The sequence below is a fragment of the Barbus barbus genome (genome assembly GCF_936440315.1).
Source record: "Barbus barbus genome assembly, chromosome: 2".
Taxonomy (NCBI): Eukaryota; Metazoa; Chordata; class Actinopteri; order Cypriniformes; family Cyprinidae; genus Barbus; species Barbus barbus.
Window position 1 is genome coordinate 35,442,835 of NC_136730.1, and position 72,089 is coordinate 35,514,923.

The 72,089-nt window shown below is 38.1% G+C and overlaps 1 protein-coding gene across 7 annotated transcripts; it reads left to right on the plus strand.

The window, feature by feature from the left end:
* Nucleotides 1-3,895: 3,895 nt before the first annotated feature.
* Nucleotides 3,896-37,464, plus strand: larp7 (La ribonucleoprotein 7, transcriptional regulator). 7 transcript variants are annotated; one of them, XR_013785514.1, is made up of 14 exons: nt 3,896-4,136; nt 4,234-4,448; nt 4,531-4,631; nt 4,728-4,811; nt 4,904-5,068; nt 5,347-5,449; nt 6,788-7,111; nt 33,146-33,293; nt 33,389-33,528; nt 33,616-33,715; nt 33,818-33,977; nt 34,081-34,172; nt 34,274-34,322; nt 36,900-36,939. XR_013785514.1 is itself a non-coding variant. In XM_079441575.1 (14 exons), exons 2-14 carry the CDS (start codon nt 4,244-4,246, stop codon nt 37,055-37,057), a joined length of 1,839 nt encoding a protein of 612 aa, XP_079297701.1. In that variant the 5' UTR covers nt 3,896-4,136; nt 4,234-4,243; the 3' UTR covers nt 37,058-37,464. The 7 variants fall into 7 exon arrangements, 5 of the variants coding, with proteins under 5 accessions (XP_079297701.1, XP_079297702.1, XP_079297703.1 ...); XR_013785515.1 differs by lacking the exon at nt 36,900-36,939 and adding an exon at nt 35,177-35,241; XM_079441575.1 differs by having other exon boundaries at nt 33,616-33,725; nt 36,900-37,464.
* The last annotated feature ends 34,625 nt before the right edge of the window (nt 37,465-72,089 follow it).

The window sequence follows — 72,089 nt, forward strand, 5'->3', positions numbered from 1 at the left end:
ACAATACTTAAAAACTGTCAAAAAAAAAAAAAAAATGGAATCTTGTTTGATTTATTTGATAAATATAATTTATTATAATTTCTTACTTATCCCCTGCTTAATTTGTATTTATTAATATGGATGGTTTAAAGATTGAATATGTTTTTTTTTCTTTTCTTGAATGTAAGTTGTATGCCAATTTATTTTGTAAATGTGTAATATTTTTGTTATACTATAAAAATAAATAAATAAAAAAGGTTCAGGAAGCGGTTTGAATCGTGTAAATTCACAGTCCTCTGTAAAACTTTCCAGTTTTAGACTAATAATATTGCCTCTCCTGCCTATTATGAGCAAAGACTTGATTTACTCACATTTGAAAGCCCCATTCATTTCAAGCAAATTTGTTTATTACACAGTTATGTTATAATATGTTATACAATCATTACTAGAAAATACACCTACGTCACTAGAAAATACACATTATATTCATATAAATAGATTAGTCTATGTGGAAATTTATTTTTTCTTCAGCATTATTTCTAAGCCTTAACTGGCGCAAAATACAGTGCTTCACAGATCACATCAGGTCATCTGTAATGTATCTGCTTGTATAACTAATAATTTTACTCGGAAAGTATCATATTCATGTAAAGAAATGGGCTAAAGCTAAGGCAAATTGTGAACATTTTATAAAAGAAATTAAACAATATTACTTTGCACAATATTAGAGACAGAAAAGCTAAAAAGACCTATGAAGCATTATGTCAGTTTAATTTGGTTAATTAAATGGTTTTTTTTTTTTTGTTTCCCCTGGCAAAGATATTTTTTTATTCCCCCCCCCCCCCCCCCCCCCTCTTTCTCTGTACACCCTTTTCATTTGTTTTTGTTGTTTTCTTTTCTACTACTGTGAGATGTATATGTTTGTTTTAATATGTACATAATTGCATAAAAAATGTATCTGTTTGTTTTACACTCTTTGGCCACCAGGTGGTAATGTGAGCAAATAAAGCCTCGAGAAATTAACTCTTTTGTGAACCACATAGCTGAAAAGGTTCAGTGCTTCATGAGGCTTCATCTCGCCATCACTACCTGAAAGTTACCTCCGATTTTGGAACCGAGAGCTGAGGGTATACGCTCGCTTATCCTCAAACATACCCGGTTATGTCACATAACCTGCTTTCTATGAGGCGCCGGTCTTGACAAAAGTCAAGCGAACACGGAGAGAGTGCGCGAGAGAGAGCGACACTGCGCGAGAGAGACCGAGTGTGTCCGAGAGATAGCGACACTGCGCGAGAGGGACCGAAAATGCGCGACAGAAAGTATAATAAAGTAAATAAAATATAATAAAGAGAGTGAGTTTTTCTGTGTGAACTTCTGTGTACTACGCTACTATCTTGCAATTTTCAAGATGTTCGAGGGACATTTTATATTAAATTATATAATTTTGTTGCACTGCATTACATGTCAGTGCAACGATGTGCAGAGATATTTCACAGATCTAAACAGTTGCGTAACATTTTATGAAGAAACTGTTATCTGGAAATTTTAACAGCATGGAACATTGCCATAGATTACTGGAGGGACATTCTCGTATTTTCTCTAGGATGTTGGACCATTTGAGACTGACTGTATGTACTGTAGTCAGACTGGTATCATGGATGAGAAGGGAACATTGAGGCTGCCCTTGCCTGAGTGTACGGAGAGGATGAGGAAGACCATGCTAACGCCCCCTGAACCACACAACCTTGAAGCAAGAGTGGGAGAACGTGCACGGGATAATCTGGCTGTTGCTGTGTCTGCTCCAAAATATTAATGTGCCTGCTTTCCATGAGCACAGCTACCTGTAAAAGATTTAAACAGAGTGAACATGTCAGCATTCCATTTCTTGACAAATTTAATTTCATATGTTTAGAATTACATGTCAATTTTTTGATATAGCTTCATTACTTTTGTGGTGTGGTGAACTGGTAAGCAGAAGGTTGCTGGTTTGATCTCTACACCCATCACCACCAGTGTGTCCTTCAGCAAGCCTCTCTACTGCAGTTTGCTCCAGGGGATTGAGGGTGATCCTTGTAAGAGCACTGTACACTCTTAAAAATAAAGGTGCTTCAAAAGGTTCTTCACAGCGATGCCATAGAAGAACCATTTTTGGTTCCACAAAGAACCATTCATAATATATTAATTTATATATAATTAATAGCTAAGAACTAAAAGTTAATATAATAATTACCTGAGAGTGTCTCAAATGGTCCAACATCCTAGAGAAAATACGAGAATGTTCCTCCAGTAGTATATGGCAATGTTCCATGCTGTTAAAATTTCCAGATAACAGTTTCTTCATAAAATGTTACGCAACTGTTTAGATCTGTGAAATATCTCTGCACATCGTTGCACTGACATGTAATGCAGTGCAACAAAATTATATAATTTAATATAAAATGTCCCTCGAACATCTTGAAAATTGCAAGATAGTAGCGTAGTACACAGAAGTTCACACAGAAAAACTCACTCTCTCACTCTCTTTATTATATTTTATTTACTTTATTATACTTTCTGTCGCGCATTTTCGGTCTCTCTCGCGCAGTGTCGCTCTCTCTCGGACACACTCGGTCTCTCTCGCGCATTTTCGGTCTCTCTCGCGCACTCTCTCCGTGTTTTTTTTTTTTTTTTATTATTAATGCCGAGGCAAGGATAGAAGTACAGAAAATAACAGCATTATATACAAAAAGGTGACATTACATGCAAAGCACCATTTCTAGATGTATGTAACTATTAAATAATCCAAAACCAAGTTAACAGTGTTAACAAAATAAGTCAAAAAAGATTAAATAAATTGAATAAATTAACTGTCTTAAGAGCTTTAAGATTCTTGGAAGCTGAAATAGCTTGGATATACTGTTAAACCTCTTTTTTAAAAACAATAAATAAAGGATTTTGATGAGTGAACTTACTGCGGTGAATATGAAACTTTGCAAGAAGTAATAATAGGTTAATTATAAAATATTCATTAATTTTATCTTTTTGTATATTAAAGAAGCCAAACAGTACATCCTTGAAAAGCAAAGAGAAACCCTGGAGCACATTGCGATTGATAACATTAGAGAATTCAATCCAAAATAGCTGCGTGTGAGGACAATCCCAAAAGACATGCATATCAGTTTCATTAGGGTCACCACAAAAAGCACAGCTTGTATCTATATCTGATTTGAACCTTTTCAAAAACACTTTAGTTGGGTAAAATCTGTGTAACAATTTGAATGAGATGTCTCTAACCTTGTTAGTTATGATGTATCTTGAAGACAGAGTCCATACTTTTTTCCAGTCAATATGATTAACAACATTCTTCCAGTAAGACACCACATATGGAGTCGTTACAAGCTCCTTTTGAAAAAGGGATCTAATCTTATAGTTACGTGATGAAGGATGTGACAAAAAGCATAGTTTTCCTACTGGGATTTCAAATGGGTCTAAAGAAATAGGTAAAGTACTGGGTGATCTAACAGAGTCCCTTAAAAGTATGACAACTCCTTTAGGAATAGCATCCATGACAATGGAGAATTCTTTGGGAGTTACTGGGAAGTCAAATTTACACAAAAATTCTTCGTAACTTAAAATAAGGCCTTCTGAGTTAAATAACTGAGAAACTGTGAAAATGTTTTTCTTAAACCAATTACTGAAAAACAAAGATTTTCTCTTATAAACAATGTCTTGATTGTTCCAAATGAAGTATCGGTGTGGGGAGAAATTGTGCTTAAAGATTAATGACCATGCAAGTAATGACCGTTTATGAAATTTAGATAAATTGTAACTCTCTCCGTGTTCGCTTGACTTTTGTCGAGCCCGGCGCCTCACAGCTTTCTGAAATACCCACAGTTCCATTCGTTTGCGATGTCTCAAGACACGCCCACAACTCCGCTCACTTGGAACAGCATCGACGTCATTTTTGTGCGACACGAAGTAGGAACTTTGCGCGTATGAGTTGATTTTGTGCTACTGTCGAACATACATCAAAGGTTCAACACTTTAGATTTTTGTGTCGCCGTCTTCTCTCTGTGTTCAAGTAAAACATTTTCTTAGTCGTTATCAATGGCTGTGTCTATGGTAGTGTAAAGCGATTATTTTTTATTTAAGTTAATTTAGAAAGCGACAAGTTAAAGGTAAGTTAAGAATGTGTAGCCGTTAGTCATTAGCTCGACATAATTGGTTCTGTACAGGTTATGGACTTACAGATATCTTATGACTTTTAACCAACAGCCATAGCAATATGATAGACACAGAGAAGATTTCTTCAGGGGGCGATGCCGCCTGTTCAAACCAGAGTGAGAAGAAAGAGAACGAAAAAAAGAAGAGATCTCGGGTAAAACAGCTGCTGGCTGAAGTGAAGAAGCAGGTGGAATTCTGGTTTGGTGACGTGAATCTTCACAAGGACAGATACATGAAGAATATCATCGAACAATCACGAGATGGATGTAAATATCAGTGATATGTTCATATCTCACGATGCACATTAACACATATGATGCACTTAACTTTTTAGTTGTTTCTTTGCAGATGTTGACATATACGTGCTGACGTCATTCAACCGAATGAAAAAATTGACGACAGATGTCAAGTTGATAGCCAGGGCTCTTAAAAATTCAGCAATAGTGGAGGTATGGTTTGTATGATTTTAATTTTTTTTTCCTTTATCAGCGAGGGTTTAGTTCCAATTTATGTACTGATAATGTTAATTGTTATGTTGTTTTAAGGTAAATCTTCAGGGAACACATGTACGACGAAAGGATCCACTTGGTGAAAGTCCAAAAGATGTGGATAACCGCACAGTTTATGTGGTAATTGAGTGCACATTCATTTCACATTATTTTCACTTTTTTGTTGTCTGTATGATTTCAGTGTATACCCTGTTAAATTTGTTGTGTTTCAGGAGTTGTTGCCAAAGTCAGTGACTCATGTTTGGCTGGAGCGAGTGTTTAGCAAATGTGGAAATGTAGTTTATGTTAGTATCCCCAGGTACAGGTCCACAGGACACCCTAAAGGGTTTGCATTTGTGGAATTTGAGACAGAGGAACAAGCACAGAAAGCTATTGAGGTAACTTGTGTGCTCTATAATTGTATTATATTGTTAGTATTCCTAAAGCATCGGAATATTGTAGGCCTAATAGCTTAACAAATTAATATGACTTTAATACTCAGCAAGTAGGAAATATGGTTTTGGCACACTCATAGGATCCTGTAAACATGTATTGTTGGGATTAGTAGAAACAGAATAAGTTGTAATAATACAGTATGCAGTAACACAATACAGTCCAAATGCAAGTTGGAGAAAAATGTACGCTAAAGCATGGTGTGTTTTACTTGAAATGACAGATGCTGAACAATCCTCCAGAAGATGCTCCAAGGAAGCCAGGCATCTTCCCTAAGACTTGTAAGAAAAAGACTATCCCTTTTGAAGCTATCCAGGACACACAAGGTAACATATTGATACGTACTGTGAAAAGGCTGCTTGTATATATTACAGTATAACATTTAAATGTGGGGTATGTAATCTTTCAAAAATGCTTTAGAAAACTGAGTCGCTTTCCAGCGCTGGAGAGAACTCAAGGAGCGGAAGGTTGCTTTGGTTCTTCTCGATAGGTTAGTAACACCGTGTCTACACCAGATGCGGCACTGCAACAGTTAAAGTCTGCCTACGCTGGATGCGCTAAAACGCCTGTTGAAAATAATTTGAAATTTGTGTGCGCACATTATAAATAGAACGCGGCAGCAGTTTACTGTTCGGTGATTTGTCGTGTCGAACCACACAGCATCACTGATTATAATGACTTCTATGGTATTTTATTTCGTGGTCTGTCTAAATACTCGATTCTGATTGGCTGGCAGGTGTTGATTAAATTTGTTTAACTGCACAGGTAGTTCCAGGTCAGTTTAATCGCCGTTCCATATTAATGCGCTGCTTTAATTGATGCACACTAACCAACACACGTCACTCGCTCGCACACACACACACGGAGAGAGAAAGAAAGAAAAAAAGAGAGAGGTCGGAGATTGCAGATTGTGCTGCACACACACATAAACTTGTTGTCAACGCTTCCCCATGATTTTTATTACTAAAATAAAAGATAGATACTAGATCGCTACATTATATTCCCCAGTAACGATTTGATAAAATCGCTGTTTTTTTAAGTAATTGTTTGTAGAGAGAGATGCGCAGACGCAGCAAGCAGGTACACACAACTGTAATCTCTCTCTCTCAATCGACAATTAAATTGAAATACATGCTATAATTCATTCAAATAAATGAAGCCTTACAGCACTATTTCATCTCTTGTGTCTGATTTGAAACTGGCAGAATGCTAGTTCTAACGAGCTGTAACTGACGAAAATAACCGTAATTTTTACCCTTCTGGTCAAATATTGCGCTGCAAAGAGCAATACAAGTTTTAACTTGCCTATAACTTGGCAAATGACCATGGAATAAGCGGGATAATCAACAGATAGCCGTTGATTATCCCTTACTTGGTGCGCCGCTCGCGTCAGGTGTAGACATGGTGTAACATTGGTTCTGCTTTGTTTCACATCGTTGCCTGGGTTGCATAGGCCACATATATGTGGGCCAGAGCTATCAAAATAGGGGTGAGACCATTTTGGGGTAGGGGCATGTTTGTTTTGGTGATTTCAAATATCAACATTGGCTTCTAGAAATCGCTTACCCCACTTTTAAACTGAAGATTTGTGTTGCCAGTTTGTGTTTTTCTGTCATCACATTCTGAATGATCCAGATATAAGCAACTCATGTTTTTATTTTAAGGTTATGAGGAGGATGGCAAGAAAAAGAAGAAAAAAAGGTCTCGAAATGATCTCAAAAACAGTGCTTGTGAGGAAATGACTGTAAATGAGATGGACAGAGAAGGAATGTTAGGGACTGCAGTTACCAATGAGCCAAAGAAACAATCATCAGATGAATCTAAAATGGAAAACTCTTCAATTCTGATCAGCAGCGCAAGCAAGAATGTTGAGAAGAAAAGAAGAATATCCCACAGTTCTGAGGCATTAGTTGGAGAAGTCCAAGATGAGATGCCATCCAAAATAAGAAAAGTAGAAGAGGAGGAATACGAGGAGAGTGAGATGAAAGGTAGATTTTTAGTTTTTTTAAAGGTTTTGGTTTTTCTGAGAGAATTTGCTGACGTACAGTGCTGTTGCGCTAAGGGCTCCCCCAGTTGGAATCCTGACTCGAGGACCTTTCCCAATCCCGTCCCCAAATCTCTCTCCCACTTTGCTTCCTGTCAGTTCTGATCTGTCTTATTGTATTAAAGACGAAAATGCCAAAAGTAAATCTTTAAAAAAATAATAATCATTTTAAGGTGCACTCAGTGCTTATTTTTGTAATTTAAAAAGATATTCAGAAGTATATTCATACTTCTGGAAAAGTCCAGTCATATCAGTAATTTTATTTTAAATGGAGTGGGTCACCTCATGGGGGCTGCCATGGTGATATTGCCCCGCGATAGTCACATCGCAGGATGTAGTATTAATTTTGGCATGCATTTTTGATTTAGTTTTAATCTATAGCTTGAGACAAAATGCTTAATAGTCTTTTGAGTCACAATCATTTGTGTCTTTCGTAGTTTTAGTCGATGAAAAGTCATTGCATTTTTGTCAACTGTTAGTGTAACAGACGTAGGCAAGTAAGTGCTGGTGCGTGTACAAACTAGTGTTGTCACGATACTGGAATTTCTAACTTCGATACGATACCTTGAAAAATATCGATATTCGATACCATTTTCGATACCACGGTGAAAAAAACTGCCACAATATTAAGGGGGTAATTTTTTTAATTTAAAGATAAATGTAACAAGTCGAGAACATGCGGTATATTTTACATGAACAGAACAAAAAAATGTCTTGAGGTACTGCATTTGTTGATTTATTTATTAATCTTTTATTAATCTTAGTTAAATGTTAATTGAAACTAACGTTTACTAATACATGTACTAATTAAAATCCAAAGTTCTATTTTTTGATATTCTCATTTGCTTCATAACCAAAATATTTCCAGATATAGGGCCTTATGAAATCAGTTTTATTTTTCCCCAAATTCCGTTTTATTTTGTTCTACATTCAATTTTTTCCATTTTAATTTTTCTGGATTCCGTTTTTTTCCGTTTGAATTTTTCTGGACTCTTTTTTTTTTTTTTTTAATGGTCAAATTAAATGCTATTAATCTAAAAACATGTCTAATTCATTAAAATCATGAAAATTATACAATTTAACATTTAATTTATTAAAAGTGTAACAAAAATGACACTTAAATGAAATGTTTTATTTTTTTCTCACCTTATGTTTTATTGTTACCAAATTCTGTGTTTTAGCATGTCTATTAGGCTATTTGAATGCATACAAACAATTTTTATTTATTCTTACAGTAGCCTTATGAAATGTGTTTTCCCCCTCAGAAATTCTGTGTTGTGTATTTAAATTTGACTGGATATCAGATGAAGGCATAAAACAATTTTAATTATTTTATATTTGAATTAATGAAAATTAAACATTTAAATTTTTGGCAAATGAAGGGGATTTACTATTAAAATTAAAATATTTTGTGATTATTTCTTTAAAAAAATTAACAGTAGTAGTAAGTAGTAGTATTATGTACATTCTACTAAATAATAGTAATATAGCTTATTTCTGGCACACGGTCTTTAATAGGCTAAGTTAAACCAAACTTTTATTTTGATGGGTTGCCGTGAATACTTTTAAAGTTCTGTGTGTGTATGATATGATGCTAGTTTTACTCAAATTAAATGGTAAAATGCTCGTAAAGTGCCTTTCAGATCAGTTCTGGAGATATTGTTGATGTATTTATGTCCTCATTGAGACGGCAGACGCTGAAATCACCGCGAGCGCCACATAAACACAACCGCACGTGCAGCACATTCACACAGAGACGCGCAGAACATGCAGGATTCATATTTAAATCCACTTTTGCAGCTTAATATTTACAGATACTAGTCCATATCGCGATTTGATTTAAGTGTAATGACCTACTTTTGATTAATTCATCCAAACTTTGACAAATTCCGTGACATTCCGTGTTAAACTGTAAATTCCGTGTTTATGACTGGATTCCGTGCGCGTTCTCTGCATCGCGGAGATCATAGATCCCTACAGATAGCGCTCCTGCTGTGTTCTTTAACAACCAGAGCAGTCATCTTTCTATTCACTTCACTTTTGCTATTTAACCAGAGCGAAGGAGACGAGTGCGGTCACGTGTGGTGCTTGTGCACGCGCCTTTGGAGAGAAGTGAAAGTGACAGCTCGGCTAGTATCGGTGTATCGATACTTCGGGAAATTAATATTGGTACCGTTCAGATATTTCAGTATCGATATTTATCGAAATATCGATATTTTTGACAACACTAGTGTAAACCTCACTCCCCTGATCTCAAAAAGAGGCGCTCTGGCGACTGACGCTAGAGGCCGTGGCCTTAAGCCTCCTTGTTAGAGCGCCCGCACCGGAGACCGCGGTTTGAATCCCGCTCGAGCGGGTGGAGTACAACCAGTTACATTAGTCATTACTTTTAGTCAAACTGCAGTTACTAACATTTTATTTTGGTAGTTATTTTATAACCAAATCAATTAAGCTTATGAGAAATTTGAATCAATGATTCATTTTTTGGTAGAGATACTAATTAAACAGATGTTTTTTTTTTACTTAACAAGTATACGCTTATTTAACATCTTTTGTTGGTTAACATTGATGACACAGATAATTAGGAATGCTGTCCATTTAAGACAGAAGGTATGCATGTAATACTGACACACATTCAGTTTTCACCCACCTGTTTATGCTCACTTAAGCCATAACCGACTGTATTTACGTGAGATACTTTGACTCTACACGATAGACATGTGGACTCCTGTGTGTGTATTTGATCACTGAGAGCTGATCGCGCTCTGTATTACCCCTTTTCCACCAAGGCAGTTCCAGTGCTGGTTTGGAGCCAGAGCCTAGTTTCAAACCGGTTCTTTGTTTTTCAACACCCAAAGCACCAGCTCCGAACTAGGAAAAGCGGTTCGTAAATAGCACCAAAACATTGCTGGGCTAGAAGGAAGAACCGCTTGCATCAGGGGCTGGGGGCGAGGTTACTGTGACCAACAAGACGAACAGAAACTTTGAACCGCCATATTAGAAATAGCAGCTAAACGCGAACACGTTTGATTCGGCGTGTTTGGATGCCGATGTAGGCTGGCAAAGCCATGAACATCAATAGCAACGCAACGTCCGCCATTGTTGATAGTTTGTTTAGGCTTGTTTGGGATGGATCGGCGCTGCGCAGACCAGTCGGTGCGAGGCATCGGGGTGCTGCGGGAGCGACTGGAAAGCAGACTGCTCTTTATGCTTTTGGATCGCTCTCTTGCCGTGCTTTAGTGTGTTGTGTGCCGATCGATCAGTCTGCGTGGTGCTGATGCACCTCGAACAAGCCTGTTGTGCCGCGCTAGTGAACCGAAACATGAAACGTATTGTAACGTAAGACCTGGCTCTGTATTGGCTCTTTAGCCTGTGGAAAAGCAACCGGTTCTTTAAAGGCTCGCCAGTCAAACCAACTACGAACCGGCTATAGCACTGGCTCTGAACTAGCACCTGGTTCCAGCTGGTGGAACGGGGGTATATGAGAACAGAAGAAGTGGAGCTTGCACGCGAGAGAGCGCTTCTGTCAGCGCGATTCTGCCTGTCGCGCCTTCACTAACTTTAAGTTAATTGACAACGAATTGGGACTCCCAGGAAAAACGGGACGTCTGTTCACCCAGTCCCTAACCCTTCGGGTGCTGAGGCCATTGTTTCAGATCGCTAGTTTGCGTTTTGGTAGCCTATCCGTCCACTGCGGCTGTCATACTCAGACTAGATATGCAAACGCCCCTTATCCAATGACAGAGACGCACATTTTGAAAGACAAGACAGTATTTTGAATGTCTGGTAGTCCTCAAATAACATTTTAGTCCCGTCTCGTGGCATAAATTTCTTCATACTTTAAAATTTTTTTTTTTATCATCAGATATTAGTTTTGGCTCGTCAACGTCTCGTCTTAGTCACAGAAAAAAGGTTCATACAGCAAAACATGTCTCCGTGTGGACGGGGCTTTACTCACCCTCAAGCCATCCTCAGTGTATATGACTTTTTCTTTCAGACGAATACAATTGGAGTTAAAAAATGTCCTGGCTCTTCCAAGCTTTATGATGGCAGTGAATGGGTGTTGATATTCAATAGTCCAATGAATAGAAGTCCATCCATCATCCATCTAGATGGCTCCAGGGGTTTAATAAAGGCCTCCTGAAATTAATCAGTGCATTTTTATAAGAACATATTTATATAATTATTAGGGCCGGGACTCGATTAAAAAAATTAATCTAATTAATTAGAGGCTTTGTAATTAATTAATCACATTTTAATCGCATATAAATATTTCACCTGAGAACAGTGAGAAGTAAGTTTTTTTATATGGATTTTTAAATTTCCCATCCACAGGGCCAACCAAAGCGGTCTCATCAGCTTCTTTGTCCATGTTCACTGTGCTTTGTTTTTGGCTGTTTCTCAATATGCGTTCTTCAGCGATCTTGCGTCCTTGTGTTCTCGTTCTACGTCATCATTAACTGTCGAAGTTCAGTTCCAATTCTCAAGAACGCAAGTACAGAGAATGCATGAAAGTGCCCGGATATGTTCTTGAAACTGAGGATGCATCGAGTGCAGACTTGAGAGAATCGAGCCGTTAGAAATCCCAGAAAACGCTGTGGGTGGCCGGTGTACGGAAGCCTGTTAGCTTTAAAGTCGCTCTCACAAATACTTAACGGCTCTTCAAGTTGAAAGTAAACATTTATCGTTTTGTTTTGGTTAATTTTAATAAAGTTATAAGACCCGGAGAAAGTCTGCATTTTTATTGGCATATTAAAATGAATCTTAACAGTAAAACATATAACGCTGTAAAATAAAACACAATACAATTATATGAAAGTAATATCTATAATAGTATGAAATGTTTTAATAAGTTATGACATTTTGTAATATTGTTTGTTCATTGGCCGTTTATTATGCTGAGACTATGCGGTCAGTTAAGCAGGAACGCAGTACATCTCAATTCTCATAAGTGTGTGTTCTGTGTTCTCGTGTCCTTCCGAGTTCGTTCTTCCAAGGAAGCTTGGCAAGCCCGGTCTCCACGAGAACGCAAGTCCGTTCTTTGCGTTCTTGGAATTGAGAAACAGCCTTTGGCTGTATCCGAAATCGCCCCCTATACCCTCAAATAGTGCACTATTTGAGGGGACAGCCATTTTAAGTGGTGTTCGAAACCATAGTGGATGTTCTCGAGTGCACTCATCCAATCCCACAATGCACCGCAAAAACGAGTGTTTTCAAGTGAACTATATGAGTGGACTAATGTAGGGAATAGTGAATGAGGGTATAGGGGGCGATTTCGGATACAGCTTTTGTCTGAACGCTAGTTGGTGCTCCAGTATAATTGGTCCGCCGAAACTCATCCAGTGAGAAACGTTCCGCGGTGCAAAAATAAGTGCGATTTAAAATGCGTTAAAAAAATTTAACGCGTTATTTTTGTGTAATTAATTAATCTAAATTAACGCGTTAAAGTCCCGGCCCTAATAATTATATATACATATTTATATACTTAACTTTATAAACAGTTAGTTTCTGCTAACTGTCGTATGTGCGTTCACTATCACATAGTTATAAAGTTGCATATATACATATATTTATATATTTAAACATAGAAGCAAACTCCTCACCTTTTGGTCAAAACTCACCTTTTTGAGATCACAATAGGTCATCTATGAGATTTGTGTAGATCCAATGAGAAAATGTTTTTGGTGGTGGTGGGGGGGGGGGGGGGGTCTTTTTTACAGTACCATTAGTACCAATTCATATCTGTACCCACTTTTAGTCAACACTGTAAGAAGTAATTTAAGTGTACTTAATTGAATTGTGCAAACGCAAGAGAATTTTTTAATTAAAGTAATCTTAACTTAATTGAATTAAGTGTAATTTAAGTTTTATTTACTAATATATTAAAAGCATTTCTTTCTTGTCCTATTTACTTTTAGTTAACTTAATTGAATCTGTGATCTGAGAAACACTGAGAATAGCAATACCTAGTTAAAAAAACACACAGCTCTCCATTCAAATTTCAAAACATTTATTTTTCAAAATGCAGAAAAATAATGTAAATCAATATGGTAATTTGTAATAGTTGTTCATTAACAATGTTTGAATCAGAAAAAAATCCCAAATGTTAAGAGTTATACATTTACATTGTCATTTAGAAGACTATTTACAGATTTTTTTTATCCAAAGTCACTTTCAAATGAGGACAATAGAAGCAATCAAAATCAACAAAAGAGCATTTGAGAAGAATATTCACTGAGCACATAAAAACAATAAAAAGAATACACACTCAATATACTTTAACTTACATAGTAACAAAAACATTTTCTCATACTGTCTAACTCCTTTGACATGTATTGCAATGTCAGCTTGTGTCATCAAGTAAGTTTTCTGAGTGTGTTCCGCACTGTCGGCTGAAGTTGGTCCTTGTCTGCTTTTCCGGCCTATTTGACATTGGTGTCGGAGCTTGTCAGTCAGTCGGGCCATCTGATCATTCTGATTGGCAGTTCAGCTGGTGAACCAGTCCACGAGAAGAAAAAAAAAAACTTTTTAGGCTGGCGCAGAACGGACGTGCTACTTGGCTGCCGGGTGTCGAGCTTGGTGTGTCAGGGCAAATTTGGACCCAGACGCTGCCGACCCTGCAGTCTGCTTTCCTCACCACTAGTTCATCGGCGTCGGCTTGGTGTGTTCCAGTAGAATCCATTCAGCTTTGTCTGTCATGTTTGTTTGAACAGATTCAACAAAGACTTCCTGCTCTTCAACTGTATGCACTTTTTTTCTTTGCAACATCATCTTTGCAACTCTTCACAAAATGCTTATTTTTCCCACAGCTATTGCAGGTTTTTCCATAAGCAGGACAAGATCTTGGTATGCGGGTTTTCACTCTATGCTGTCTTTGTTTTGTTGGTTGTTTTGTGTGTTGCGCCTCTCTTTTTACTGCATGCAATGCAGCATAATCTTTATGCAGTTCCTTGGCTTGTGCACAAGTTGTTTCAACAGCTTTCTCTAGTGTCAAAGCTAGTTCACATAACAGCCATTCCCTGAGACCATTACCGGGAATCCCACAGACTGTTGTCTCTCACCAGTGAATCTCTTAAATCTCTGAAGTCACAAGTCTTACTCAGTGTGTGCAGTTCAGCAAGGTATTGGTCAGAAAATACAGAGTTCCGTTTTCTGTCTGCCGTGCTGCTGAGAGGTTCATCATTCGCTTTTAATCTAAAACCGCGAGTGCAGCACGTTAGTATTCGTTAGCCGGTTAGCTTGTTATTCACATTTCCATTCGTGTTTCTATTTGCGTCAATTACGATTTTCTTTTTTCTCACTCCGTTTAATTTTTCTCTCACTCCGTTTTTCACAAGTTCATCAAACAACAGTGGTAAGTGAATCTTTCATCAATCACGGTGAGTAATGGCTGCTTCTTCTGCTATTGTTGTTTGCACCACTTGCCACATCTACAGTTTATCTCTCTCTGTTGGCGACGAGGGATTCACATGTGATAAATTCAGTGAAATATTTAGGCTGATAGAGAAGATTTGTCTAGAACTAGTATAACCACTTGTCCACTACTGAGGCATGTAGTTATATGAAAAATCAGGAGGGGCCCATCACCTACCAATATAGCACTGCTCAGTGTATCTCAGTGTATAAGAGGTGCTTCATGGTTCCTACGGGGTTTGGAAAAGTATGGAATTTGATTTAAGTGTTTTCCAGGTCTGAAAAAGTGTGGAAAAAAAGAAAGCAGAGTATGGAGAAATACGAGTGTTTCCAGACTTTTGCCCCTATTTAGTTTTTTAATAATAGAAAATTAAGAATTTTATTAAAATAAGTTTATCGTACAAGAAGTGAGGTTTCATGGCAGCTTTTTAGTGATTCTTTAGTGATCGTCAAATGAATGAATGAATTAATTCATTGTGCACTTTTTCATTATGCAGACTGCAGGTTATAAGCATTTTGGGTTTAGCACCATATTACATAGCCTCAAGGATCTTTGCAAAAATAAAAAATAGGGCCTTTGCAAAAAAATAAGCATATAGGACAATGCACACTGAGCCACCTGTTGTGCCATCAGCCCATTTCACACTAATTCAGTGTTGTGCCATCAGCCCATTTCACATTTTTGTGCATTAAAGTGACCTAAGGCCTTGAAATATGGCATATTGCCCCAATGAAAGACTAATCTTAAATACTTTTTTTTACAGTCTTTTTTATAGACGCTTGAACTTGGCAAATTTTATACCATCAACCCATTTCGTGTCATAGTTTCTCCACCAACCACATAGGATGTGTTAAGTTGGACAATAGGCCTTGATCTTAGGGGTACTACCATAAAGAAAAGCAAACTTTTGACCATGCTATTGTTTTATTCATAGTAAGATGGCAGTGATGCACAAAGGAAATATAGGTTATATAAAACTAGAAATTGTAATGCGTAAGCATGCAAAACATTCCCCTGCACACGTGAATAGTTTCTTGAGGGCACAAAAAAAGATTCTTGTGTGCATGTAAAAGTCTGTATTTTTTTTTAGGGACTCCTATTTTTTTGTGTGTTATTTCAAGAAAATCAATGAAAAAAAACCCTGAGAAAATAAAAAAATATTTACAGATGACTTAACTATATTCCAAATATAAAGCTGAAAATAATGCTCCATGAGCCATTTATGTTAAATATGGTCTGAAAATCTATAGAGAGGTTTCGAAATTTGAGTCTGGAAAATTATGGAATTTTGAAATGGAAAATGTGTAGGAACCCTGTTGCTTCCAGAAGTCATCCCCTTTTGGCTATTATTAATTTGTCATTGTCATTAGGATATGTCTCCAAAACCTTAAAATTGACTGTTATCAAGCCTCTCATTAAAAAACCACAACTTGATCCCAAAGATCTAGTTAATTACAGAACCATCTCAAATCTCCCTTTTCTGTCAAAGATACTAGAAAAGGTAGTATCCTCACAATTATATTCCTTCTTAGAGAAAAATGGTATCTGAGGATTTCCAGTCAGGATTTAGACCATTTCATAGTACTGAGACTGCTCTCATTAGAGTTACAAATCTTTTGATTGTGGTTGTATCTATCTATTAGTACTACTGGATCTTAGCACTGCGTTCGGCATCATCGACCACAACATAGACTAGAAAACTTTGTTGGCATTAGTGCATTAGCATGGTTCAAATCATACTTATCTGACCACCATCAATTCATAGCAGTGAATGAAGAGGTATCATATCGATCACAAGTGCAGTATGGAGTACCTCAAGGCTCAGTACTAGGGCCGTTACTTTTGACGCTTTACATGTTACCCTTGGGAAATATCATCAGGAAACACGGTGTTAGCTTTCACTGTTATGTTGATGATGCACAGCTCTATATTTCTTTGTGGCAAGTCAAGTCATCCCGGTTCTGTCAACACTGCACTGGCTCCTTATTAAACATTGTATAGATTTTAAATTCTTGGTAATTGTTTATAAAGCCCTGAATGGTTTAGCTCCTCAGTACCTGAGCGAGCTCTTATCACATTATAAGATAAGATTTTGTTTTTCCCACAGCTATTGCAGGTTTTTCCATAAGCAGGACAAGATCTTGGTATGCGGGTTTTCACTCTATGCTGTCTTTGTTTTGTTGGTTGTTTTGTGTGTTGCGCCTCTCTTTTTACTGCATGCAATGCAGCATAATCTTTATGCAGTTCCTTGGCTTGTGCACAAGTTGTTTCAACAGCTTTCTCTAGTGTCAAAGCTAGTTCACATAACAGCCATTCCCTGAGACCATTACCGGGAATCCCACAGACTGTTGTCTCTCACCAGTGAATCTCTTAAATCTCTGAAGTCACAAGTCTTACTCAGTGTGTGCAGTTCAGCAAGGTATTGGTCAGAAAATACAGAGTTCCGTTTTCTGTCTGCCGTGCTGCTGAGAGGTTCATCATTCGCTTTTAATCTAAAACCGCGAGTGCAGCACGTTAGTATTCGTTAGCCGGTTAGCTTGTTATTCACATTTCCATTCGTGTTTCTATTTGCGTCAATTACGATTTTCTTTTTTCTCACTCCGTTTAATTTTTCTCTCACTCCGTTTTTCACAAGTTCATCAAACAACAGTGGTAAGTGAATCTTTCATCAATCACGGTGAGTAATGGCTGCTTCTTCTGCTATTGTTGTTTGCACCACTTGCCACATCTACAGTTTATCTCTCTCTGTTGGCGACGAGGGATTCACATGTGATAAATTCAGTGAAATATTTAGGCTGATAGAGAAGATTTGTCTAGAACTAGTATAACCACTTGTCCACTACTGAGGCATGTAGTTATATGAAAAATCAGGAGGGGCCCATCACCTACCAATATAGCACTGCTCAGTGTATCTCAGTGTATAAGAGGTGCTTCATGGTTCCTACGGGGTTTGGAAAAGTATGGAATTTGATTTAAGTGTTTTCCAGGTCTGAAAAAGTGTGGAAAAAAAGAAAGCAGAGTATGGAGAAATACGAGTGTTTCCAGACTTTTGCCCCTATTTAGTTTTTTAATAATAGAAAATTAAGAATTTTATTAAAATAAGTTTATCGTACAAGAAGTGAGGTTTCATGGCAGCTTTTTAGTGATTCTTTAGTGATCGTCAAATGAATGAATGAATTAATTCATTGTGCACTTTTTCATTATGCAGACTGCAGGTTATAAGCATTTTGGGTTTAGCACCATATTACATAGCCTCAAGGATCTTTGCAAAAATAAAAAATAGGGCCTTTGCAAAAAAATAAGCATATAGGACAATGCACACTGAGCCACCTGTTGTGCCATCAGCCCATTTCACACTAATTCAGTGTTGTGCCATCAGCCCATTTCACATTTTTGTGCATTAAAGTGACCTAAGGCCTTGAAATATGGCATATTGCCCCAATGAAAGACTAATCTTAAATACTTTTTTTTACAGTCTTTTTTATAGACGCTTGAACTTGGCAAATTTTATACCATCAACCCATTTCGTGTCATAGTTTCTCCACCAACCACATAGGATGTGTTAAGTTGGACAATAGGCCTTGATCTTAGGGGTACTACCATAAAGAAAAGCAAACTTTTGACCATGCTATTGTTTTATTCATAGTAAGATGGCAGTGATGCACAAAGGAAATATAGGTTATATAAAACTAGAAATTGTAATGCGTAAGCATGCAAAACATTCCCCTGCACACGTGAATAGTTTCTTGAGGGCACAAAAAAAGATTCTTGTGTGCATGTAAAAGTCTGTATTTTTTTTTAGGGACTCCTATTTTTTTGTGTGTTATTTCAAGAAAATCAATGAAAAAAAACCCTGAGAAAATAAAAAAATATTTACAGATGACTTAACTATATTCCAAATATAAAGCTGAAAATAATGCTCCATGAGCCATTTATGTTAAATATGGTCTGAAAATCTATAGAGAGGTTTCGAAATTTGAGTCTGGAAAATTATGGAATTTTGAAATGGAAAATGTGTAGGAACCCTGTTGCTTCCAGAAGTCATCCCCTTTTGGCTATTATTAATTTGTCATTGTCATTAGGATATGTCTCCAAAACCTTAAAATTGACTGTTATCAAGCCTCTCATTAAAAAACCACAACTTGATCCCAAAGATCTAGTTAATTACAGAACCATCTCAAATCTCCCTTTTCTGTCAAAGATACTAGAAAAGGTAGTATCCTCACAATTATATTCCTTCTTAGAGAAAAATGGTATCTGAGGATTTCCAGTCAGGATTTAGACCATTTCATAGTACTGAGACTGCTCTCATTAGAGTTACAAATCTTTTGATTGTGGTTGTATCTATCTATTAGTACTACTGGATCTTAGCACTGCGTTCGGCATCATCGACCACAACATAGACTAGAAAACTTTGTTGGCATTAGTGCATTAGCATGGTTCAAATCATACTTATCTGACCACCATCAATTCATAGCAGTGAATGAAGAGGTATCATATCGATCACAAGTGCAGTATGGAGTACCTCAAGGCTCAGTACTAGGGCCGTTACTTTTGACGCTTTACATGTTACCCTTGGGAAATATCATCAGGAAACACGGTGTTAGCTTTCACTGTTATGTTGATGATGCACAGCTCTATATTTCTTTGTGGCAAGTCAAGTCATCCCGGTTCTGTCAACACTGCACTGGCTCCTTATTAAACATTGTATAGATTTTAAATTCTTGGTAATTGTTTATAAAGCCCTGAATGGTTTAGCTCCTCAGTACCTGAGCGAGCTCTTATCACATTATAGTCCTCCACATCCGCTGCATTCTCAAAACTCTGGCCATTTGATAATACCTAGAATATCAAAATCAACTGTCGGTGGCAGATCCTTTTCCTATTTAGCACCCAAACTCTGGAACAATCTACCTAACAGGGGCAGACACACTCTGTCAGTTTAAATTTAGATTAAAGACCCATATCTTTAACCTGGTGTACACTTAACATACTAATACGCTTCTAATATTAAAATCTGTTAAAGAATTGTTAGGCTGCATTAATTAGGTTAACCGGAACCGGCATCACTTCTCATAACACCCAATGTACTTGTTACATCGTAAGAAGATTAACATCTACGCTAATATTAGTCTGTTTCTCTCTTTTTCCGAAGTCACTGTAGCCACCCGATCCTGTCCGTATCCAGATCAAATGGTCACTGCAGTCAGCCGGATCCAGTCCGTATCCAGATCAGATGGTGGATCAGTACCTAGAAATTACCTCTATAGCCCTGAATGTCAGCGGAGATCAGGACACCTAGATGAGCCCCAGAGACAGATCCCCAGTGAAGACCTCGTCATCTAGACGGCCATCGGGACAAGACCACAGGAACCAGATGAGTCCTTTACACAGTCTGACTTTGCTGCAGTTGGAATTGAACTGCTGGTTTGTCTGGCCAGAGGAGAACTGGCCCCCCGACTGAGCCTGGTTTCTCCCAAGGTTTTTTCTCCATTCTGTTACCGATGGAGTTTTGATTCCTTGCCGCTGTCACCTCTGGCTTGCTTAGTTGGGGGACACTTAATTTCCAGCGATATCGTCGACTTGATTGCACAGATACTATTTAAACTGAACTGAGCTGGACGTTACTGAATTACTGACATTACTGAATTCAATAATGAAATGCCTTTAACTGAGAATTGAGTGTTTAAGTTTGTCATTTTACATTATTGACACACTATTTTCCTATTTTGATACTGGAAAGTTGCTTTGACACAATCTGGATTGTTAAAAGCGCTATATAAATAAAGGTGACTTGATTTGACTGATTGTCTGATCAGCAGAGAAAAATTTGTATCTCTCAAATGGGACATTCTTGCTTGGCACAAAATATTCTTCAAACTTTGCCATGAGAACAGTCAGTGTTAAATTTACCTCATTAAGTTGAAAGCTATTTATTACATATGCCCAGTGCATCTTCCCCTATCACATGCAGAATGATTGATGCTCTACAATAATTTCGGATGATTTAGTATGTGCGTGCACACATAGCATTTGTCACAATACAGCATGGTGCACTACCCAGAACTGTCTGGTCCTCAACACAGTACCAGAACCATTGTTGTTATTGGACATAACATAACATTCTGTCTGGTCCAACAAACTCTGACCAATGGCAACAGATGCCAACAGGGGTAACACTTGATAGGGCTGCGTGATTTTTCAGATTTTATTGAGTAACTAGAATGTAATGTTTTACCACTTCTTTTTTTTTAAAATCAAGGAATCATTGTTTTGAATAAAAATATTAGCAAACATTACAAATAGACATGTTGACAATACAGTACGCTACTGATAACAGTTGATGCGAACACATGGCAGCGTTTTGAGTTAAATGTCTACATTTTGGCTAAGATTAAAATGAACAGCTATGCAGTCATGTGTCATTGTAATCATCCCATTGCAACATCATATCTTCATCTACCGTACAACATTCAATCAGCATTTTTGCATTTAGAGTTGTTGACCCTTGATAATTCCAGCTATATTTAGGGACCATGCACTAAAGATGCATAGACACTTGAGTAGAGCTCTGTACGTTTGGCCCCTTTTTGCAGATTTTTTTTGTTTTGTTTTAAGTTTTATTCATTGGTGGTGCTTTACCTGATGGCATGCAGTCAGAAACAGCAGGAGTTGTTTTGGTCAGCTTCTCTGATTAAGAAGAAATCCAAGCCACCGACCATGAGTTATAAGATGGACAAGATGGCGAACACTGTTACACACTTTGAGGACATTCTAAGAACTGAGTTGATGGTGATGCGGAACGAGTTCGCTTCTCACATGTCAGTTGTTCAGTCGCTATGCTCTAAACTGGATCTTCTTAAAGGGGAGATGAGAGAACAAAAGAAAGTTGTCGCAGATCACGATAGGCGAGTAGCCGCACTCAAACAACAGGTTGTGGACTTACAGGATCGCAGTAGGCGCAGCAATCTGCTTCTGGTTGGATTGCCTGAAGGCTCCGAAAAGGACGACCATATGGGCTTTTTGAAAAGATCGCTACCAACGTGGCTCCCGTCTCTGGCGGGCACAGAGATTAAAGTGGAGCGAGCGCATCGCGTGTACACAAGGCTCTCCTCAGATTGCGCTAAACCATGGGTTTTCATCTTTAAATTGCTGCAGTACTCGGACAGGGAGCTCATTCTGCGGGCCACCAGACTTCACGCCCCGGTGAAAACTTCTGATGGAGCAACGCTGTCTGTCTTTCCAGATTTTTCTCCGGTCACTGAAAAAAGAAGAACTGCATTTGCACCAATTAGGAAGGAAATGAGAGAAGCTGGCATCCAGAATTTTCTCCTTTATCCTGCAATGCTGAAGGTTATTCTCAATCAAGGTGAACCTAAAATGCTATACTCCCCAGAAGAAGCAAGAGTTTTTCTCAGATCCCATTCATCCACCAACTCTCAAGTCAAGTCAAGCCACCTTTATTTATATAGCGCTTTTTAACAATCCAGATTGCGTCAAAGCAACTTTCAATATCAAAATAGGAAAATAGTGTCAATAATGTAAAAAGACAAGAGTAAACACTCAATTTTCAGTTAAAGGCATTTCATTATTGAATTCAATGTTGTCATTGTCCAGCTCAGTTCAGTTTAAATAGTATCTGTGCAATCAAGTTGACGATATCGCTGGAAATTAAGTGTCCCCAACTAAGCAAGCCAGACGTGACCGCGTCAATGAACCAAAACTCCATCGGTGACAATGAAGACAAAAAAACCTTGAGAGAAACCAGGCTCAGTCGGGGGCCAGTTCTCCTCTGGCCAGGCGAACCAGCAGTTCAATTCCAACTGCAGCAAAGTCAGATTGTGTAAAGAACTCATCTGGTTCCCGAGGTCTTGTCCTGATGGCCATCTAGCTGACAGGGTCTTCACTGGGGATCTGTCTCTGGGGCTCATCTAGGTGTCCTGATCTCCGCTGATGTTCAGGGCTGTAGAGGTCATCTCTAGGTGCTGATCCACCATCTGATCTGGATACGGACTAGGTCCGGGTGACTGCAGTAACTATATGATCTGGATACGGACTGGATCAGGTGGCTACGGTGATCTTGGAATAAGAAAGAAACATACTAATATTAGTGTAGATGCCATTCTTCTTACGATGTAACAAGTACACCGGGTGTTATGGGAAGTGTTCCCGGTTCCGGTTGACCTAATTATTGCAGCCTAACAATCCTTTAACAGATTTTGATATTAGAAGTGTATTAGTGTGTTATGTGTACTTCAGGTTAAAGAGATGGGTATTTAATCTAGATTTAAACTGACAGAGTGTGTCTGCCTCCGGAATAGTGTTAGGTAGATTGTTCCAGAGTTTGGGCTCTAAATAGGAAAAAGATCTGCCGTCCGCAGTTGATTTTGATATTCTAGGTATTATCAAATGGCCAGAGTTTTGAGAACGCAGTGGATGTGGAGGACTATAATGCGATAAGAGCTCGCTCAAGTACTGAGGAGCTAAAACATTCAGGGCTTTATAAGTAATTAACAAGATTTTAAAATCTATACGATGTTTAATAAGGAGCCAGTGTTGACAGAACCAGGCTAATGTGGTCATACTTCCTGGTTCTAGTAAGAACTCTAGCTGCTGCATTTTGGACTATCAGGAGTTTGTTTATTAAGTGTGCAGAATAACCACCCAATAAAGCATTACAATAATCTAACCTTGAGGTCATAAATGCATGAATTAACATTTCTGCATTTGACTTTGAGAGCATAGGTCTCAATTTAGATATATTTTTAAGATGAAAAAATGCAGTTTTACAAATGCTAGAAACGTGGCTGTCAAAGGAAAGATTGCTATCAAATAGCACACCTAAGTTCCTGACTGATGACGAAGAATTTACAGAGCAGCCATCAAGTGTTAAACAGTGTTCTACGTTATTATATGTGGGGGTTTTAGGTCTGATAATTAAAACCTCTGGTTTTTCAGAATTTAGCAGTAAGAAATTACTTGTCATCCAGTTTTTTTATATTGACTATGCATTCCGTTAGTTTCTCAATTTTGTGTTTCACCGAGGCGCAAAAAAATATAGAGCTGACTATCATCAGCATAACCGTGAAAGCTAACACTGTGTTTCCTGATGATATTTCCTAAGGGTAACATGTAAAGCGTGAAAAGTAACGTCCCTAGTACTGAGCCTTGAGGTACTCCATACTGCACTTGTGATCGATATGATATCTCTTCATTCACTGCTACAAATGAATGGCGGTCAGATAAGTACAATTTGAACCATGCCAATGCACTTCCAATAATGCCAACAAAGTTTTCTAGTCTATTCAAAAGAATGCTGTGGTCAATAGTGTCGCACGCAGTGCTAATATCCAGTGGCACTAATAGAGAGATACAACCACGATCAGATGATAAGAGCAGGTAATTTGTAACTCTGAGAGCAGTCTCAGTACTATGAAATGGTCTAAATCCTGACTGGAAATCCTCACAGATACCATTTTTCTCTAAGAAGGAATGTAATTTTGAGGATGCTACCTTTTCTAGTATCTTTGACAGGAAAGGGCGATTTGAGATCGGTCTGTAATTAACTAGATCTTTGGGGTTAAATTGTGTTTTTTTTAATGAGAGGCTTAATAACAGCCAATTTGAAGGTTTTGGGGACATATCCTAATGACAATGACTAATTAATTATAGCCAAAAGAGGATCTATGACTTCTGGAAGCATCTCTTTTAGTAGTTTAGATGGAATAGGGTCTAACATGCATGTTGTTGGTTTAGATGATTTAACAAGTTTATACAATTCTTCCTCTCCTATAATAGCGAATGAGTGGAATTGTTCCTCAGGGGATCTATAGTGCACTATCTGATGCGATACTGTAGCTGACGGCTGCATGGTTACAATTTTATCTCTAATAGTATCGATCTTGGAAGTAAAATAGTCATTTTAGTCAGTAGTCAAAGTCATTACTAATGTGCTGTTGGGAAATGTCAACACCTTCTGATACTTAATTTCTTGTTAATTTAGCCACTGTATTGAATAAATACCTGGGGTTATGTTGTTTTCTTCTAAAAGAGACTAAAAGTAATCGGATCTAGCAGTTTAATGCTTTTCTGTAGGATAGGGTACTTTCCCACCAAGCTATACGAAATACCTCTAGTTTTGTTTTCCTCCAGCTGCGCTCCATTTTCCGGGCTGCTCTGTTTAGGGTGCGAGTATGCCCATTATAGCACAGTTTTGGACTTTTTTTCTTAATCTTCCTTAAGTGTAAAGGAGCAACCATATCTAAAGTACTAGAAAAGAGAGAGTCCATAGTTTCTGTTACATCATCAACATTTTCTGTGCTGTTGGATATGCTGAGGAATTTACATAAATCAGGAAGATTATTTACAAAGCAGTCTTTTGTGGTAAAAGTGATGGTTCTACCATACTTGTTACAAGGAGTAGAATTTACAGTTTTAGCTATATGGAGTTTACACAAGACCTAGATAATGATCTGAGATATCATCACTTTGCTGCAGAATTTCAATACCATTAACATCAATTCCATGTGATAATATTAAATCTAGAGTATGATTTCGACAATGAATAAGTCCTGAGACATGTTGTCTAACCCCAATAGAGTTCAGAATGTCTATGAATGCTGATCCTAATGCATCTTTGTGCATTTGTCATCTCAGTGAACTTCAGCTGGACATTTGCTGTCTAATCGGGGAAGAGATGCTCTAAAGAGTTAGGTGACTGTGTCTTTCACTGTTCACTTTAATGTGCACTGCTTAATTCATAGTTACATTCATTGTGCATACAGTATCACTTACTGATTATGATATTTTATTTGTTTTAGTTGTATTCTTTATCTCTTATTTATATATATATATTTTTAAATAGAAATACAACCTAGTCAATATGTGACTATGGGGCCAAATGTTGGTGCTTCAGTAATGTGCAGGTTTTTGTTGACTCCACGGACCATATTAAGGGGTGCTGGCAGATCAAGGTTTTTTCTTGATTTGATCTCCCATAGTTCATGGGAATGTGTTTTTTTTTTTTTTAATGGTAATGTGGGGGTGGGGGGTGGTGGTGGTTTAATGGTAGACTAAACTGGTTTTATTTTCAAACTTGTATTTCGTCGTCTTATGCTGTAATTCTGTTTGATACCTATGACTGACTTTAATATTCTGAGTTGTAATACTAATGGCCTAAATGGCCCTCACAAACTTACTGGATTTTTTGCAAAGAAGAAAGATTGATATAGTGTTAGTTCAAGAATCCCATTTGAAAGAGGAGGATATACACAGGTGTAATAAGTTTTATGAAGTGGTATCTCACTCATCTTCAGATACTAAAACCAAGTGTGTCCTAATATTGGTGTGGAGGACTTTAAATATTACTATTTTAGATAAAGGTTGTGATACAGACAGTAGATTAACACATATAAAAACGATAGTGGAGAATAGGAATATTGTATTTATTACCGACCGAATTGCCTCGATACCACTGAGTATCGAAAAACGTCTTCTCGTTCGGTACCAAATTTCGATACCTAAGGGGTTAATCTCATTAACGTCAGTGAGGCAGTAAGCCTGCAGCACTTGGTGTGTTTGACTAGAAGCAGCGCAGTGCAGATTGATCGGTGTTTGAGATCCGCGAGAGCGATTCAAAAGCGTACGGAGCAGTCTGCTCTATATATTGCGCCGTTTTGTTTATTACACACAGACTGAAGCCTGCGTGACGCTCGTGGTGATTTCAACGTCTGCCGTCTCACTAAATGAGGACATAAACACATGAACAAGTAAAAATATAGCTGCAAGCAGCGATTCCGGGGCCAAGCCTGCGAATAGCCGTAGAGCAGTGCAGAACGGGAAGAGCAACAATATACTAATAATAAAAAGATGGAACAAACTGAACGAATGTGAAAAATTGCCACTTTGTAATTATTGGTGAGAATGAACTTACAACAGGAGTTTAAATAAAAATAATCACAGCATGGATAAAAACATGCATTTCTAATTCAGGAGCAATACATATTCGTAACATGCTACTCTGGATAAGAAACCAATCAAAACAGCACAACATTACACACGTTTTTATAAAGTTCTTTTATGTGGGATTCGAACCCACAGCAAAGAAACCCCTGACCTTCAAAGGAAGTGTCTTAGCAGAGTGAGCCACTCGGTCGCTGCCCATCTGACACACTGCCTTAGGAGAGGTTTAGGTGTGAGAATGAGCTGACAGAAATGTTATTTAGCATTTTAAGCAGCTTAACACAAAGTAAAGTTAATTGTAACGCAGCTTATGGTTAATTCGATAGCTGAAGAGTCACATTAAACAGAATGGTCATTGTTTAGCCTGTAACTTAGAAGAATGCTAAGATCACTAGTATAAGCCAACAAACTTCAAAGTGGTGGACACGTGGTTCAACCAATCCTGGCAAAATTGACATCCTTATAATTTTCTGATTGACTGTTCAAAAGTTATAAGCGAAAATTTGATTTTTTTGGTATCTCACGACCCATAGGTGGCGCTGTTCCCAAATTTGGCATGGTCCCTCAGATCATGGTGGTGAAGAAGTGTACCAAGCTTTGTTTTGATTGATCATAGCTTGGCTGAGATACAGCCTCTGAACCAATTTTGGTCGACCTCATGAAGTTCACAACATCATAACTTTTGAACGAAGATGAATAAAAAAAATATGATCTGTGATCATTTGATCTGTGCGGCTCAGATCAAAGATCATCTGAGCCAATTTTGGGAAGAATTGGATCAATTTTGAAGGAGGAGTAGCAAAAACACTGGTTTTCCTTTGCTTCAAAATGGCGGACAGACACCATGTTGGAAAATGACAAATGAGACATTGTCAGAATCGGCATAAGCCAGGGAACGAAACGACATAAAAATTACACATTTTGGACAAAATTTGCAAAAGTTATGTGTTTTTGTTATAATAGTTATATCTCTGGAACACTAGGTGGCGCTGTCTTCATACTTCTGTGGTCCCTCCGGGACATGGTGTTGATGATCCCTACCGATATTTGTGCCGATATGTTAAATGGTTCAAAAGATATTGCAATTTATAACAAATTTCAAAATGGCGGACACGTGGTTCAGCCAATCCTGGCAAAATTGACATCCTCTGTTTCGTCATGACCCAAGGAATCCATAGACACAAAGATTATAATTTTCTGAATTACTGTTCAAAAGTTATAAGCAAAAGTGTGAATTTCTGGTATCTCACGACCCATAGGTGGCGCTGTTCCCAACTTTGGCGTGGCCCCTCAGATCATGGTGTTGATGAAGCGTACCAAGTTTCGTTTCGATTGATCCAAGTTTGGCCGAGATACAGGCTCTGAACCAATTTTGGGTCGACTTCTTTAAGTTCACAAAATCATAACTTTTGAACAAAGATGAATAAAAAACATCTGTTCAGTCAGTTCTTTTCAGCTCAGTCCAAAGATCATCTGAGCCAATTTTGGGAAGAATTGAATCAATTTTGAAGGAGTAGTAGCAAAAAGACAGAATACTGTACTTTTCAAAATGGCCACTACTGTAATGGGTGGAGTCTTACTGTAAGCTATTGGATGTGATGAGCATGAAGAGAGTAATCAGGTGTACTAAGTAAAATTTTTCTAGAATAAGGGGTTCAAGAGTTATTACCATTTCAATGTTGAATTTTTGAACTGGTGGTGGCGCTATAGAGTTGGTTCTAGAGACCCCATAGTTGGTCAGATCACTATTCATGGCCATCTCTACAATTGTGCCAAATTTCATCATTTTCCTATGTACGGTTCATAGGGCTGCCATAGAGCCCCATGGGGAAAAATAATAATAATAATAATAATAAATATAGCTGCAAGCAGCGATTAGCGGGGCCAAGCCAGCGAATGGCCCGTAGCGAGGCGCAGAGCGGGAAGAGAATAAAAAGCTGAAAAAGAACGTACATAGAAAAAACAGATTAGTTCAGAAGCACAGAAGTTCAAAACTGAACAGAAGTTGGGATGAGAAGAACAAACGCACAGAAGATCCAACGTCTGGAACAAAAGCAATGTTTGAACCGCTTTTGGCCACAGGACCTCTCACGGTCTGGGCTTGAGCCAACGGGATTCGAACCCACGCCCTAAAAGGATCGGTGAAAGCGGCTTAGCAGAGTGAGCCACTCAGTCGTTGCACATTTGACAGGCTGCCGAGGAGAGGTTTAGGTGTGAGAATAATCTGACAAAAATGTTATTTAGCATTTTAACCAGCGTAACACAAAGTAAAGTTAATTGTAACGCAGCTTATGGTTAGTTCGATAGCTGAAGAGTCACTTTAAACAGAATGGTAATTGTTTAGCTTGTAACTTAGAATAATGCTAAGATCACTAGTATAAGCCAACAAATTTCAAAGTGGCGGATACGTGGTTCAGCCAATCCTGGCAAAATTGACATCCTTATAATTTTCTGACTGACTGTTCAAAAGTTATAAGTGAAAATGTGATTTTTCTGGTATCTCACGACCCATAGGTGGCGCTGTTACCAAATTTGGCATGGCCCCTCAGATCATGGTGTTGATGAAGCGTACCAAGTTTTGTTTCGATTGATCAAAGCTTGGCTGAGATACAGCCTCTGAACCAATTTTGGTCGAGGCCGTTATGTTCACAGCATCATAGCTTTTTTTTTCACTAGTACTCAAAAAATTCTGTTCAGTCATTTCTGTGCGGCTCGGTCCAAAGATCATCTGAGTCAATTTTGGGAAGAATTGGATCAATTTTGAAGGAGGAGTAGCAAAAACACTGGTTTTCATTTGCTTCAAAATGGCGGACAGACACCATGTTGGAAAATGACAAATGAGACATTGTCAGAATCGGCATAACCCAGGGAACGAAACGACATAAAAATGACACATTTTGGACAACATTTGCAAAAGTTATAAGTGTTTTTGTTAGAATAGTTATATCTCTGGAACACTAGGTGGCGCTGTCTTCAGACTTCTGTGGTCCCTCCGGGACATGGTGTTGATGATCCCTACCGATATTTGTGCCGATATGTTAAATGGTTCAAAAGATATTGCAATTTATAACACATTTCAAAATGGCGGACACGTGGTTCAGCCAATCCTGGCAAAATTGACATCCTCTGTTTCGTCATGACCCAAGGAATCCATAGAAACAAAGATGATAATTTTCTGAATTACTGTTCAAAAGTTATAAGCAAAAATGTGAATTTCTGGTATCTCACGACCCATAGGTGGCGCTGTTCCCAACTTTGGCGTGGCCCCTCAGATCATGGTGTTGATGAAGCGTACCAAGTTTCGTTTCGATTGATCCAAGTTTGGCCGAGATACAGGCTCTGAACCAATTTTGGGTCGACTTCGTTATGTTTACAAAATCATAACTTTTGACCAAAGATGAATAAAAAAAATCTGTTCAGTCATTTCTGTGCGGCTCAGTCCAAAGATCATTTGAATCAATTTTGGGAAGAATTGAATCAATTTTCAAGGAGTAGTAGCGAACAGACAGAATACTGTACTTTTCAAAATGGCCGCTACTGTAATGGGTGGAGTCTTACTGTAAGCTATTGAATGTGATTAGCATGAAGAGAGTAATCAGGTGTACTAAGTTTTATTTTTCTACAACAAGTGGTTCAGGAGTTATTACCATTTCTATGTTGAATTTTTGAACTGGTGGTGGCGCTATAGAGTTGGATCTAGAGACCCCAAAGCTGGTCAGATCACTATTTATGTCCATCTCTACAATTGTGCCAAATTTCATCATTTTCCTATGTTCCCTTCATAGGGCTGCCATAGAGCCCCATGGGGAAAAATAATAATAATAATAAAACATACAATTACAATAGGGGCTATAGCCCTTCGGGCTTGGCCCCTAATAATAAAACATACAGATACAATAGGGGCTATAGCCCTTCGGGCTTGGCCCCTAATAATAATAAAACATACAGATACAATAGGGGCTATAGCCCTTCGGGCTTGGCCCCTAACTAGCGTCATATCATATACACACAGAACTGTAAAGGTATTCCCGGAAACCCGTCAAAATAAAAATATGGTTTAACTTGGAAGACACTGCGGCAGAAATATATTAATATTCTTCAGCAGAGTGTACATACTGCTACTACTAGGCTACTATTAAAATTATTAAAACTTTGTTTGCCAAAATAATTAGTTTGATTTTCAATAATTTAAAAGCGAAATGAAATGAATGTTTTATGCCTTCATTTGAAAACCAGATGCAGAAAACAGAATTTCTGAGGAAAAATAAAACATTTCATAAGGCTATTTTAAGAATAAATTTGAATAAACTAAGTAGTTTTTATGCATTCAAATAATTAGAGATACAACACAGAATATAAGAAAATAAAACACCCACTTATGAACATGGATAAAGATTTTACATTTCTTGAAGTCTTTAACAAGCTAGAATAAATGAATGGAAATGATGATTCTGTCTGAACTATGCTAAAATGAAAACACACTAGTGTAAACTGAAAACTATTTGAGCTTTATTAAAATTATTTGCACTGATTTATTGTATTGGCTATATTTTGTTACTTTGTGCAGTGGCTCAGGAGATGAGCCTTTGAGTCTGTATACATGTCAACAAGCTGAAAAAAATAAAGCCAAAGTTTTTTGAGATAATGTAATCTTGTTAAAACTGATTTCATAAAATTGGTATTGAAAAAAGTATTTTTCAGGAACCGGTATCGATATCGAAATTTTTTTAACGATACCCAGCCCTAGTATTTCTTTCAGATTATGCCCCTTGTACTCCTGACCCTACTTTTTTCTCTGTTTTGTCAACCTATCTCTTGAAATTTTTGGATTTTTAAATTGTATTGGGGCAGATACGAATTCTGTAATGTCGCATATCCTAGATAGATCTGGACCAAAGGAATCACACTCAAGCTTTTTGTTCTGACAAACTTCGGAATGTGTAACCTCATCCTCATTGGTGGATATTTGGCATTTATTAAACCCTTCGGCTAAGTCTTTCATTTCTTTTCTGCAACCCATAAATCCTATTTGCGAATTGACTATATTTTAATTTCTACTACTTTATCTTCAGCTGTTCGTGACGCTGATATCTGTTCCTTATCTTTGTCGGATTATGATGGAAATTTGTGCAGATTATCTTTGATCCCTCGGCCATCTCGTGCCACTAGATGGTGATTTAACCCTAAATTATTACAGGATGAAAACTGCAGTCAATTCAGAAAAACAATTTGCTGAGTTTATCGAAAATATCCAGGATTCAGTGGATGATGCTTGAACACTCTGGAATGCAGTTAAAGGATTTATAAAGAATAACTCCATTTCATATGCCTCTTTCCTTCAGAAAAACTGGCACACAAAAATTGTTGAACTGGAATCACAGCTCAAGGATCTGACTAGAGATAATCAACGTTGTTTCTCAGACAATGCACTCAGTAAAATCATGGTGGTTAGATCCGAACTCAATTCATTACTGAGAATTCCTGATTCAAAGATCCAGGTAGAATTATTATTTTCAAGGGAGTAGACCAAGCCACCTTTTAGCTTTAAGATTACGCAACAGTGAAAATTTGCTAATATTTCAGCAGTGAAATCCCAATCTGGGCTCATTATGACAGACCCAAAAGACATTAATATCGCCTTCCACTCTTTTTTACTCTAACCACTTCTGCTGATGGTGATCCTGACTCTTTTGCATATTTTCTGTCCAACCTTGATTTACCTAGGCTGTCAGGTTTAGATTCGGAATACCTGGCTGAACCGATCACTCTTCAGGAGCTGGAGTCAGTAATCCAATCTATGAACAAGGGGAAATCCCCAGGCATAGATGCTATTCCACTCGAATTGTATACTACTTTTTGGTCGGATTTAGGCCCCCTCATGTTAGATATAATACATTTTTCAGTTACTCAAGGCTCATATAGCTGTTATTTCTCTCTTGTTAAAAAAAGAGAAAGATCCGACTTCCTGTTGTAGTTACCGGCCTCTTTCTTTGATTAGGGGATGATGTTAAATTATATGCTAAAGTACTATCTCATCTTCTAGAGAAATTTATGAATAGGCTAGTTCATGATGACCAAACAGGATTAATTAAATCTCGCTCAGCTTCGGATAACTTACGCAGGTTATACCATATTATTAATTCAATGAATAGTTTGTCCTCCCCTTGCGCAGTATTATCTCTAGATGCGATGAAAGCTTTCCAGGGGCCAGTTCTCCTCTGGCCAGGATATTATTGTTTATTTATTGATTTAATTAAAATTTTAAATGTATAAATGTATTGTAATAAACCTAATCACCAAATGATTCATTGGAAATTGCTGCATAGGGTTTACTTGACTTTTATATGAATCTGTCGTCTTCTCCTAATCGGTGGCAGAATGGAGAAAAAACCTGTACTACTGTTTCACAGAAGAAAATTCAATAAGATGCATAGGCACCTATTGTTGTTGGTCTTCTTTTTATTATACCTCAAGCGCCACCAACTGTCTAAATTTGCACTCGTGCAAAAATGTATTTTCCTGCGACTGTTCACTCTTCAATGTGAAATGGCCTTAAAGTTGTTGCTGTCATTTACTTGTAATTTATATTCTTTTATCGCATAGATTTATCAACTGAGAGCAAGAATGAAGAACAGTTGGACTCTGAGAAGAAAGACGATTCCGTTTTGAAGGCCAAGAGGAAAAGAAAGAAGAAGCTCAAGGAGAGATTGAAAATTGGGGAGGAGGTCATCCCACTCAGAGTCCTTTCAAAGTAAGCAATGCTGTGTCTTTTCTTTTTCAAGTCAAAGTTCATAAATTGTGTATTGTGTGAGATGTTGATGTAATGAAATGGGTTTCAACTGTCAGGAAAGAGTGGTTGAACCTGAAGCAGGAGTACCTGACACTGCAGAAGCACTGTATGTCCCATCTGAAGCAGTCAGTGGCTCAGATCAACCACAAGTCGGTGAAGTATGACATCATGCAGACTAAAAAGAATAAAAACACTTGTAAGTATCTTTTTTTGGGAGAACATCTTGCCTGTTAATAAATCTTGCTATTTAAATACCTTTTCTTTCTTTCTTTTGTTATCAAAGCTTGTAAGGATACAGCAAAGAAAGAGCCCCCTTCTGGCCCTGAGTTTGCGAGTGGAGTCATTGTCAAGATTAGCTATAACCAGCCCCTGCCAAGCAAGAGGTGCATTAAGGTATACTAACATAATTGATTGATTGTTAAACCTGTCTTGGGTACATCAAACAATAAGCCATTTTTAAGAGCTGTTTCTTTTCATATGCACAGGATTCACTGTCTGAGATGTCCGCTGTGGCTTATGTGGACATTCTTGATGGAGATAAAGAGGGTTACATTCGCTTCAAGAGTCCTGAAGATGCAGAGACAGTTATTACAGCCCGATCAGAACTTCAGAAAAAATACAACTGGAACCTTGAACTCCTCTCAGGTAAGAAGGATCATTTTCTTTGAATAAAAATTTTAACTCAAAACTATTTATCTATTTAACTATTTATCTATTTTAATTAAATCATGTATTAATGGATAAAAAGGTGACCATGAGCAGAGGTACTGGCAGAAGATTTTGGTGGACCGACAAGCAAAGCTAAACAGTCCTAGAGAAAAAAAGCGTGGAACAGAAAAGGTAACCTAATCCTCACTCAGCAGCCTTTTAAAGGCAGTCAAAGTTTTAATAGATTTGTAGTTTTATCAACATCACAGAATGTTTGTCATTGTTTTTCATAGCTCATTTCTAAAGCTGAGAAAATCATCATCGCTCGGGCCACCGAAGCAAGTAAGCACATCCGCTTTGATGACTAACAGTCTGAGCAATAATTACTTCAACAGAAATATTGTAAGAAAAACAAAAATATTTCAAATGACAGCCAATGAATTCTAAAATATTTCTTTTATGCCTTGTGTTGATCTGACCTGTTATTTTCTTATATAACAAGTAATTAATGATGGAGTTTTATGTTGGAATTAAAACGAAGATGTCTGGAACAAAAATAATAATCATCATCATCAGCATTATTATTATTACTGTTAATAAGTTGTTTACTGTTTTTATTAAGTTGTTATATTTCTTTGGCAAGAAAAGGCTCCTGAATCAATTGTATATGTAGTTATATTTGCACCCTTGTTATTATTTTTATTATTATTATTTCTTCTTTGTTTTTGTTTTTTTAAAATAAAATTCATTACTGAAAGCATTGGTGTTTTGGTAGAAAACAATTCTCACTGGAATAACTCCACACTTGGCTATCACAATATCAGATTTTTCACTACACAATTGGCCAAAAGAATTCACCAAAATAATTCAAAATATAAATTTTTAGTATGTTATGGTGTATAGTATGTTGCCATAACTTGCACCATACTCGTTTCACCATACTTTGGCTTAATATTGTACAAATCTATCAGACCACCATAAACATGCAAATAAAGGTGTCTGTGAGACAAAAAAAAACAAAAAACATTTCCCTCTCAAAATTTGCACCTCTGCATTGGTCAGTCCACCAAGAAGGGGTGGAAATAAAGGGGAAGTAAAAGACCCTTACCTAGACCAATCATTGCTCAAACCCTTTTAGACAGACCCTCTTTAAGACTCATCCCTGGAGTCTGATCTTCCATATTTTTATCATCAAGGAACTTTGATTCACTGTGTACTCTACGGTCTTCAGAAGAACCCAACAAAAGCTTCCAGCTAACTCCTAACAAACTCCTCAAAAATCTGTTGTCGCCGTACATTTAAATGCATTTCTGAGATGGGCCACTTTATTAAGGTGATTTTAATACTCTGATCCTCATTGGGTTGGGGTTAATTGACATTCTATTGTTTGTCTCTCTCTTTCCTTACTTTCCTTCCTTCTGTATGTGTTGTGTTTGTTTAGTTTTAACTGTAGTTTCATGTATTAAATTCCTTATATTCACAATTGATTGCCTCTGTTTCACAATTCGAAGTCACTGAAATGTCGATTTTGCCTACATGCTAAGTTACTGCTAGTACTGTATAAGGTAGCAATACTATTCTTTTTTTGGTCAGGAAGATAATCTTTCCTAGAATTTATAAATTATACTGTCTGCTTGTTGGACAAACAGATTAATAAATGTAGTATTGATTATTACTTTTACTTTTGTCATTTAGCAGACGCTTTTGTCCAAAGCGACTTACAAATAAGAAAAAGTAACTAAAACTAAAAAGTTACAACTCTATAAATACTATCTACCCACATATTTAAGAAAATAAAGAAATTAAATAAAATTGACACATGCATATAACAACATTTCAATAATAAACATATAAATGAAAAAATTTGAGTCCTCATAATTCAGATCGCTTAAAAACAATATTTTATTAAAAATAGTTGTATGGAGAATTTTGGTAGGTGTACAGTAAAAATAATTTTGTTTATGGAGTGTAGTAATACTCCAAATGATTGTACCCACGAGCATAACTTTTTTTTTAATTAAATAATAAAAAAAAATTATAAATGATGTTTATGAAAATATAGAAAAATGAAGAATGTTTACTGTTCTGGCTAGGTTTAGGGGATGATACAGTATAAAATTTATATAATGTAAATATAAATATTAAAGGTTCTAAATATAATGTCGAAACTGCTTTGCAACAATTTGTTTTGTGAAAAAGTTATACAAATAAACATGAATTGAATTTAAATGTCTATGGGAAAAAAAAAATGGTTATGGCCTTCAAACATGACAAGTCTGGACATATCGGGCCCACAATATCCCTTACCCTTTGCCTGTTAAAAGTTCGGGATTAGATAACTGTTCAAAATGAACATCTGCTCCACTCCTTACCTGCATTAACCACCGATCCATTGTGCCACTCTTAGATGTTGGAAATGTTACTACTTTTATTTTTTTTTAAAACATACACAAAGCCTTTTGCATGTTTCATCACCGAGTGTACAATTTTGAAGATGATGAATAAAATAAGAACAATCATTTGATGTGGAATAAGTTCAAATATAAGGTCTTCAGATGTATAGGGAAACTGCTTCTTTAAACTGATCAGTTTTCTCTCTCACAACGGGCCAAAATGACGGGGGCGGTGGGGCCAGCGCACACACACAGACAGACAGACACAGGCACTATCACTCTGGCAGAGAGAGAGCGACAGAGGACCTTTTCCAATTTTTTGTAAACCTCTCATTCGACGAATGGACATCCTTGCACAAGGAAATCTTTTTCTCTTGGAAAAAGTGTAAGAGGGTTTTATTTATTTATTGTTTTATTCCCAATTCATTATTAGGAGTGTTATTTAATTTATTTTTATTCAACCAACAGAGTACATTGTCATATGGTCTTATAAGCTGTTAAAATTGTTCATTTATTCTGTTCATAGATAGAGCCCATAACACACCATGCCATGGAATGCAACCGGATACCACATGGTCCGCAGATGGACAAACCCCCTGGATGAGCATAAAACCTTCAAAAACATTCCTCAGGATTTCACTTATCTCCTGTCACCAGCCTATTCCAACATCTGGGGCTCAATAACGGGTCACGGGATCAACACGGTGTGGGTGGTCGCGATGTGGGTGGGCCGTGTGGGGGAGGGGAAAAGTCATAAATCAAGGGTCATAAATAATTTTGTCATAAGCTGTGGAATATAGACTACTTCTAGACTACCTTTTTCATTGTTTTTGTACAGTTTTTAGATGAAGACTATTCTCAGAGTTGGGCAAACATGCCTGCGAGTGTTCTCAGGAAAACGTGTCGTTGTGTTTTAGGCGTCCGTCTTTCAGTTTTTTGCGGCCAGCAGTTTTTAACATCTCTTAATTTTTTCACAATTGCAAATGTTTGTTTAGCTTAAATATATGTTTTTAGCAACAGTGTTAGGCATGAAGTTTATATGTATTTTTAAATAATTACAATAAAGTTATATAGGTTTCCGGCACTTGGGCGAATGCTTGACAGAGTGTTATTCAATCAGTCCTCTGCGTTACCTTTTAATAAAATATTCCATTGAATGTCACTAAGATAAATTCTGTAACAGTGTTCATAAATGAATATAAACGTACAGATCTTTGTAGAGACAATAAGAACAATATGGTCTAACAGCACAAACACAAATGCTTGTTCTAACTCACACACCAGACTGGTACGCCTAAAGCTGCCTATATTGACTTTAACGGCATTAATGAGCTAGACCTTGTTACACCATTGTGAGAAATCAACCGCAAAGTTTTTCATATAGTTACGCTTTGAAACCAGAACAATTCCATGACTTTGCACATTCTTTTTTGTTTGAATGTGTTTACTGCAGTTTCACCACTCTTGTTGTATTTCCCATCTAATGGTAATTGTCAAGCCTTACGCTTCGTTTCCTAGATTTTGCTGTCATGTTAGAGGGCTCTTTGTTCATATATGTCAATATTTCTGCTAATTTGCTTGATTTAATGAAATATGGCTTCAACCTATCGTCTTTATTCAAGACATTTACGTTATATTATTACTATCCTAGTTTAGATATCAGATACGTTTCTTGATAATTATTTCCGTCTATGCTCGTATTCCGTCTGTTTTCTTTTTATTCAGTTGATTTGAAAAATATATTTGTAAATTGCTCATTTGTAAGTCACTTCGGAAAAAGGCCTATACACATTTTTTTTTTTTTTTTAACAGTATATTGTTGGATATACATTGAAGTAGTGAAGAAATCGATCAAACCACCACCGTTACAAACAAACAATAGTAATGACATTACAGGTGTTCTAGGCTGAAATATTGATAATTATTTCCATCTACACTTGTATTCTGTCTGTTTTCTTTTTAGAAAATTGATAAAAAAAAGAAAGAAAATATCAGAGGTTTTCATGAGCTACGCGAGTTTACACTTGCATAGTATGCAAGATCAACTGGCCATAATTTGAGAGATAATATCTAGCTGAATGCATTAAAGTGCACGTTTTATGACCTTTGAAGGCAGTACGTCCTTGGTTGTTTGACATACCTCTCAACCTACATTCAGAATTCAGTATTTAAATAAGGTTTGGGGATTTCTACATTGTTTTCTACATCGTTACAACGGCCTTCGCCGCTTCAATCACTCCTGAAACAAGAGCGAACACCGCCAAGAAGTTCTGTTGAAACTGACGAAGACGTGCTCCGTCTGACGAAGATTGTCCGTGAAGATGAAGATTTTGTGAAACCAGACATCACAGTGTCTGATGATTATGTGGGTAGATTTGTGTTGTTACAAGACAATGCAGACCGTGCAACTCTATACATTTTGGATTCTTACGAGGAATATACATCCGAATGCGACTGCTTTTGGACGCCATAGACTGGACATACTTCTACAATCAAATTTGGAAAGAATTTAATTTTGGCAGTAAAATCAGGTACATTTTCCAGTGGGATGCTGTTACGCAGGGGATGAGGTATGAAAAAAAAAATGTGATCGCGCACACAAATTGTTGCATTGCTTATCGCAGCCTGTTCATCATCGATGTAAAATGCAGTCAAATAAACAAACACAGAAAAAATAAAAAATTACAGCGTGAGCACTGCACCACAGCTCGGACAAACACATTTTTGCGCATGTGAAAGACAATGTTTTACATGGATACTGGAACACGACGGAAGGGCCTTGATCATAGTGACCAAATGTTACATTGCAAATATGGAAACATTTTTATTCGTGCTGAATGCGAGATGTAAGCCTATGTTTCACTTTTGCATTAAATTAGTTTTGGCTAGACATTTAGGCTTGTTTATAACGAATGCCATTGTACTTTGTACTGTACTTTATAATTGCACATATCATTTTGTACTATGATTTTATGTGTAGTAGAATTATAATTTTTTTATCCTTGCACAGGAAGCAGAAAAGAAATACAGAAGTCTGTCATCAAAGCAGCCTGTTTTTAGTCTGACAAATAGGCATGGCCTAGTTTATTTTATGTTCACAGCACGCTGCCATTCATATCGCTCTATTTGAGTAATTATAAAATGGATATATAAAATGAAATATTTTTGCGAACGCAGTGATTAAGTTTAAAAAAATAATTTTATAAGTTAAAAATTAGCCTACTGCAAAATAGCTGCAAGAAATTGTTACAAATAGGCTATACAGACATAAAGGTCCACTGTGCTACTCTGTTCATGAATTAACGTTTCAAAACAATCCCCCCTCTGGTTTTTCCACAAATCGCACCCTAATAACAACAACAACAACAACGTCACTGACTGTTCTCTCGCAACTGCGAGTCAGAAAAGTCATAATGGCCTTAATAAGAAAAAAACTAAAAGTTATAAAGTATTTATACTTTGAGCCATGTCAGCTGTTGCTTCAATTCCACTTTCAACTCCAGTGATTCCACAGACGGTGGGTGTGTTGTCGCCTATTATTTCTAGGATAACGGTTGAATACGGGCCAGGCTCTGGTCTCGGACCACCTCCAGTGGGGACATGTTTAGTGCGAGGAAAGTCCTCAAATTGCTTGTGTCTTAAGGTCGCGCCACTTCTTCCTCACATCCTTTACCTCCCTCTGCTCAAAGCCTTTTGAATTTCTTTTGTTTGTTATGTCCTGCCAAATCTTACATTTTTTCCGGTTTGTAACAGACAAGTTTAATTTGCTTTCAATGACTGTTTTGTTTTCTTTGTATCCATCAATTAAAATTAGAATTTCTTCATGACTAAAATTTTTCTTCCTGTTTCTTTTATCTTCCATACCTTTGATTAAAAGTTTGCTTTGATTTTGATGACTTTAAGGTTAGACATTAACGTCTTTTTCAGGTTCAGTTTACGTGCAGTTCAGTCTAACAATTTGAAGACGTCTGATTGGGTAAGAAACATATCATTCTATGCGACTACACATTACTTTACAGAGAGCTTACGAACTACTAGCTAAGTCCTGCCTTATGAAAAACTGGTGCAACCAAAGTAAGTACAAATTTAGTAATAGTACTTACAATCATTAAAGAACATTTTACAGACCTTAAAAGGTACTGGTTAATATATTAATACAAATCTTTATTTAGACCAGGGGTGCTCAAACTCAGTCCTGGAGGGCCGGTGTCCTGCACAGTTTAACTCCAACCCCAATTAGACTGACCTGAAGCAGCTGAACAAGCTCTTTCTAGGCATACTAGAAACTTCCTGGCAGGTGTGTTGAGGCAAGTTGGAGCTAAACTCTGCAAGACATCGGCCTTCCAGGACCGAGTTTGGGCACCCCTGCATTAGACAATGACTAATATTACTGAAAGTGAAAACAGGTCATTAATTAAATACTTTTGGAAACCGCTTTTTATTCCTAAGTATATCACAGCCCATGCAGAGATGGACTTCAGAGCATTCACTGTTGCACTGAAATAACAGTTCACCCGAAACATGTGAATACCTCCTTAACTCCTTTGGCGGGGGCACAAAAGCTCTGGTCCTCATTTAACACATGCTCTTTGACAAGTAATATCTGAAAACAATGAAAAAAAGCAAGGCTCATGTAGAGATGATTTCTTACAACATCAATCTAGAATTTTCTAAAATTATGCAATGCCCATTTTATTACCTTCTCAACACAGTCCTGATCCAATGGTAACTGGTCCTTCTTTGGAGTCAACTGAAATTAAGGACATTTTAAATAAAAAATAAATAAACATTCTACTGCAGACAAAGGATTCAGGGATTGTCCAAATGTATAACAAATTACCTTTTCCAGTCTGATCATTGACAACTGTCAGCTGAAAACATGAAATAAAAAAAAATTAATAAATCAAATTCACAATACCTTCACATATTGTGGTCTTTGACTTCTGACTGGGACAAAGTGTGGACTTCAAGAGTGGATGGTTCAACCTCACTAAGAAAATATTAAATTAGAAATTTGTAACATGGATTGAGGCAATGAATGTGTGCATGAAATACTTAAAACATATAAAATAAAAAATGATGAAAACAGTATAATTATAAAAACAAACAAAAATAAATCACAATACCTTCTCTAGGTCTCTAATTTCTGACTGGGACAGAGTCTGGACTTCAAGAGTGGATGGTTCAACTTCACTAAGAGTCTAGAAAATATTAAATTAGACATTTCTAACTTTGAGATAATGAATGTGTGCATGAAATACTGATTTAAAACAGATATAAAATTATTTTATCTTGCTTATATTTTATCAATGTAATGTACAAGTAAGATCACATTTCAAATCAATATTTCAATATTTAAGTGTTTCACGAGTTCGCACTTACATATATTTAGCACGAGTAAGTTAATGCGTATTTGGCGTGTATGATGAGTATAATGAGTAGTTGGTACTGTCCTGGGGAAGGGCTCCGGGCTCAGGAATGGCCCGAACCCAGAGTACCCCCCCATAGTGTGGTGAGAACTCTAGTGATACCTTCTTGAGTGGAGAAGGGGTGGAGGAGGGATGCTGATTATCCGTCGAATGAACAGAGGTAAGTCAGCTGTATTTGTAGCCGAACATTGATTAACTTGAGTGGGAACCTCCTGTGTTAATTAGGCTAAGTATCTGACGCGCTCCTCCCGAACCTTGTTAATAAAACATCATTACTCAAGATAATGTTCATGACTTTTTATGCATTACATGCATGTTCATCCCAGTATGTCAGGTTGTGTGTATGTTAAAACCTGTGTTACGAGGACCCTGTTTCATGAGGACCATCATAAGAACATGTTATTGACTTGAATAAAGAGTCTCAGTGTGTTGTTAGTTTGACAAAGGTCTGGTCTATTAGTATCCTTGTTATTACCGGGACATTGGTAACTAGACAAATGTGGACAGCACCCTTAGTTCAAGCATTTCTGTGTATGAGAGAAACGGTGGTGATTTGAGACACAGTGTCTGCGTTAGATGTACAGCATGTGGCCAAGACTCACTTTTTACACCCACAATGCAGCAGCAAACAATGTTCACATCTGTTTCTAAGAGACAATGTAATCTGTTCTACTCTTTAAGGACTAACAATTATTTCAAGAACTTCTTGGATACCTTTATAGCTGCTGTGCCTTGTTCAGAGTTCTTTAGACACTGATTCTTCAGTTATCATCTGAAAATAAGTAGCATATAAATTAAATAAATAATATGCAATCTTGGAGAAAGTTATTTAAATAGGGAAAACATGGAAGTGTTTGGTGGCTTCTAAATTCATCCCTGTTTGGATCCTAAGGAATGAATGGTGCTAAGCTAAACGTGTTACTTTGTGCAATTTTGTACAAAATAAAAGCATTTAAAAGCAAACTTCCTGATTAAACATTAAAGCACACTAGTGTGAGAAACAGTGCAAATTTTCATAATTTTTTCTCTCATATTGTGAAAATTATTCATAAAAAAATAATTTTTTCACTCAAAAAATGAGGTACCTACTTTCAGATAAATGAGGCCTACGATTAATCGGATGCAAATAGAAACACAAAACCAGTCCTAAATGAAAGAAAACAAGTTGACAAAAAGATTGAATCCAATATTTGGTGATAATATAGCATATTGACAGATTTATAAGCAGTTGTTTGGAGTCCGGTCATTTTTGACCGGGAACACCACGAGTGTGACTTTTTGCAATTTTGTACAAAATAAAAGCATTTAAAAGCAAACTTCCTGATTAAACATTAAAGTACACTAGTGTGAGAAACAGTGCAAATTTTTATAATTTTTTGTTTAATATTGTGAAAATTATTCATAAAAAATGTTTTTTTCACTCAAAAAATGAGGTACCTACTCTCAGATAAATGAGGCTTATGATTAATCAGAAGCAAATAGAAACACAAAACCAGTCCTAAATGAAAGAAAACAAGTTGACAAAAAGATTGAATCCAATATTTAGTGATAATATAGCATAATGACAGATTTATAAGCAGTTGTTTGGAGTCCGGTCATTTTTGACCGGGAACACCACGAGTGTGACTTTTTGCAATTTTGTACAAAATAAAAGCATTTAAAAGCAAACTTCCTGATTAAACATTAAAGTACACTAGTGTGAGAAACAGTGCAAATTTTTATAATTTTTTGTTTAATATTGTGAAAATTATTCATAAAAAATGTTTTTTTCACTCAAAAAATGAGGTACCTACTCTCAGATAAATGAGGCTTATGATTAATCAGAAGCAAATAGAAACACAAAACCAGTCCTAAATGAAAGAAAACAAGTTGACAAAAAGATTGAATCCAATATTTAGTGATAATATAGCATAATGACAGATTTATAAGCAGTTGTTTGGAGTCCGGTCATTTTTGACCGGGAACACCACGAGTGTGACTTTTTGCAATTTTGTACAAAATAAAAGCATTTAAAAGCAAACTTCCTGATTAAACATTAAAGCACACTAGTGTGAGAAACAGTGCAAATTTTCATAATTTTTTCTCTCATATTGTGAAAATTATTCATAAAAAATTATTTTTTCACTCAAAAAACAGAAGCAAATAGAAACACAAAACCAGTCCTAAATGAAAGAAAACAAGTTGACAAAAAGATTGAATCCAATATTTGGTGATAATATAGCATAATGACAGATTTATAAGCAATTGTTTGGAGTCCGGTCATTTTTGACCGGTAACACAAAAGGCGTGACCGGAGTCCGAACACAACCAGAGGGTTAAAGTGACAAAGCATTGATTATGGACAAAATGCACACGAAAAAGTGAAATTGTTCCCCAGAATGTAAATTAATGACATCTACTATGTTGTAAATAGAGTATAAACTTCAGTAAAAAAAATAATAATACTATAGGCCTATATTACAAAAAACTAAATAAAATAAAGTTTTTGCTCTAATCACTAAAATTAGTTTAAATAATTTATACTGTTATTTCAGCTTAAGTCACTGGTTAATTGTATTAATTATGTTAGCCTATATGTGTTATAACTATATAGTAAGTTGCCGTAAGAACAGGTGTCATGTTGACATCATGATGACGGTACTAGTGCTAATGCAAAGAAGACAATCATGAACGACACTCGTCTAATCGTGGAGGTTGAGAAGCATACAGTTATTTATGATCCTCATAATTTACTATATAAAGACTTGCAGGCGAAGGAAAAAGCATGGGAGGATGTTGCATCAGCACTCGGTGCAGAAAGTAATAACCTTTCTTACTTTTTTGTTTTAAATTTTTAGCATGCCCACGTACGAACAAATGAATAGCTAATTAACTAAATACAATAGACAGAATAAGGTCACACATGCTACATACATCTAAGCTGTAGACTATGGTATGTCTATTTCAGACTTAATTCTCCATAAATTGATCATTAAAAAAACGTGTCTATTAAGAAGTTTAAGGTTACTTATTACAGACATTTTTTGGATTTTCTATGTTTTTGATGGGTAATGTATGTAAATTTTCTGTTTATAAGATAGATAAAAACTACAAATGATTTTCTTAGTAATATTTTTTTTTGTAATGAAATAGGTAATTTATACCATAATTCATATATCAAAATATTAGCATTTAAATTATTCTACACATATATAAAATATGTAAAAGCAATTACTGTGCAAGGTCAATGACAACCTCAAAAGCACTGTCAATACTACAATGTAATGTTCAGGATAAAGCATTGTGTTGGCCTCAGCCATGCAAATCCAATCAGTTTCTGAAGTATTACAATCAGTAAAGAAACAACACTGATGAAATAAAAACATTTATTTAAAAATGGATACTTTTCACACAATAATCACACATATATAAGAAATATGAGATATACGTATACAATTAAATGTTTCAAGTTTCAAGTTGAGGAGGAAGGTAGGCTATTCTTCCTTCATCTTACATTGTGTAAACTGTATAGAGTGTACCCAAAGTCTGCGTCTCATCCTTTTTCGTAGTCTTCTTAACAACATATATAGCGCGATTGCCTTCCTTCTGTCAACAACTCTCACTACACGCAAACAAAGCATAAAAGAAAGTTGAAAACAAACTTATATTTCGTAATTTATTAAAAAAATAAGCTTCTTGACACGTTTTCCCTCTGTAATGTATTTTAAATAGAAATAAAACAACGCTAACTTATTACCCATTATTGAGAAATCTGTACAAAATCCGCGGTTCAGGTGTGCGCTACAAACGCTGCCGGTGTGAATGCAAAATGGATACGCACTGCTTCTGCTCTGCTTCCATCCTGCTTGCGCGCTGCGTACGCCCTGCTTACGCTTGCAGTGTGAAACCGGCGTCAGAAACCAGGCTCAGTCAGGGGGCCAGTTCTCCTCTGGCCAGGATATTATTGTTTATTTATTGTTTAATTATTGATTTAATTAAAATTTTAAATGTATAAATGTATTATATTTCTATTTTTATATTGTTGCAATTTCTAACAATAATAGTTGTAACGTAAACGTATTATGTAATTTAAAGGGAAACAGTTTAATTAAGCTCAAAGGGAATCATTTATGATTTTTTAGGGAATTTGAACAGAATCACTGTTTTACGGCTGATCACTGAGGCGGCAGCGATTCGGTGGAAGAGCCGTAACATCACCTCTGCAATGGATATTAAAATCCAAAATATAGTGAAAACACTATTTAATAGCACAGTAACAAGATTGGCAGATTAAGACATTAATTTGTAAGCACAAAACACAAGATACTTCTCTTTTCAATATAAACAAGGCTTTATTTGATAAATCTAAGACATGTAAACTAATCTAACACATGTACACAAGCAATCACACATTCACACGTTGCAGAAAGAGAGAAAGTAAGGAAAGGATGAATTTAAGAGAATGAAAATGTGATATCCCAAGTTTACAGCAATATGTGCAATTGCATAGACCTAAACAACCATCAATCACTTATTTAACCCTTGCTTTGAGTTTCTCAGTGAGGCTAAAATTTGTATTAAATGCACCAATTCAGTTAGAATCTGGAGGTTACTTGCTTGCTAAGGGATTCCCTTTTGTAGCCATCTTTGCAGAAAGGGGGTCTTCCGAGGTTGCTGATTGGCTGAGAGTTCAGTAGTCGTTGAAGTGACGTCTTGGGAAGCCAACGTTTGGGCGTTGGCTGAGGATGCGGAGTTGTAGCTGGTAGAAGTTTTGAGGCGGTCACAGACTCCAGTTGAACTCGGAGACGAGGCGTGGCGGCAAAGCTTAATTGAGTACTCAAAACTTGCAACGGAAAATAAAATAAATTAAAGTAAAAGAATAAAGGGATGTAAAGAGACTAGGTGGGTTTTCTTCTCATTGTGGTAGCAGCTGGCACGTAGGCCAGAGCACACTCAAAGAGCAGCGTCAAAAACACGGTGGCAAAAGTTGAAGCAAAAAAAGAAGACTGCTTATCCCAATGCTTATCTTGACCAATTAAAAATTATCTTAGCTAGGGGTGTTGCTCTGTGCCTCCACCCAATCAATAAATCAACATGTTATCTGATCAGTCACGTGTCCGAACTTTACAGGTTCTTGCAAAGTATACTTTTGAACATGATTTCTATAAAAAGACTATGATACATTTGACAAAGAAGTGATTGGAAAAAACATTTAAAGCATGATTTTTCAAACTCATACATACCAAACACGAATAACCCTTGAAGTCATTCAATAGTTATTAAAAAGGCATACATAATACGTGCTTAAAACATGATAGTCTAATGTGTGGGTTACATACATAATATGGGGTCGTGCATAGAAATGTCCTTTTAGGATGATTTTAGGTGCATATGAAAAAAAAAGTCTCTGTGTAGTTCTATGGAGAACGTGAAGACATGAAGACATGTTCTTTGGACAAAGGAATTTCAGTTTAAGTCTTTGTCTTGTATGGGGGGAGATCCACCCAAGAGAGTCTGTAGCTTGTGATTTCTATCACAGATTTACATGTGACGGCCATCTCTTTGACCATCAGTCTTGATTACTTGCCCCCAAATTTGACGATCTCCTTCCTGGTTGGAATTACCAATAAGTATTATTTTGTTTTAATGTTGCAAGCTGTTTTGTGAAAGAGTTGGTTGGTTCGCTTGCTTCAGACTAGTGGCGCCAGAATCTAATTTATGGAATTTCAGCTCCTCGTGTTTCTATGTTCTGATCGAATCTTAAATTTGTCTGATTCGGTCTCTGATATCCTACATAGTATTATGTAGTTAGGTATTTTATTATATTTTTAGTTATTTTGTTTTATTTTTATTTTTCTTGTATTTTTAGTCTAGGTCTTCATTGGGGATGTGTCCCCGGGGCTAATCCAGATGTCCGGCCTCTGCCGACGATCAAGGCCGCAGACATCATCTCCCGGTGCCGATCCACCATCTGATCCAGACACGGACTGAGAAACAGAATAAGAAAGAAACAGACAAATATTAGCATAGATGCCATTCTTCTTACGATGTAACGAGTACATCGTGTGTTATGAGGAATGTTCCTGGTTCCGGTTGTTCTAATTAATGCAGCCTAACAATCCTTTAACGGCTTTGAATAATAGAAGTGTAGTAGTGTGTTATGTGTAAGCCAGGTTAAAGAAATGTGTCTTTAATCTAGATTTAAATTGACAGAGTGTGTCTGCCTCCCGAACAGTGTTAGGTAGATTGTTCCAGAGTTTGGGTGCTAAATAGGAAAAGGATCTGCCGCCCGCTGTCGATTTTGATATTCTAGGTATTATCAAACGGCCAGAGGACTATAATGTGATAAGAGCTTGCTCAAGTACCGAGCAGCTAAGCCATTCATGGCTTTATAAGTAATTAACAAGATTTTAAAACCTATACGATGTTTGATAGGGAGCCAGTGCAGTGTTGACAGAACCGGGCGAATATGGTCATACTTCCTGGTTCTAGCAAGGACTCTGGCTGCTGCATTTTGGATCAACTTTAGTTTGTTGATCAAGCGTGCAGAACAACCACCCAGTAAAGCATTACAATAGTCTAACCTTGAGGTCATAATTGCATGAATTAGCATTTCTGTATTTGACTTTGAGAGCATAGGTTGAAATTTAGATATGTTATTGAGATGGAAAAACGCAGTTTTACAGATGCTAGAAATGTGGCTTTAAAATGAAAGATTCCTATCAAACAGCACACCTAGTTTCCTAACTGATGAAGAAGAATTGACAGAGCAGCCGTCAAGTGTTAGATAGTGTTCTAGGCTATTACATATGGGGTTTTTAGGTCCGATAATTAACACTTCTGTTTTTTCAGAATTTAGCAGTAAGAAGTTACTCATCATCCAGTTTTTTATATTGACTATGCATTCCATTGGTTTCTCAATTTGGTGCATTTCATCAGGCCGTGAAGAAATATAAAGCTGAGTATCATCAGCATAACAGTGAACGCTAACACCATGTCTCCTGATAATATCTCCCAAGGGTAACATGTAAAGCGTGAAAAGTAACGGCCCTAGTACTGAGTCTTGAGGTACTTCATACTGCACTTGTGATTGATATGATATCTCTTCATTCACTGCTCCACACGGATGGCGGTCAGATAAGTACGATTTGAACCATGCTAAGGCACTTCCACTAATGCCAACAAAGTGTTCTAGTCTATTTTAAAGAATGTTGTGGTCGATAGTGTCAAACGCAGCGCTAAGATCCAGTAGAACTAATAAAGATATACAACCACGATCAGATGATAGAAGCAGGTCATTTGTAACTCTAATCTCTAAATCTGCAGACACCAGATACAGTTCGTATACCACATCAGATGGCGGATCAGCACCCAGAGACGACCTCTACAGCCCTGAACGCCAGCGGAGACCAGGACACCTAGATGAGCCCCAGAGACAGATTCCCAGTGAGGACCCCGCCACCTAGACAGCCATCGAGAAAAGACAACTGGAACCAGTTGAGCCCTTACAGTCTGACTTTGGTTGGAACAAACTGTTGGTTTGTTCGTTTAGCCAGAGGAGAACTGTCCCCCCTGACTGAGCCTGGTTTCTCCCAAGGATTTTTTCTCCATTCTGTCACCGATGGAGTTTTGGTTCCTTGCTGTTGTCGCCTCTGGCTTGCTTAGCTGGGGACACTTCATTTCCAGCGATATAGTCGACCTGATTGCACAGACACATTTAAACTGAACTGAGCTGAACGATGACATCACTGTGATCATTACATTGAGACATCATTGTCTTTACATTGTAAAGACCATCAACTCTATTGTACGACTCCACCGTACAGGGGCACCGGCAGAGGACATAAGTATCGACTTTTAATTATCCTATATTATTCCTACTACTTGTTTCACTTCTGTTTTAGTTTTTATAACCTATTCTTACTATGTGTTTCCAGATCAATACCATCACTACCACTCGCAAACCACGTATCACACACTGTAGACAGCGCAATCCTATCAACCTGCGCACTTTGCCTATGTCTGCTAATACATTACTTTCTTTTTCTATTGGTCTCTGGAATTGTCAGTCTGCTGTCAACAAAGCTGATTTCATTACTTCCATTACTAGTCATTTAAGTTTAAACCTCATGGCCCTGACAGAGACCTGGATAAAACCAGAAGACAATGTTACACCTGCAAGCACTCTCCAATAATTTCTCCTTTTCCCACACCCCCTGTTTGACTGGAAGAGGTGGAGGTACTGGTCTGCTCATCTCTAATAATTGGACATTTACTCCTTTACCTTCTCTGAGTATCAACAGCTCTTTTGAATCACATTCGGTTACTATTACCTACCCTCTAAAAATCCATTTTGTAGTTGTTTATCGTCCTCCAGGATCACTAGGTAACTTTGTGGATGAATTAGATTTATTGCTCTCATCCTTTCCTGAGGATGGTACTCCCTTTGTCTTACTTGGAGACTTCAACATCCACCTAGATAAACCTCAGGCTGCAGACTTCCACACTCTGCTTGCGTCTTTTGATCTCAAGAGAGTGCTAACTACGGCTACTCACAAATCAGGCAACCAACTGGACCTTATTTACACACGACACTGCTCCACTGATCATGTGCTGGTTACTCCACTACACACCTCAGATCACTTCCTCCTCACTCTTAACCTCAACATGATTCCTGACACATCACATACCCCTCCACATGTCACTTTTCGACGTAACTTGCGTTCACTCTCACCCTCCCGGCTATCTGCTATGGTTTCATCTTCACTTCCTCCCCCTAAACAGTTATCCTCTCTTGATGCTAACAGTGCTACTGATACTTTCTGTTCCACTCTGACATCTTGTTTAAATACTTTCTGCCCCTTATCTTCCAAGCCCGTACCACCCCTTCTACCCCTTGGCTATCTGATGTTCTCCGCGAACATCGTTCTAAACTCAGGGCCGCAGAAAGGTATGGCACAAATCACGAAATCCTTCTGACCTTAATTTATATCGATCACTCCTATCTGACTTCTCTGCTAATGTTTCCACTGCTAAAAGGACATACTATCATGACAAAATTAACAATTCGCCTAACTCTCGCATTAACTTTAAAACATTTTCCTCCCTCCTTTGTCCTCCTCCTCTTTCTTCATCTCTAACAGCTGACGACTTTGCCACATTCTTCATTAATAAAATTACAAACCTCACTGCACAATTTTCCACACCACAATCTATCAAACATATCTTTCCAGCAAACATACACTCGTTCACATCATTCTCTCCACTCTCTGAGGCAGAGGTCTCTAAACTCATCCTTTCCAGTCATCCTACTACCTGTCCGCTTGATCCTATTCCATCTCATCTCCTTCAAGTCATTTCTCCTGCAGTTGTACCTGCACTCACTCACATCGTTAATACATCCCTTCACACTGGAATTTTTCCCTCAGCATTTAAACAGGCTCGTATAACTCCACTTCTTAAAAAACCCACTCTTAACCCAACTCTTTTAGGGAACTATAGACTGGTTTCCCTTCTTCCTTTCATTGCAAAAACACTTGAATGAGTTGTGTTCAACCAAGTCTCTGTCTTTCTCACACAGAACAACCTCCTGGACAGTAACCAATCTGGCTTCAGAAGTGGACATTCGACCGAAACTGCCTTGCTTTCTGTTGTTGAAGCCCTAAGACTTGCAAAAGCGGCTTCCAAATCTTCATTACTTATCTTGCTGAATCTGTCTGCTGCTTTTGATAGGTCAACCATCAGATCCTCTTTTCAACCCTATTGAGAAAGGGCATCTCAGGAACCGCACTCCAGTGGTTTGAGTCTTACCTCTCTGATAGGTCCTTCAACGATCTTGGAGAGGTGAGGTATCCAAGTCGCAACATCTAACTACTGGGGTGCCTCAGGGCTCAGTTCTTGGACCAATTCTCTTTTCTGTCTACATGGCATCATAGGTTCTGTCATTCAGAAACATGGCTTTTCATATCACTGCTATGCTGATGACACTCAACTCTACCTCTCATTCCATCCTGATGATCCGACGATAGCTGCTCGCATCTCAGCGTATCTAACAGACATTTCTTGCTGGATGATGGACCATCACCTTCAACTCAACCTAGCTAAGACAGAACTGCTTGTAGTTTCAGCTAACCCATCGCTTCATCACAATCTCACCTTCCAGTTAGGCTCATCTACCATAACTCCTTCAAAAACAGCCAGAAACCTTGGAGTTGTGATTGATGATAAGTTAAATTTCTCAGACCACATTGCTAAAACTGCCCGGTCCTGCAGATTTGCATTATACAATATTAAGAAGATCAGGCCTTTTCTCTCGGAACATGCAACACAACTCCTTGTTCAGGCTCTTGTTCCGTCCAGACTTGACTATTGCAATGCTCTCTTGGCAGGTCTTCCAGCCAATTCTATTAAACCTCTACAATTAATCCAAAATGCCGCTGCAAGATTAATCTTTAATGAGCCGAAAAGAACACACGTCACGCCTCTGTTCATCAATTTGCACTGGCTACCAATAGCTGCTCGCATTAAATTCAAGGCATTAATGTTTGCCTACAGAACCACCACTGGCTCTGCACCCCTTTACCTAAATTCATTAATTCAGATTTATATGCCCTCTAGAAGCTTGCGTTCTTCAAGTGAACGATCTTTACTTGACCCTCTAACTCTAGCACTCTCTATTCTAATTTTATTTTATCTGTCTTTTTATTAAAAAATAAATAAATAAATAAATAAAAATTTATAATAATAATATTTATCTGTACTGCGTTAGGCTAACTGAGACTTGTAATAGCACTTGCACATTGTCGCTCTTTTGTTGGTTTTGATTGCTTCTTATGTCCACATTTGTAAGTCGCTTTGGATAAAAGCGTCTGCTAAATGACTAAATAAATAAATAAATAAATAAATCACTGAATTCAATAATGAAATGCCTTTAGCTGAAAATTGAGTGTTTAATCTTGTCATTTTACATTATTGACACACTATTTTCCTATTTTGACATTGTACAGTTGCTTTGACACAATTTGTATTGTTAAAAGCGCTATATAAATAAAGGTGACTTGACTTGACTTGGCATAATATAGTGAAATTATATGTTCTTTGACAGCTGCTAACAACATAATAAAAGTCTGCTTTTGTTGAAAAGCTACTGGATGAAGTGCTTCATGGATTATTAAATAAATCTGGATGCAGCCTTATGTGGTAAAAGGTCTCCAGCATGCATGTATGCATAGCCCTGTGATTTTAATTGAATCATGTTGCAAAATGGACCAAATTCAAGAGTTTTTATTTGTCACATACACAATTATACAGGGTATAACCAGCAGTGAAATGTAGGTCAGGTCCGCTCCAAGGACAGTGCAATTATATAGAATACAAATATTAAGAAGGAGAAAAGTACAAAACATAAAATAAAAGAATAAAATAAAATAAAAGATAAGATAAAAAATATAAATATAAATGTGCAGGTATAAATGTTGTTGACTTAAATAGTAATAAGAGGAATGTGCAAAAATAATGTGCAAAAAGTTGTACAGGGTATTTGAATAGCAGCAATATGAGGTAGAGAAAAATTATGAATAGCTTATTGATATATGATATTTACATGGAGAAAAATTATGAATAACTTATTGGTATGGTGATATTACATGGAGTCAAGTGATGTTATGACACAGAGTTAGAGTTTAGGAGCCTGATGGCCTGGGGGAAGAAGCTCCTCCTCAGTCTCTCAGTTTTTGCCATCAGGCTACGGAAGCGCTTACCAGATGGAAGCAAAGTGAATAGACGGTTACCAGGGTGATTTGAGTCCTTGAAGATTTTAACAGCTCTATTTTTGCAGCGTTTGAGGTAGATGTCCTGCAGAGAGGGGAGAGCAGACCCTGAGATGCGCTCAGCTAGGCGCACCACTCTCTGTAGTGCTTTGCAGTCCTGATTGGAGCTGTTTCCATACCACACTGAGATGCACTGAGTCAATACACTTTCTATGGTCCCTGAATAGAAAGTTTTCAGGATTGCTGGAGAGACCCTGAATTTCCTCAGCTGACGCAGATGGTACAGTCTTTGCCTGGCTTTCTTAACCTGTGTTTGGATGTGTGTAGTCCAAGTCAGGTTCTCGGAGATGTTTACACCGAGGTACTTGAAGCTATTCACCCTCTCCACAGGGGTCCCACTGATCATAAGAGGAGTGTAGGGCTGCTGCTGTCTCTTCCTAAAGTCCATGATCAGCTCTTTAGTTTTGCTCACATTCAGAGAGAGACAGTTGTCCTGGGGGATCACGTGACCCTTCGACGGCGATGCAGGCTTGAGTCTTTCGCTCTGCTCACTTTGCCATATTTTGCATGATCCTGTCAGAAAAATTTTAACCACTCTGCATTGGACCTGTCATGAGTGCTAAGGCAGACAAAGGGGATCGGAAAAGAGAGATTGAGCAATCGCCAATGAAGAAAAAATTCAGAGATTCTGCCATCTCCAGAGAAGACCTCGATGATGCTATTGCTAGCCGCATCGAACTAGCATTTAAGGAGCAGCAAAACACGTTGAATTCGGTTGTGAATTTGGCAGTAAGAGAGGCGATGGATTCTGTGCTGATTCCAGCATTACGCGAACTGCGTGAAGACATACAAGCGACCAACATGTCTGTTAAAGAGCTAAGAGAGGAGTTTGAGACCATAACTACTGCGGCGAAGCAAACACGTGACCGCGTAGATTCTGTTCAAGCAGCTGCACGTGAGGATAGGAGGACAGTCACGGGCTTAAGAAATCAGCTGGAGCGACTCACCGAGAAGGTGACGGATATGGAGGACAGGTGCAGGAGGAACAACGTACGATTGGTGGGGCTGCCAGAGGGGGCTGAGGGATCCGACGCGGCTGGTTTCCTCAGAGTTAATATTTCTAAGTGGATTCCTTCCTTGAAGGGCCATGACATTGAGATCGAGGGAGGGGCTCCGATCGGCCGCGCACTCTCATCTTCCGTGTACTGAGATGGCATGACAGATCAGATATCCTGAAGGGTGCTCGAAAGGCTTATCCGATGAAATGCGCACAGAACAATGTCACACTGCTATTTTTTCCCGACTTTAGTCCAGCTACAGTGATCAGGAGAAAGGCATTTGGTCCGGTTTTGAAGAAGATGATAGCGTATGGTCTCCAGCCCTTCCTCATCTATCCGGCCATAATCAAGCTACGGCACAAGGAGGAACAGAAAAGCTTCGATTCCCCTCAGAAAGCGGAGGATTTTATTAGCTCCCTGTCCCAGCAGAAGACGTATGCCGCGGCTCTGCGCGGGGGAACGACGGTCGCTGTTTCTCCAGCCCGGCGGGAGGAGCTTGATGGTCGGGATGAACATGGTCCCAGCTGCTCAGGAGCTGATGATGGCAGAATGGACATGGACGCTGACTAAACTTGGTTTTTGCTTTTTTTCTTCTCTCCCCTCTACTACTGAGATATTGTTGCTATATATCCGGTACAACGATCTCATTGCTGGCAAGACTGACACCTCTTTTTTCTTTTTTGGAGGGGACTAATGGAGAGTTGGTTTAAGTTTAATTTTAATTATATTTTTTTTGGCAGTACAAGCTTTTTGGGAGACATGTCCTGCGTTGGAGTGGATCGGTCACGAACCATCACAATTTTTTGTTGCTCAGTCAGACCTATGTTCTCGGTAATGTGCGGTCTGAGTTGTTCCGTGTTTAAGGTTGTCGGTTGTTCATGTTTTTATGTGGTTTTTACTTTTTACAATAGACATTTATACTTTTATTTATTTTACCTTATTTCTAAAGGGATTTTTCATCTAGGAGGTTTGGTATCTAAAATACACATCAACGTTTACACGCTATATATTCAATGCATACTCTAAATATTTTATCACTAAATGTGAATGGGTTAAATTCCGCTGTTAAACGAACTCGTGTGTTAGAATATTTACATCGTAAATCTATTTCCTGTGCCCTAATTCAAGAGACACATTTAAAGCAATCCGACGTGGCACGTTTTCAGAATAAGTATTACAAATTAGCAGCTTTTTCCTGCGCTCAAAATAAAACTAAGGGGGTGCTTATTCTTGTTAACCGGAAGTTAAATTTAACAATTGAACACCTTGGTAGTGATGAGAAGGGTAGATTTGTTTTTATCCAATGCAAAATATATAATAATAGGTTAGCCTTGGTCTCTATTTATGGTCCGAATGAGACAGACAGTGCATTCCTTTCACAGATTTCCAAAACTCTGCTTGAGCAGATTGATTGCCCTCTAGTGGTGGGTGGGGATTTTAATGCTGTCCTAAATCCTGCTTTAGATAAATCTCAATCTGATACAACAGCCAATCCATCCTCTAAATTACTGAATAAATTTATCACTGAGCTTAACGTAATCGATCTTTGGAGAATTCAGAATACTAAATCTAAGGACTTCACTTTTTTCTCTAATAGACACAAGACTTTCTCTAGGATAGACTACATATTTCTTAGCCCATCTTTAATTTCGTCTGATTCCTCCATCTCTATATTACCAATTTTATTATCTGATCATTCTGCTGTGCTGTGCAGTGTTCCTCTTTCCGATGTTAAAGCCAAGTCCCCTAGATGGCGCTTTAACATATCATTATTAAGTAATCAGACATTCATTACTTCTTTAAAAGAATATATTAAGGAGTTTCTTCAAATTAATATGCCCTCTGGTGTGGATCCTCAAAAACTGTGGGAGACGACTAAGTGCGCTATACGAGGTTTCTGTATATCTTTCTCTTCTACTCTTGCCAAAGCGAAAACCCGCAAGTTTACACAATTAGAAAATAAAATCCAATCACTACAAAACCTACAAAAACAACATTTTACGGAGCAGCAGGCTACACAGTTGTCCTCTTTAAAAGAAGAATACGATTTGCTTTCACAATCAAAGGCGGAATTTATTTTACATAGGACTAGGCAAAAATATTATTTTGAATTGGAGAGACCTAGTCATTTATTGGCTCTTAGGTTGAGAGAATGCGAGTCTAAGGCATATATTAGTGCAATAAAATCATCGGATGAGCAGGTCACCACAAACCCTGTGGCAATTAATGAAATATTTAAAGGTTTCTACACAAATCTATATAAAGCCGAAACAGATTTTGATGAATCAATCTGTAAGCAGTATTTAGATAAATTGGAACTGCCTCGGATCTCACAGATGGATAAAGAATCTTTGGAGGCCCCATTAAGTTTGGAGGAACTCCATGTCTCTTTAAAAAGCCTTCAAAAGGGCAAATCGCCGGGCCTAGATGGTCTCCCCCCGGAATTATACTTAGAAATTTGGGATTTGGTAGGGACACTTATGCTTAATTCATTTCATTTTGCAATTGAACATGGGGTATTTCATAGAAATAAAAAAACATCACTGATTTCATTACTTCTTAAAAAAGGGAAAGATCCATTAGATTGTTCCAACTACAGACCAATTTCGCTTATCTCCTGTGATCTAAAAATGTATGCTAAAGTTTTTGCTTCTCGTATGGAGAAGGTAATTCATAGTCTGATCAAGGAGGATCAAACTGGTTTCATCAAGGGGCGCAATGCATCTGATAATATGCGTCGACTCCTTCATATTCTTGACTTTGCAGACTCCCACCCAACCCCTTGTGCAGTCTTTTCACTTGATGCAGAAAAAGCCTTTGACAAGCTAGAGTGGAATTATATGTGGGCAGTTTTGCAATGTTTCGGCTTCGGTGAACACTTCATTTCTATGATTAAGACATTATACCACTCACCTGCAGCATCAGTCATAACTGGTAATGTTATTTCCCCCCCATTCCCTTTACAGCGGGGAATGAGGCAGTGCTGTCCACTTTCCCCCTTATTGTTTTGTCTATCTCTTGAACCCTTAGCACAAGCCATCAGGAATTCTGAAGTATTGATTAAGATTCATGATCATAATCATAGTATTTCGTTATATGCTGATGATATTATTCTATATTTAGACCACTTTGATGTTTCAGTCCCTAATATAATTAAGGAATTTGATAATTTTAGTAGCTTATCAGGATATAAAATAAATTGGAGCAAATCTGCTTTAATGCCAATTAACAATATTAAAGTTAATTCTTCTATTCCCTCATTCATCCCTATTAAGGACTCTTTCACCTATCTGGGTGTTACCATATATAAAAACATTCATAAAATTGCCAGGGACAATTTTAATAATATTTTAGTTAAGGTCAAGAATGACATTCAAAGATGGAAGAATCTTAACGTTTCCCTCCAAGGAAGAATCTCCACTGTTAAAAGATGAATTTGCTACCTCGATTTAATTTTTTTTTCTCTATGCTACCGCTTTCTCCCCCTCCAGGTTACTTGAAGGAGATCAACTCCATAATTACGAAATTTATCTGGAATGATAAATGCCCCAGAATTAAACTTACCACATTACAACATGCTAATAGCGCAGGAGGACTGGCTGTACCAAATTTTGAACTGTATTATTGGTCGTTCCAGTTTAAGGCTCTTCATACTTGGGTTGATCCTCAATCTACAGTTTATTGGAGAGTGATTGAAGCTGACAAGGTTAAACCAAATAGACTCCAGGACATTTTATTTACTGGCACAGGGACAAAAGGGGATAATTATAAATTTGGTCCGGTTGTGGCCAACTCTATTAAAATCTGGAAAACAGTTGAACGTCGGATAGGAGGACCCTTCAAATTTTGTAATAGTACACCTTTATGGCACAATTTAAATTTTGTATGCGGAAATCGCCCATTTGTCCAACCCTCTTGGTCTTCTTTAGGTGTAAACACGTGCGGTGATATATATGATAACCAGGGCCTATGTTCATTTCAGACGTTAAGAACCAAATTTTGTCTTCCAGCATCTGCATATTTTGTCTTTCTTCAATTACGTTCCGCTCTCAAAGCGTATGGCGTTCCTTGGCCTTCTCCCGTTTCCTCTCATCCTATGCGGGACTGGATTGCACCATCTGCTGGTCGGCCATCTGCTTCCTTAATATATAATAAGATTCTTGATTGCATTATGAAACCTCTTTCTATTAAAACTATTTGGAATAGGGAATTATCTGACCTTAATTTATCTGTCGACTGGGAGAGGGTGTGGTCTAATCTCAGTTTAACATCTAAAAATCTGGCGCATCGTCTTATTCACTTCAATATCATTCATAGAGCATACATAACTCCTTACAAAAGATTCAAAATGAAACTACAATCAAATTTCAACTGCCATATATGTAATACTACATCATCAGGTACTTTTCTGCATATGTTTTGGGAATGTCCTATCACTATTAGTCTATGGACACATGTAAACCTGGTTTTATCATCCTTACTGCAAATTGATTGGTCAGTTAACCCAAGTTTGTGTCTTCTTAATGATGATTCTGGTCTTTGTATAAGTTCGATGCAAAAGAGAATGTTGTTTGCTGGCTTTACAGCTGCGAAGAAGACAATAATACAGAACTGGTTAACACCGCATATGTGTAGGAAAACATATTGGATCCGTAGCCTCCTGCAAATAGTGTCTTGTGAATGTACAACAGCACGAATCAATGGAGCCAAGCCTTGGCAGTGCTTTCTCTTTGATATACGTGACTGTATGGAGGAGTGACTTCTGTGGGTTTCTTTTTCTGTCCTTCCTTTTCTCCCTCCTTTTGACTGGACTTTGAGATGTTGAGTATATGTCTGTTGTTTTATATTATTATTTTATTTTATTTTTTATATATATATATTGTTTTTTTATATTGTGTTATGTATGAAAAAAAAAATAAAAAATGTTGATAACAAAAAAAGAGAGACAGTTGTCCTGGCACCATGATGTGAGTCTCTCTACCTCATCCAAGTATGCGGTGTCATCGTTGTTGGAGATGAGGCCCAGAACCACAGTATCATCAGCAAATTTTTGTGGAGCTGTGAGAGGACACTCAGTCATGCGTGTAGAGAGAGTAGAGCAGGGGACTCAGGACACAGCCCTGTGGGGCTCCTATGTTCAGAGTGATGGAGTTTGAGGTGAACTGGCCAACTTTCACCACTTGAGGTCTGCCGGTGAGGAAGTCTTGAATCCAGTCACAGAGTGAGGAGTTTAGGCTGAGGTCTGTGAGTTTAGATGCCAGCTTGATGGGGACTATAGTGTTGAAAGCTGAGCTATAGTCAATAAATAGCAGCCTTACATAATTCCCATTGTTGCTGTCCATGTGTGTGAGGGAAGAGTGGAGAACGTGAGAAATGGCATCGTCCGTGGATCTGTTTGGGCGATAGGCAAACTGAAGAGGGTCCAAAGTATCAGGGATGGAGGAGCAGATGTGGCTCTTTACAAGTCTCTCAAAAACCTTCATGACTATAGATGTGAGGGCAACTGGGCGATAGTCATTCAGGCAAGAGGGTTTATTGTTCTTTGGCACAGGGATAATAATGGATTTTTTGAATGAAGTGGGAACCACGGAGGTAGCAAGGGACTCATTAAAGATGGACGTGAACAAACCAGCGAGCTGATCGGCGCAGGACCTCAGAACACGGCCGGTTATCCCATCAGGACCGGCTGCTTTCCTGACGTTCACTCTCTTTAGCGCCCTCCGAACCTCATCCTCCGACACGGTGATTACAGGATCGTCGCTGCTCTGCCTGTTGCTTCCTGACGTTGCCATCGCCATCGAAGCGGCCGTAGAAGATGTTTAACTCGTCGGCCAGCAACGGATCTGCTCTCACCTCCGCGGAGGATTTGTTTCCGAAGTCACAGATGGTCCTCAGTCCCTGCCACATCCGTCGAGAGTCATTGAGCTGGAAATGATACTCAATTCTCTCTCTGTATCTGTGTTTGGCGGCTCTTACTGCGCGTCGGAGAGCATAACACGATGCTTTGTACTCGCTCGTATTCCCAGACAGAAGAGCCTCATTGTAAGCGGCAGTGCGTGTGTTAACCGCGGCATGGATTGTTCTGTCCACCCACGGTTTCTGATTGGAGAATGTCCTTATCGTTATTGTTTCTGTAGCTTGCTCGGTTAGCGTGTTTACAAAACTTAATGCTACATCCGTGAACTCGCTGACGTCAGAAGAACTCGCCCGGAACATGTCCCAGTCGACGTCATCAAGCGCCGCCTGCAGCATAGTCTATGACTGTGTCCAAATTCAGGGTCTGCATCCTTCGGAGTACTCATTTGAAGGATGTTACGTCACAGCGCCGCGACGAAGGCTGTCCAAATTCGTAGGATCCTTCAAATGCGGTCCATAAATACGTCCTCCTTTTCCCCGAATTGGAAGGATGGGTGTGGTGGATCCTTTCCCGTCCTACCTATCCCATAATTCTTTTCGGCAGAGCGTAATGGCGGACGAAGCGAGCGGTAGCGGAGTGGGAGAGGAGTTTCTCTGACAAAACAAGCTAAAGTTTATGCTTCGGCTCAATGAATTTGTAGGAGAAATTAGTAGAATACTTAAAAACAAATAAAAATAGGCTATAATGGCTTACCTGGATGTGACTGTCTTGTAGTCTGATATAAAAAACTCTCCGACAACGAGCAAAGAAAGTATTTAATTGCTTTATTTCTTCCAAAAGAATTAAAATGAGGAGAATAACTCTTTGTTTGTCCATTTTCCCGCTTCTTGCTTGGCGCTGTCACGGTTGCTAGGCGACAGGATATGAGCAACGGGTAAGGGAGGGAACTGAAAGAAGGGTAGGCTGTCCAAATTCACAAACACCGACTTCCGGGTTTTGCCTTTTGTTCTGTCTCTGTGCGTGTCACAAATGCAGTGTCATGTTCAATAAAGGCAGAAAATCGCAAACTGCTCGTCTGAATTTATTTATTATATATTTAAACACAATGAAGAAACAATGTAATTATAAAAAAAAACAACAACAACATGAAAAATAGTACAAATAAATGCATGACGGACAAGAACAATACCTAATCAGATGCAGTCAAAAAAGGTGAAGGCTGATTTAAAAAAGATTACAATTTAATAAAAGTTTCTCTCTCATTGATGACATTTATAGTCTACATTACGTTGTGTATGAATTCAGGTTCACTTGTGTCATTATGGCAGCTTGTTTCGCTGCAAAACTGACCAAATGCTGTGTAATGTTCAATAAAGGCAGAAAACCGCAAACTGCTCGTCTGAATTTATTTATTATATATTTAGACATAATGAAAAACAATGGAATTATCCAAAAAAACAAAACACACACACACATGAAAAATAGTACAAATAAATGCATGACGGGCAAGAACAATGCCTCATAATCAGATGCAGTCAAAAAAGGTGAAGGCTGATTTTAAAAAAAGATTACAATTTAATAAAAGTTTATCTGGCATTGATTGCATTTATTAGTAGGTTACACTACGTTGTGTATGAATTCAGGTTCACTTGGGTCATTATGACAGCTTGTTTCCACCATGGAATAAAAAATATAGATAATTTGCAGCATTTTATCTCAGAATTGCGAGATATAAACAATACGAATTATAAATTTTATAATTGTGAGATAAAAAGTTGATATTTATTTATTCATTACTTCTTTATTTAGTGGTGGAAACGAGCTTCCATAAGAAATAGCCCAGAAGGTGGGAGTATTGTATTGTATTATAGCAAGAGATCCATGCTGATGAATTTAATTACATTTGTGGATGTATGACGCGCTATTGAAGATATCTCTAAAGTAATTACAGATATCTTAAATCGAGTTTTGACTAGTCAAAGTATTTAGAGATATCTCTAATCCGATTTCTTACTAGTGCGATTATAATTGCAGATATCTCTAATTGTCATTGTGACTAGTCAAATTATAATTATGACTCTCCAAATTACAATTGTGACTATCCAAATTATATTTATGGATAGTCAAAAAAAGTTTTAAATGTTAAAAGATGCAGACGCTTTGGATAAAAGCGTCAGCTAAATGAATAAATAAAACGGCTTGTCATAGATTCCAGATCTACAATTCTATTACGACTAGTCATAATCTTCCATTGACTTCCATTGAAAAATATTTGCAGATATCTTCAAATGAGTTTTGACTAGTCATAATTCCAATTCAAGATATCTTTAAATATGATGTGCCTAGTCAAAATACAATTAGAGACATCTTTAATTCAAAATTTTTAAAGATATCCAAAATACATTTGGATATTCATTTGGATACATCTGCAATTCATTTATGACTAGTCAAATTACAGTTGTAGATAGCTTGAATTGGGATTCCGACTAGTCAAAACCCATTTAAAGATATCTGCATTTCAATTATGGATATCCCAATCAGATTTTTGACTAGGAAGAACTTTTTTGAAGATATTTGCATTAAGCTTTGTGACTAGGCGTAATTGCAATGCAGATAACCAGAATTAACAACATGACTAGTCAAAATTCCTTTCTAGATATCTAAAATGTGCATGCAAATACACGTTTGTTGAGCCCCACCTTAAACATTTTATTTAACCAATCCTAGCTTGGAAATTGTTGTCATCCGCCCATTTTATCTAAGAGTTGTATATTAAAGGTCCTGCGTCTTTGGGTGATTTAAAACTGTTTTATACAGAAGTAATTCAAAAGTATGGAACTAAAAATGTAGCTGGAGCATGTGTAAAAGTGGTAGGCTATACAGAGAGGACTCAAATAAGCTTTTGTCCTGTTTTATATCATAATGCTGAGACGTGTGCTGTGGATTAAATTGTGTTAGCCTTTATTTAGAAAACGAACACATGTATAAGTCTCATGGCAGCCGTTGCAACATTTGATATAATGTTAAAAGAATCGTAGTGTCTATTTGCAAATAGTGTTCCTAGAAAGGAAATCAAGAATTAAGAAACACATTATACATGCAGCAGGACACTTTACTCAGCATCAACAAACCAGTGCAAGTAACTGCTTGTTAACTATTTAGATGCGCTTCTAGGCTTCGACCCCTTTTGATTAAGGTGATGTAATTCTTTGATGGTTCTAACAGGTTGTGTTTAGCTGATGTGCAAGTCCTGATATTATGTTCTCTCTCTTGCGCACGAGCGCTCTCTCTCTCTCTCTCTCTCTCTCTCCATGCCTTCCTTTCGTTGGCATCTATGTTTAATGTGTGTATGTTTGTGTTTAGTTCAATGTTACATGTTCCCCTTGTAGTGTAGTTTAATAAACATCCATATGTATTCACACTTGGTTGTCTGTGTCTGCGGCTCGCAGAACAAGGTCACTTTAACGTTTAACGTTTTGTTACATGCTAATGAGCATGACCAGAGAAATAATTTTCCTTAGAGTCAATAGACAATTGAAACTGTCCGTACTGCGGACAAGCAAATCGTTTTATTGTACTATTAAAGCTACAGTTAATTCCTGAAGATGAATATGTAATGGATAACAACCCGTTATGATAAATTATGTTCATCTCACTTTGAGCTAATTTGCTACAGTTTGGTGGAGGACGTGCGGGCAACGTTTTAAACCTGGTTCTGTGAGCAGACTCAGTAACATTGTGTTTCTTATTTGTGTTTATTCAAACTATCCAACTGCATCTTTTTGTGAATGAATGTGTAGGTTATACACGCCCACTTTCCGTGCCTTAACAGTTCTCGAGTTTCTCACTGAGAAACCAGCCACTGTTAATGACTTAAGTTAACTGCTGTTTATAAATTAGACCCTATAAAACGACTAGCTAAACCGTTTAAGCATGTCTTAATGCTATTTTATCCGCCCTAAAGTGAGCAAAGAAAACCTCGTTTAGCGCGAAGAAGATAGCGAGCGATGTTCCTCGCTTATCTTAAAATTAAGGCCTTATTATGAAAAGCTAGATGGATGCCATTGTTCCAATGCCATACAACTAGACTATTACTCCCGTGGGTTTAATCAATAGCGTAGATAACTAATGCATGCCCCCTCGCCCGATCACGGAGCAAAATTAATCTTAGAATACTGCAGGTTAGTGTCAGATTAATGATAACTGGGAGTCAAAATCTTGATCAAGTAATTGTTGCAACAACCGCATAAGCCCCGTATATCTGGCGAAGAAACCCCAGATCGGCAGGGCGTATAAATAGTGTTATATTAAGTATAACTGATCCTGGGCGAAGAATCCTCACTTTCATTTTTGAACAGCATACGCCCTGTGTATCTGGCGAAGAAACCCCAGATCAGCAGCGCATATAAATAGTTTTATATTAAGGTTAACTGATCCTGGGCGAAAAATCCTCACTTTCAGTTTTGAACCGCATAAGCCCCATATCTGACTACCTCTCAGATCGGCAGCGCATAGAGTTTTAGATGAACTCTATTTAATATTAGGCAAAGAAAACCCCCACTTTCGGGGTTTTGTTTTAAACCGCGTAAGTCTCTCCTGAATAGATAAAATCATCTTCAGGATAGCGGCTTCAATTTAGCTGTGTGATGAGGAAAAAAATTCTCACTACAGTTTTTGGTACGTCGTCTGTTTATTGTCGCGTATCATTGCATTCATATTAATCCCTTGATGTGATGCAATTGATGGTCGATTTAATGGTGTAATGCTTTGCCATTGTCTGTGAAGTGAACGTGCTGTGTAAGTTATGAATGAAGTGTGAACGACAGACTGAGCGCGAGATTCCCATACATGTTTACATCCAGCTCACGTGCTCCGTGCACACCGGCTGTTAAGCGTGCATCAGTTTCTTAGTAACGTCTGACCCCGGAAGGCGATAGCGAGGCCTTTCCGGTTCAAACTCAAGACGGCGCACACGTCACAGACTAATGTAAACAGACCACTGCATGTAGCTGAAGCTACCGCGCTAACGACCCTACATGGATAGAAGCTAAAGCCCTTACCTCAGCTGTTAGCTGTTGGCATCTGATTAACACTTAGAGAGACCGTGTGTGTAAAGTGTAACAGTTCCCTTCCTCCCTCTACACTTTCTTTCTGTTCCATCTCCTGTTGGGCTATCAGTTACTTTGGTCTCCCCCACATGCTTTAGTTTATTTGTGAATTTAAATTTTTTTTTACTGTGTTAATTGCAGCAATTATTTATTTATTTTATTTGGGCTTATTTTATTTAATCTACTCCAGTCTGTGGCAGAGTAAAAAAAAAAAAACGATCTACTGCCATGAATTATTACTTCTACTTTCACTTTGTTAATTTGGTGACGTAAATGGAGGCATGCATAAATTAATTAGAGACTCAAATTTCCAGACACTCTTCAGAGACCTTGCGGTCTGCTACTTTTGATGGGTCAGTGCTAAAGCCATTCTCATTCTCCCACAAAAATTACAACCCACGCTCTTCTAAAGACGCACGTCGTCCGGAAGTACACACGCACTCACTGACACACCCACTGACCATACAAAGCCACACATATGGTGTGTTTGTTTGAATAAGATAATTTTTTTTTTTGGTTGAATTTCATTTATCATTTTTCTCTACTACGAACTGAACTGCTGATGTACTAAGTCTTTGTGCATGGACCAATTTGGTTATTATGGACTTTGAGAAATCTGCACAAGTTCGCAGTTGGTAGATGTCCACGACGTGTTTGTGGAAAAAAAACAAAGGAAAAAAACGTAGTGGGGGATAAAATTGTTATTATTTTGTTGTATTGGTATTTTATTTTTATTTTTTGTTGACCATTTGAAAAGATAAACCATTGGAGTTGAAGTTGTTGCTGTTGTGTTTTTTTTCCCCTTTCAAAAGTGAATAGCTCATTAACTTGTGACTCTGAAAATGTTTTTTTTTTTCTCATTAAAGAGATGAGGGGAAGAAAACTCCAGCCTATTGTCACTTTTGTGATTTCTATATGTAACAGGTGTGAAGCTATCCTGGGTTTATTTTGACAGGCCTATTCCTGTCTGGCGCCCGAGCAATATTGTTAAAAGTATTATTGGGGCCCACCACCGTTACAGAGTGGCGCCCGAACAGGGACTTGAACTACAAAAAACATGAACTCTGACACTCTTGGCTTAGGGAATTTGAACTTTGAACCGTGAGCTGAGCGTGGGGAAAAAAAAATAAATTGTGAATTTGCCCCCTTTTTTTTTTCTCTTTACAGAATATTGTGATTTTTGAAACTGTGAAATTGAGTATGTAAAAAAAAGAAAAATCCATTGTAAGATACCCTCTGCAGTTAACATTTGATTCTCAACCGTGAGGAAGTTGGGCTGTGGGGACTCAGTATATGCACTTAATGTGATACAAAACCCAGTTGACTGTGAATTATAATTTGAAATGAACTGTTGAAAGGTGAGGAGTATCCTTCTCAAACCAGCCATACCCATCAGCATCCATCCCCTCAGAATAAACGACCCCCTCAAAATCCCAAGTCGAGTGGGTTACCCTCCCACAATGCCATCTCCGCCACGACTGCATCACCCATCACTGCCAACCTTAAAACAAAACAGGTTACTGACAACAAGCAGTTAACAGTACCCCAACAGCTTGTTGTCCCGATCACCATTGGCACATGGAAGGGTAAAGGTTTTGTGGACACTGGAGCTAGCTATACTCTTATCCATGAGAGTTTGTGGAAGGAACTTACCCCCCAGGAGAGTCTCCACCCCTGGGCCTTAGGGCCTCTCTACTTAGCAAATGGCGAGGCCGAAATTCCGCTTGGGTGGATAAATGTCCAGATTACCCTTCATAACACCAATATTTCTATGCGGGCAGTAGTTCTTACCTCAACGTCGCTGACATATGTAGCAGTGTTGGGATTAGACTTCATCTTCCTGAGCGGCCTCCAACTCAATGTCTCGGAAAGGAAATACACCTTCAAATGTTCTCCTGGCGAGGAATTCTACTTCCAACTCGGGCACGCAAGTATGCCTGCAAGCAGAGTTCCATGTCAACGAAAAACAACGAAATCTAAAAGTTCCCAACAAAATCTTTCTTTAATTTGTTCTGTTCCTCCTCCACAACCTCTATTGGCCTCTCGAGATGCAGATCCTACCCATACAGAGGATCAAGTCTTAATGGACCGTGCATTAAAAGAAGCGACTTTACCACACAATGAAGAAAGTCAATTACGTCACATCTTGCAGACACATCAGGTTGTGTGTACTCGCCGACCAGGACGTACGACTGTTCTTCAGCACTGCCTGTACACTCGTCATCAAGTACCCGTTAAACAGCGTCCTTATCGGCTCACACCCGCAAAGCAAACTATAGTAAAAGAACAGATTGAAGACATGTTACAGGCTGGCATCATAGAACCATCTTATTCAGCATGGGCATCACCTGTTGTTTTGGTTCCCAAAAAAGATGGTAGTCTCAGGTTCTGTGTTGACTACAGAAAGGTCAATGCTCTCACTGAAAGTGATGCATATCCAATTCCCAACATCACAGAGATCCTGGAGTCGCTCACTGGTGCAGCCATTTTTTCAACTTTGGATCTTAATAGCGGATATTGGCAGGTACCCATGGAACCTGAGAGCAAGTCAAAAACTGCCTTCATCACGTCAGGAGGGTTGTACCATTTCAATGTCATGCCGTTGGGTCTAAAAAAATGCACCAGCAACCTTTCAAAGGCTGATGGAGATCGTCCTGAGAGGGTTACTTGGTACCATATGTTTCGTCTATATCGACGATATCATCGTTTACTCACCATCAATGGGCCAGCATTTTCTGGACATCCAGACCATCCTTCAGCGGCTACAAACAGCTGGACTGACGTTGAATCTAAAAAAATGCAAGTTCTGCCTTCGGAAGATTACCTTCCTCGGTCATGTAGTGAACGGACGAGGTGTTACCGCAGATCCAAGCAAGGTGGAAGCAATTCGCAGTTATCCAGTTCCCCGTAACCTTAAAGAGGTCCAGCGCTTCCTGGGTTTGGCTGGGTGGTACCATCGATTCGTGGCAGACTTCTCTAGGATCGCAGAGCCTCTCAACACCCTAAAAAAGAAAGGACACTCATTTATTTGGACACCACAATGCCAACAAGCTTTTGAATATTTAAAAACATGCCTTACATCACCACCTATCCTTGGACATCCCAATCTCCAACTACCTTTTTCAGTGTACACTGATGCAAGCGACACCGGCCTGGGCGCGGTGTTGACTCAGCGGAAAGAACAAGGCTGAGATTAACTATTCCACCACCGAAAAAGAATGTCTTGCAGTGGTGTGGGCACTGGACAAATGGCAGCATTACTTAGAACCCCGAATGTTCAAAGTGATCACGGACCATTCCTCGTTGCAGTGGGTGATGTGTTCCACAAAAACAACCAGCCGACTCATCAGATGGGCTCTTCGACTACAAAGGTTCGACTTTGTGATGGAGTACAGGAAAGGAAAGTTGAATGTAGCTCCCGATGCTCTTTCACGAATATACCACCTACCAGGATGTAATGTTTACACCAGTCAAAAAGAGGAGTCCGAGTTTCCGATCACCCCTGAAAACATCTGGGATGAACAGCATCAGGATCCTGAGATCAGTAAAATATTTCAGGCACTTGCAAACCACGAACTAACTGAGAGGGAACAATATGTAGTATTAGAAGACAAATTGTATCATATCACTCACCTGACCGACACCCAAGTCCACTATCGTGTTGTCATTCCCAGCAGCCTTGTACCGAAAATACTCCAGTACTACCATTCCAGTCCAATGAGTGGACATCTTGGAATTTTCAAGACCTATAAAAGAGTACAAGCCATTGCCTACTGGCCGGGCATGTGGACAGACATCAAAAAATATGTCAAAAGGTGTGAAAAATGTCAAACTCTTAAAAGTGACAACAGAAAACCAGCAGGAAAACTTCAACCTATTACTACATCACGACCCAATGAAATGTTGGGGGTGGATGTAATGGGCCCCCTGCCAAAAAGCACAAAACAACATGAGTATTTACTTGTCTTTGTTGACTATTTTTCTAGATGGGTTGAGCTATTCCCCATGTGACAAGCCACTGCCCAGAATATTGCGGAAATCTTGCGAAGAGAAGTGTTGACGAGATGGGGTGTGCCAGATTACATCCTTTCAGACAGAGGAACCCAATTTGTATCTGCGTTATTCACTGAATTGTGTGCTAAGTGGAGTGTGAAACAAAAACTAACCACTGCTTACCACCCGCAGACAAATATGACGGAGAGAGTCAACCGTAATCTAAAATGCATGATGGCTTCCTTTGTGGAAGATAATCATAAAAGTTGGGACCACTACCTTCCTGAGTTTCGGTTTGCACTTAATACAAACCGAGACTATTGGGAGACTATTGGAATGACACCCGCTGAACTCCATCTGGGCAGGAAACTTCACAGTCCGTTGGACAAATTGTTGCAAGGACACAACCTGTCGCCCTCTGGTCCTTCCTATGATGTCCTTCATAAGTTGTCTCAACTACAGAGAAAGGCCATGGAAAACTGCAAAAAGGCTCAAAGGAGACAATTGAGAAGTTATAACAAGACAAGAAGGGATGTCACCTTCTGGGAGAAGGATCGTATATGGATCAGAAATTTTCCTCAATCCAGTTTACAACGCAATTTTACTGCTAAGCTGGCCCCAAAGTGGAAGGGACCATATCGCATAATTAAACAGTTAGGTCCTCTGAACTATCAAGTTGTACTGGAAAGCACAGGAGAGGATGTGCGCAATGTACATGTTTGCAATATGAAACCGTGTTTTCCTACTGCAAAAGAAGTAGAGGATCGTACTCAGGAAAATCTGCAGAAAATTTTCCATGATACCTCAGACGAGGATGAAGATTTTCTCGGTTTTTAGAGTGGTTTCCCTGTTTACAACTATGCGTTGTCTTCTCAAGGGGGGGGGGGGGGGGGGGGGGGTGTGGCATGAATTACGATCTACTGCCATGAATTATTACTTCTACTTTCAGACTGACGTTTTCAACGGGAGGCCGCAAAGCAAGCAACTTCACATACCGTTTACCTTCAGCAGTCCGTATTGGAAAAGCGCGGCCGGAAAAGAGGATCATCTCCGAGTCCACGGGTTCCCAGACACTCTTCAGAGACCTTGCGACCTTGAAAGAGACCTTGAAGAGACCTTGAAAAGTCTGCTACTTTTGATGGGTCAGTGCTAAAGCCATTCTCATTCTCCCACAAAAATTACAACCCACGCTCTTCTCAAGACGCACGTCGTCCGGAAGTACTCACGCACTCACTGACACACCCACTGACCATACAAAGCCACACATATGGTGCGTTTGTTTGAATAAGATTTTTTATTTTTTTTTGGTTGAATTTCATTTATCATTTTTCTCTACTACAAACTGAACTGCTGATGTACTAAGCCTTTGTGCATGGACCAATTTGGTTATTATGGACTTTGAGAAATCTGCACAAGTTCGCAGTTGAAAAAAACAAAAGGAAAAAAATGTAGTGGGGGATAAAATTGTTATTATTTTGTTGTATTGGTATTTTATTTTTATTTTTTGTTGACCATTTGAAAAGATAAACCATTGGAGTTGAAGTTGTTGCTGTTGTGTTTTTTTCCCCTTTCAAAAGTGAATAGCTCATTAACTTGTGACTCTGAAAATGTTTTTTTTTTCCCCCATTAAAGAGATGAGGGGAAGAAAACGCCAGCCTATTGTCACTTTTGTGATTTCTATATGTAACAGGTGCTTGTGTGAAGCTATCCTGGGTTTATTTTGACAGGCCTATTCCTGTCTGGCGCACGAGCAATATTGTTAAAAGTATTATTGGGGCCCACCACAGTTACAACTGCATGTAGCTGAAGCTACCGCGCTAACGACCCTACATGGATAGAAGCTAAAGCCCTTACCTCAGCTGTTAGCTGTTAGCATCTGACTAACACTTAGAGAGACCGTGTGTGTAAAGTGTAACAGTTCCCTTCCTCCCTCTACACTTTCTTTCTGTTCCATCTCCTGTTGGGCTATCAGTTACTTTGGTCTCCCCCACATGCTTCTGTTTATTTGTGAATTTTTATTTTTTTTTACTGTGTTAATTGCAGCAATTATTTATTTATTTTATTTGGGCTTATTTTATTTAATCTACTCCAGTCTGTAGTTAGAAAAATTGAATTTACTTAGATTGTAAATCTATTTAAAACAATTTTCCATTTACTTTCCTAAGCAATTAGGACATTTTTACTGGGTTTATAATTTTAAATTCTACTTAGTTACCCTTTTCCTCTCCTTCCCCTATAGGCATAGGCATAAGCATAGGCAATTCTATACTCCGGGAGGCAACACGCAACATGACATCAGCAATGGTGTACCTCAAGTGTTGTATCGGCCATACTGACTGACACATAAGGGCGATTTTGGTTAATAACCCTGTGAAGTTACACGGTGGTCCACCCTCTTGAGAGGAGCGAACTCATCCATAGCTCGAGGTCCAAAAGGGGGGTCCGTGTAACTTGGGACCCACAGGCGAAACCCAATTTTGGCTGTGCCAGCTAGTTGTTGGCCCTCCCTCACTTGAGTGATGCA

Coding starts and splice junctions, on each gene's coding strand:
- larp7 (XM_079441575.1), top strand. CDS start 4,244: ATGATAGACACAGAGAAGATTTCTTCAGGGGGCGATGCCGCCTGTTCA. Junction 5,069..5,346: donor AAGCACAGAAAGCTATTGAG/GTAACTTGTGTG, acceptor TTGAAATGACAG/ATGCTGAACAATCCTCCAGA. Junction 33,726..33,817: donor CAAGCAAGAGGTGCATTAAG/GTATACTAACAT, acceptor TCATATGCACAG/GATTCACTGTCTGAGATGTC.